Here is a 70,911-nt window from a genome sequence, read left to right as displayed (position 1 = left end):
CTTCAGGTTTCCGAGGAGGACCTTGGCAGCGGTGGCGCAGGACGAGGCCACCGCCGCGGCCGTTCAAGAGGAGGAGGAGGAGGAGGAGGCAGCAGCGGAAGAAACAGGGGAGGCAGAAGCACAGCCGCTGGAGGAGGCGGCTTCTCTTTCCCCTGCCGATACTGCCGCTGTGGCTCAGACCACAAAACTCTATTTTGGAAATATGCCTTACAACTGCGACAGCGCGCAGCTGGCCGGCATCATCCAGGAGTACGCCAGCCCCGAGCTGGTCGAGGTTGGCCTCCCTTTTCCTTCTTCTTCGGTTCTTAGTTTTCATCAATGATTTCTTCCCATTCTCCAAAGAAAAAAAAAACATTCGCTTCTTGAATCCGATTCTAGACTGCGTTTTAGCCAGTGATCGAGATCATTTGGCCAACAGAATTTCTCTCAGGCGCAAATGCAGCTCTTGTTCAACCAGAACATAACGCCATCATAGTGTCTTTCTATGGAGAGTGAAATGAAGATTGTCCTTAACAAATGGTTTTTAGGATAATCTTTGATCCTTGTTGTATTGAAAGTCAGACTTGGAAAAAAAGAAAAATAGTGTCTTGATGGTCTTTCGATCAACTGGAAGCTGACCCAATCTAACTGGATCAACTCAATGGCTTCTTTAGATCTTTGTTGTGTTCAAAATGAGGGCTGAACATTACTGTCACACTCTATCTCTTGGTATCTATAATTTGAAAATAGTGTCTTTCAATTCGATCAATTCAATCAGCTAACCGCGAACCGAAAGAGAATCCAATCTAGTTGGACAAGTAGAAAAACCTCATGTATATGGCTCAAGGTCACTTATCTTCCTGAATGTATGATTCAAAAGTGGTGTTATTCTGTTGGATCAATAGGTTCGACAGTCGGTTCGGTTTCAGAAACACAATCAAAACCACAAATTTGAAACCTTTTAGCAAACTATTCTGCTCCTTTGCTTAACCAGGGGGATTTACCATTGGGACCATGCTTTCAGGTGCTTTACGATAGGGACACTGGAAGAAGCAGAGGGTTTGCTTTTGTCACCATGAGCTCTGTGGAAGATTGTGAACAAGTCATAAACAATCTTGATGGAACTGTAAGGCCCTAACATTTGTAGCAAAATCACACTGATCGATCTTAAACAGTTCAAAATCAAGATAACTGTGTCTTATGCTGCCTATTACAGCAATTCGGTGGCAGGACAATGAAGGTGAACTTCGCCGACAAGCCAAAGCCTAAAGAGCCATTGTACCCCGAAACCGAGCACAAGCTCTTCGTTGGCAACCTCTCTTGGTCAGTCACCTCGGAGGTCCTGACTGAAGTGTTTCAGGAGCATGGAAATGTGGTTGGGGCACGGGTTCTTTACGACGGAGATACAAGTCGGTCTCGGGGCTATGGCTTCGTCTGCTATTCAACTAAGGAAGAGATGGAACACGCCTTGGAAGTTCTCAACGGAATGGTAATCCTCATTAAATACTTCATGATTCTGAGTAGCAAGCTTTTAACATCAAAGGAAATACCAATGCATTTGGCAATCCTTAAGCTAAGATTCAACTTGATGATGATGTTTCGTTTCAAATTGTGCAGGAATTAGACGGTCGGGCATTACGAGTCAGCTTAGCTCTAGGAAAGAAATCCTAAGAAAAAAAAAAACAGACAAACAAACAAGAATTGGCCATATATATTCTGAAGCAAGGTTCCACTGTCATGAAGAGAAGGTTGGGCATGATGTTGAGCACCCTAATAAGAGGAAACACATCTTGAAGATTTATTTTTCATTGAATTTTATCAAGCATCATGTAATTAAAGTCTTGAACTCTTGTATCAGGTACTTAATTGAACTCATGTAGTTAGAGTTTCAATAAGATGCATTTTTTAATAAAGTAAAATCAAACCAAGAAAAATAATCTATGTTTGCTTGTATTTTTCATCCTTGATGCCTTGTTATTCAAAGTTTATTGTGATACTAAATACTCATATTAAGTACAAAAGCAAAAATAAAATAGGTAAACTTTCTAAATAATTTTGGCACATTTTGGATTTGTGAATTGTGGTTTTACAACTTATGGAGCAAGTTCTTAAGTAGTTTTATTGATATCTCTCGCGCGCGCCCTTCTCATGCTTCCTAATCCCCATGACATCCTTAGCTATCCTTGTCTTCCCATAAGAATCCCTAGAAAGATGGAACCGTTGTTTCCTTTGCCTATACTGAAGTTGATTTTGCTAAATCCATTGGCGGCAATAGCGGTGGCTATGACAAGGCTGAATCAACAATGAGGATCAGTTCCCCCTCCTCCGCGACCTTGCCTTAACAATCCATTTTTGTTTAGAGACATGTAATAGTATTGTAATAATGTCAAATTGAGTTTAATTATTAGCTAGAGCCTAGTGTTCTTTCTAAACCTCGAAGTCAAGTAACAAAGCTCTGAAATCTCTATTTCTTGACCACTCGAACATTATGAAGACTTCCAGAAACTAACAAAATCCACTTGATTGCTAGTAGTTGGAAAAGAAAATAAATATCAGCATGGATACAGTTTAACCTCACAAAAATTTCAGCATTTAATAGGTGAAAAAACAAAATAGATAATTGCATGCCTTGATAATGCTTCAAGTAATCTTTAAGACGATATCAGGTTGCAAAGCCAAAATTTGTGTTCTTCCACCACCAACAGCATCTTCAAAGCTTCTCTAATCGCTTTGATTCCTAATCCAAGTTGGCGACTATAAATCGTAGCAAGTAGTTTGCCACATGTCATGTCTAAGAACTAGCAAACAGTGTCTAATAGTCGAAGCATCTCATGTTTTGACTCCAGACTGTCTCCCTGAAAAAAATTAGCAATTACAAGTAGAATACAAAATGGAAGTGAAAAAGAAGAATATCAATTTAGCAATTATAAGTAGAATATAAAAGGGAAGTGAAAAAGAAGAACATCGCAAAAGCTTGGCATATCTATATAGATGTTGACAGAATAATAAAGATGTCTTTAGAAAGACAAGCTTATGATGTGTGAAGGTTAAACAAGATGTTTATGATACAAAAGGCAATTTTTATCAGGAGAATTCCAATGCAAAGAAAAACTTCATTGTTAAATGCAATTGAGCAGCAACCGTTTAGTTTAGTGTCAGTCTATGGTTTTTCTGACCAAAGGAATAGATTGAAGAGTAGTGATAAGTTGCCGTTTTGATGTCGAAGTTAACAATGTAATATGAATCCTGGAAGTTGAACAGGAAAAATGCAATACAAATGACTAGAAAGAAGAAATAATTTTTTTTGCTCGATTAGATGGCACTGGTCATTTGGTGCCGCTTATATACGAAACAAATCTAAGAAGTTAAACCATACATAACCAAGTATTCATTTGGTGCTTTTATGATGATCACCTTGAAAGTTAAAACATACATATCCAAGTATTCATTTTGTTTTTAACTAGAAGTTCAAATCTAAGAATATTCAAAAATCAGCATGAGACTTGAAACATGCATGAGAGTAAAAGGTGAATTCTAGGAATGTAGAATATCTAGTAAATAAAAAATGTAAATAAGAATGTCAAAGCTATTTGGATGATTTTTAGAAAGAAACACTAAATTTACATCTCAGAAACATCAGTCCCAACTGTCTGAAGGATCATACTAAAGTTCCTCTAGATTTCATTCTCTATATAAGCATATGGATTGTAATTCTAAACAAGGATGCTGTTAGAGACATTTTAACACACTATTCATAAACATGTAAAAGAGAGAGTAATCATGAAATTCAAGTAAAGTAGATTAAGGAAAATAAATTCACTAATGAATTGTTTTGCTACCTATCCTTCTCTGCAATCTTATTCCACTACTAGGAGGCTTCTTCTTTACATAGGAGCTATTCCAATCCCCTCCATCTTGTGCATAGTAATCCATTGGGTAACCTGTATGTGCATCACTTTTACAGTTGCAATCCGATAACTTAGGCTCGCAATTACGAGAACAGGAGCAACTCTCTTCTTTACAAGTGTTTGGCTCGGCGTTTACAGACACCCTCACCTGTTCCTTTTCCCACCAACCGGGAACATATCCTAGTGCAATGTCCAACTCAAATGTTGTCAGCAAAGGCTTGGTGAAGCCCTCCCCCCAATCAATTGAAAGTCTTGGGCAAGCAATTTGTACCCAAGCATCTATGGAGTCCCCAAACAGCGCAATCCTAGCAGGTGATATCTCCGACATGAGCACCGTGGTCGACTCAAGACCCTTCTCCTCCATATGATCCAACACTCTGTCCAATACCCTTGTATTACCCTGCCTCCCGAGTGTTCCGAGTATGATTCCCCACCTTTTGGCTTCCCTGGCTGCCAATATGGCATCTTTCCTTGCCCTCTTCATCCCCTCATGGTCATATTTCTCGAGAACCAGCACGCCAAGGAAGGGATCATAGCGGAATGCAGGGATTTCAGGATTGGCTATCATGAATGCCTCGAGGTGGAACCGGCCGTCCGCCACAAACACGACTGCATCAATACCCTTGGACCGGGGGATCGTCGGGGCGGTACATCCAAGAACTTCGCCAGGGGAGAGCGGCTTCGCCTGGGGGACAGTGATATCGTAGCCATCGGCCGAAAGGAGTGACCTTGCAGAATGCACGGCCGCGACAAATTGGATGGTTCCGGCGAGGGCGAGCTTGGACGAAGAAGGGAAGGCGGAGCGGACGGCCTGGACGAGGCGATCGGTGTCGACGCGAATGTCCACGAAGACATAGAGGACAGGGAGGCGCGAGGTGGGGACGGGGACGAGGCAGGAGTGTCCGTAGTGGACGAGGAGGTCGGCGGAGAGTGCGGAGGCCGCGAAGTCGTCGAGGCAGCAGGCGCCGTAGGTGGGGTCGGCGAGGATGAGGACTTCGTCGAGGCGGGTGTCGGCGGCCGATTGGAGGATGTCGGCGATGGGAAGGGCGTACATGAGGAGGCCGTCGGGGAGCTGGAGCGCGGGGCGGCGCGTGCCGGAAGAAGCGATGCGGTGGACGGTCTTATGGACCTCGAAGTCATAGTTGGACGGGAGGAGGGCGGCGGCAGCGTTGATGGAGGGATCGGAAAGGATAGATTCGGGGATGTGCGATTTCACAAAGCGCTTCGGAGCCGTAGCGGAGATCCGCTTCGGCGCGGAGGAGGAATCGTCGGAGCCACCAGCAGTAAGGTTAGGGTTTTGGTTAGGAAGGGAGGAAAGAACGAGAGGAGCTGCGTTGGTGGTGGAAGACGGCACCTTGTCGGTTTCCATAGCGGCGGAGCGGCGGTGGATGGCGGTCAGGGTTCGATGGCATATAAATCCTGTATTCCCGTCAGCGAACGGGTTGGAGAAAGGTAATTTTTAATATTCCCCTCATAATTTAATAATTATGATTTGCTCCTCAAAGTTTCATTAATGCTAAAATATCTTTAAAAATTCTATTTTACAATCAGAACATCTATATTGAAATTAAAAATTATTTTCTCTCCTAAATTATCCTAAAATCACTTTCCAAACGCTATGGATTTGATTAAGTTATCATACATAAATTTGATTATGTGATTAATGTAATGTGGAATAAAATATATTTTAATATTATTTATTTCAATTTAGATAATGTAATAAAAATTTGGATGAATGGAGATTTGATAAAATTTTAGAGAAATTTTTGTTCAAAGGGTATAAATCGGAGGATAATTTTAGGATAATTTTGTTATTAACCCTATAATTATGTGAAACCTCAAACTTATGAGGTAATTATATTTTAAATTATATGCCTCATTTACTGACGAACATATTCTATTATCTGAAAATCATTCATTACTTAAATAAACATGTTTAAATAGCATAAGCTCAGATAGATAAATAAGATTATCAATAATAATATTCAATCAAACATGTCCTAGATCTGGGACCGTCAAGAACTTAAATCTAAGGTTTTACAAACAAACATCATTTTACATTAGCAAAACATAATCCAGCATAGAAATAATGAAATTGATGAAAAATCCTAACGTTATTGCTATAAAAAAACGTTATTGATATAAAAAAAAATGAAACAATTGTAGCTTTGATATCACTTGTTATATGAATTTTAGAACATGTATGAACTCGAATAAAGGAAAATAAAACAACAAAGATCTAGTTATGTCAACTTCAATAATAGAAAATAAAACAATAAAGATCTAATTACACAGTTAATCTTTGATCAACTTGGATTTTCAAATGTCTGACTTCATTTACCAGGACTTTTCACCACCTATCTTCACTCACTAGGATTTTTTCACTTGGCTTCACTCACTAAGATTTTCCCACTTGGTTTCACTCACCAGGGTTTCCTCACTACCTAGCTTCACTCACTTGGATTTTCCAACTACCTGACTTCACTCACCAGGACTTTTTAGCACATCCAATTCACTCACCAAGACTTATCAACTATCTAACTTCACTCACCAGGACTTTCCATCTGTCTGGCTTCACTCACCAGGACTTTTCACACGAAGTGTCTGGTCAACATTGACTCATTTGGTTTTTCTTCTTTTGTCAACCATCCTGTTGGTCTTGCCCTTACTCAACCTTGAGCTACTTGACTACTCTCTCACTTTAAATTGGTCAGTCTTTAACCATAGGAGACTTACATCAACATTCTCCCTAATAGATAATTGCACATGTAATCTCCATATAGTGTCAAACATCAAAACTCAAGTTTGAGCTAAATTGGTCAACTTTGACCTGGGGACAATTGTACCAACAATATCTCCTGATCCTGTCCGAAAGCTGAATCAACGGACGCTGGGCACGTGGCGCTCTCCGGGTCGATGACGTAGATCTCCGACTGGTCGCAGGAACCTCCGGCGAACCTGCAAAGAAGTCGGGCCGGGAAGGGTTTCCCGACGACGACCCTCCGACGCTCAAGTCAGGTAAGCGAGTAGTGAAGAAGTGGCTCCAAATATTGTAGAACGCGTACCTCCGGCGAAGTATAAGGCTTCTTATATAGAGCGGTGAAAGAGCTCACGCACACCTACCGAGGCAAACACGTGTCCCTAGCTCATACCTCGGTATGTGTTTGTGAGAAAGCTTACCTGACACCATATTGCTACAGTCCAGGCACGTCTTCGATGGAACAGCAGAACACCTCGTCGCCAGGCTTGGAGTATGGCCTAGTCATAGGACTTGACTGCTGTCATAAGATGTTCCTTGTCCTTCTCTCCCTACCCCATGCCAGGGCATCGTCCGGCCGGCTGGACGGGGCGTCCGTCCGGTCGGCACTCATCTTACGCCCGGCCGGACGACACTCACATCACGTCCGGTCTGCCGTCTGCATCGGTATGCTGGGGAGATCTTTGGTAAGGTGTTATGTAGGGACTACTAGCAGTATATTACCTTATGTCTTCGGCCGAGCATGACTTCCGCTCGGCCCTTCGTTACTGTTCAGTCGAGCGCCGGAACCCCTACCCCTGTCAGGGCGCCTTTTGCTATCGGCTATTCATCGGCCGGCCGGCCGGGAGGTCGGCCCATTCTTCTTCGGTCGACCACCTGGCCCTTTGACTTTCACGTGGCGTTGACCTCTCAAAATGAGAGTCTCCTGCCCTAACCGCCGGATCACTTGCCTCCCCCTCAAGTCTAGTCGAAGGAGGCGAAGTCCGACTGACTGGACTGCCGATCTGACTGAGTAACGACCGCTACACTAGTCCGCTCGGCCATGCATAGGAATGCTCATCCGGTCGGCGGTGTCTTGCCCGTGCCTTGTATTCCCTTGGAATCCCTGCCGAATCCTCTCTTTTACTGCCAATCACGTGCGCTACGTGCAGTAAGGGTGCTTATTAAATGTGCCCTGTATCCTGCTGACACGTGGCGATCCCACTTTTGTCAGCATATGGCGGTGGCGCTACCTCCGATGGGGCAGCCGCCGTTTGAAATGAACGGCTGGATGATGGCCTCGTTCTTCACGACCTGAATCGGACGATGGAAGCTGCTCGCGGCCGTCATTGTAAAGCTCGCGATTTCTCCTCTTCGTCGCATTTCAACTTCATCGATCCTCGACGCCTCACCGCTCCTTTCTTCTCCGGCAACCTCGCTTCTCCGACGACCCGAAGCCCCTTGCGACCATCCTTTTGCTTGTAAGCCTTTCTTTTCATCGCTTCCTCCCTCCTTTTCTTCCTGTTAGTCGTCTCTATCATTCTGCCCTCTTCTTTCCTTGCTTTATTTCCTTTTCCTTTCATTCCACGTTCGTTCCCTGCCCTACACCATGACTAGTACCTCACATTCAACCGGCGGCACTCCTGGTCTCTGGTACACGACCATGGAGAGCCGGTTTGACGAGGAGGACGCGCTGCGCCTCGCTCGGACTTATGACATCCCTTCCGACCACCACATAGTATTAGCCACACCGGCCGACCGGCCCCATGAACCGCCGCCCGGCACCGTTTTTTTCTTCCGAGACCAATTTTTGGTCGGGCTACGCTTTCCACCCCATAAGTTTTTCTTGCAAGTTTGCAACTACTTTCGCATCCCGCTCGGCCAACTAGTTCTGAATTCCGTCAGGCTGCTGAGCGGGGTGATAGTTCTGTTTAAACTGAACAACATTCCCCTAAACTCCAAAATTTTTCACTACTTTTACTACCCTAAGCAAGCCGAATGGGGTACTTTTGTTTTCCAATCTAGGATAGGTTTCGTCCTTTTTGATAACATGCCAAGCTCCAACAAACATTGGAAAGAGCACTTTTTCTACGTGTGTTTCCCCGAGCCACCGACCTTTCGCATCAAATGGCAAACGGCGATGCCAGCGCAACCGGAGCTTGGCAAGTTCAGGGGCGATCCGGCCTACCTTCATGCAGCCGACCGGCTGGTCGGCCAGCGATATCACATCGACAAGCTGCTCCTTCCGGGAGTACTGCATCTATTCGGCTTGTCTTCTATCCCAGCCGATCTGCCTTGCAGCATGAGTAAGTTCTCTTATCTTCCCGTTTCTTTTGTTCTAACTGATTTATTCTTTGCTTCTGCAGCTGAAGTCATGTGGCGCGCCAAGGCTACCGAGCGGCTGAAACTGAGAGCCGCTGAGATAGAGGCGGCCAAGAATAAGGAGGTCGCCTAACGGAACTTGGCCTCAGCTGATCCGGCCGGCGGAGAAGATGAGGGGACTCAGGGTGCTTCCGAAGCCTTAGACGCTCCTGCCTCTCTCGGCGAGGCCGCGGGCGATCTAGAGCCTTCTACTCAAGTCGAGGTAGAGGGTCGTTCGGCCGACGACGTTCCCCTGGCAACTCGAAAGCGCAGACGGCCAGAGCCAGCATCTCAACCAACTCCATCTGATGAATCGCAGTCCGAGCGGGGCGAAGAAGCTCCAGTGCTATCCGGGACGGTCTCTATAGAGAGTACCCCCACGCCGCGCGGCTCTCCAAGGGCTACCTCTGAAATGCCGCCCTCCAGTCCTCCCCGAACCATGCGACGTCTCAGGCGATTGGGCGACCTTCCTTCTTCCTCCACCGGTGAGCCGTCCGGTAAGGCCGCTGCGTCGCAGGGTGATCCGAGCGGCCCGAGATTGATAAAGACTGTCCTGCGTCTTCCGTCGGAGGAATACATGGCGGCTGCTGATCGGCCAGTGGTCCCCGAGCAGCAGATTACCCTTACGGGTCCTCTTGCCAAAGCCTGGGAGGATGCTCGGCTCTGAATTGCCATGATGACTCCTAGTCAGCACGGCGACAGCAATTTACAACAGGCGACCGGGGTATGTTCTTTTGCTTTGTTGGTTATTTTGGATCCGTTCGCAGTTTCTAACTTGTTCATATCCGTTCGCAGAACTGAGTGGAGCATATTGCCATCAGCAATCGACTGGCCGAGCTGGAGGACGAGCTGAAAAAGCTCAAAGCCGCGGGAGAAAGCAGACAATCGACGACCGCTCTGGAGAAGGCCAAAAGGTTGCTGGAAGCCGAACGGGGTAAGTCTTCCGGCTTGACGAGCGAAGTGGCCCGCCTCGAAGCCTTGGTCAAGCAGCGGGACAAGGAAATAAAGACTGCGACCACCTGGAAGCTTAAAGCCATCGATGACATGGATATGATAAAGGTAGAGAACCGGGGGTTAGAGCAGCGGGGTGAAGGACTTGGACGCCTTGCTGAAGACTGAACGGGAGGGCCGCTCGGCCGATCAGTTAAAGCGGAAGGAGCTTTGACAGATCTCCAAGCGGCCCTTGACGCTTCCGGAGCAACTCTTAAAGAATATCAAGATGGGGAGCCCGGTCGGTTGACGGAAGTGCGCAGAGCATTCGTCCGCTCGGATGAATTTGGTGAAAAGTTCAGCGACAAGCTGTCCTTAACTTTTGAAGAGGCGATCAAAGTGGCGGTGGACTATATGAAGACCAAGGGCCACATACCTGCCGAGCTGTCCGTCCCTCTCGAAGATCTAGCGACCATGATGGGCTCCATCCCCGACTCTCTTTTTAATTTTGATGACTGTGAATGAGGGTCTGTGAGGTTTCTTTCAAGTATCTACGATCTTCTGTATGCTTGACGCTCGGGGCAAATATTATAAATTTTGCCTGTCCGCCGCTTGGCGTGAATGAATTTTCTTTTGTTATTTGTTTGCTCGACCAGCGTCCAATCTCTAACTTTCGTTTCGGTCATAATTTTCCCACATCAAAGTACATTTTGTAAAGGAGCCGCCCGACCATACGATGGCTTCATTCTCGCTATTACAGTTGGCCCGATCACAGTTCGGCCCTTTTAACCGAGGACCATGCAGATAGCCATTCGTCCGACGGCCTTACAGGCTCCGGTTGGCCGTCTTTTAACATCGAATTTTATCGTCGGAACTCGACTACCATCCGGTCGGAAGGTTTATAGACGACGATCCGTCTCTCGATTTTTAATGTCGGAGCTCGACGGTCTTCCGCTCGGCAGGTTTATAGACGCTGGCTCGTCTCTCGATTTTTAACGTCGGAGATCGACGGTCTTCCGCTCGGCAGGTTTATAGACGCCGGCTCGTCTCTCGATTTTTAACGTCGGAGCTCGACGGTCTTCCGCTCGGCAGGTTTATAGACGCCGGCTCGTCTCTCGATATTTAACGTCGGAGCTCGACGGTCTTCCGCTCGGCAGGTTTATAGACGCCGGCTCGTCTCTCGATTTTTAACGTCGGAGCTCGACGGTCTTCGCTTCAGCGGTTTATAACGCCTTCTTGTCTCGATTTTAGCAGGAGCTCGGCGGTCTTCGCTTCGAGAGGATTTATAGGCCGGCTCGTCTCGATTTTAACGTCGGAGCTCGGCGGTCTTCCGCTCGGCGGTTTATAGACCACGGCTCGTCTCGATTTTAACGTCGGACTCGGCGGTCTTCGCTCAGCGAGTTTATAGGCGGCTCGTCTCTCGATATTTAACGTCGGAGCTCGGCGGTCTTCCGCTCGGATTGACGCCGGCTCGTCTCTCGATATTTAACGTCGGAGCTCGACGGTCTTCCGCTCGGAGGATTTATAGACGCCGGCTCGTCTCTCGATTTTTAACGTCGGAGCTCGACGGTCTTCCGCTCGGCAGGTTTATAGACGCCGGCTCGTCTCTCGATTTTTAACGTCGGAGCTCGACGGTCTTAAAGGCTAACTTTAACACAGCCGCTCGGCGAACACATTAGCCATCCTTTGAATCATTTTTGCTTCCTGCATTATAAGGACATGGGCGACCAAAATATACACAAAAATGAGTTACATCAGTGCACCTTTCACCCAGCTCGATAAGGCTGGAGATGATTCGCTCTCCACGGCCGATCCAGCTGCCGCCCATCTTCGTCTTCCAAATAATAAGCGTTCGAGCGGAGCTTTTCGATGATTTTAAAGGGGCCCACCCAAAGAGCTTCTAGCTTGCGGACGTCGCCGACCGACTTCACTTTCTTCCAGACAAGGTCGCCGACCTGAAAAGACCTAGGGATGACATGCCGGTTGTAGTTTTGCTTCATCCGTTGCCGGTACGCCATCAGCCGGACGGATGCCTTGGCTCGCTCCTCGTCAACCAAATCTAGCTCCATGTTCCTACGCTCGGCATTGCCATCATCATAATTCTGGATCCGGGCGAAATCGACGCCGACTTCAACAGGAATCACCGCTTCGCCGCCGTACACCAGATGGAAAGGCGTGACACCCGTTCCTTCCTTTGGGGTAGTCCGGATGGCCCACAGAACGCCCGGCACTTCATCCACCCAACTTCCTCCCAAATGGTCGAGCCGAGCGCGCAAAATACGAAAAATTTCCCGATTGGCTACTTCGGCTTGACCGTTACTTTGGGGATACGCCACGGACGTGAAGTGTTGCTCGATGCCATAGCTTTTGCACCAATCTTCGAGCAACTTTCCCACGAATTGCCGCCTGTTGTCGGAGACGAGTAGGCGGGGGATACCGAACCGGCAGATGATATGTTGCCAGATAAATTTCTTGACCATCTGCTCGGTGATCTTGGCTATCGGCTCGGCCTCCACCCACCTGGAGAAATAATCGACCGCCACCAATAAAAATTTTCGCTGTCCGGTCGCCATAGGAAACGGACCCACAATATCCATTCCCCATTGGTCTAACAGACAAGACACAGTAGCTGCCTTCATTTCTTCCGCCGGTCGATGAGAGAAATTGTGATACTTTTGGCAAGAAAGGCACATCGCGACAGCCCGAGCGGCGTCTGCTTGTAAAGTTGGCCAAAAGTATCCGGCCAACAGGATCTTCTTAGCCAGCGATCGTCCGCCCGGATGCCCTCCGCAGGATCCTTGATGCACTTCTTGGAGGATGTACGCCGCGTCTTCCGAGCTCACGCATTTCAACAGCGGGCGAGAGAAAGCCTTCTTGTACAGTTGGTCTCCAATGAACGTGAACCGACCGGCTCTCCTCCTCAGTAGCTGGGCCTCATCCCGATCAGACGGTGTAGCATCCGAGCGGAGAAACTTCATGATGGGTGTCCGCCAATCGCTTGGGAACAAGAGGCCCTCCATCCGGTCGACGTGCGCCACCAAAGATACTTGTTCGACTGGTTGCTGGATGGCGATCGGCGTTATTGAGTTTGCGAGTTTTGCTAACTCATCAGCCGCTTGGTTCTCCGCTCGGGGTATCTTCTGGATAATAACCTCTCTGAAGTCGGCCTTGAGTCTCTCGAAGGCTTGAGCGTAAAGCTTGAGCCGAGCGTTGTTGATTTCAAAAGAGCCTGAGAGTTGTTAAGCGACCAATTGGGAGTCTGAATGTAGCGTCACCCGTCCGGCCCCTACATGTCGGGCGGCCTATAAGCCGGCTATAAGGGCTTCATACTCTGCTTCATTATTCGTAGCTCTATAATCAAGCCGGACGGATATATGCATCTTTTCTTCTTGGGGAGAAAGCAATAATACACCAATACCGCTCCCGAGCCGAGTGGCCGATCCGTCCACAAATATCTTCCACATGGCTTTGAGTTATGACCTTTGTACTTCGGTAACAAAATTCGCCAAGGACTGCGCCTTTATTGCCGACCGGGGCCGGTATTGGATGTGGAATTCGCTTAACTCCATCGTCCATTTAATGAGCCGTCCGGACGCTTCGGGATTCAACAGCACTCTTCCCAATGGGCTATTCGTCCGGACGATGATAGTATGAGCCAAGAAATAAGGACGGAGGCGCCGAGCGGCGAGGACCAAAGCGAAAGCCAGTTTCTCGAGCCCAGTGTAGCGAGATTCAGCATCTTTTAAAATATGGCTCAGAAAATACACAGGCTCTTCTCCGCTCGGCCTTACTAATGCCGAGCCGATGGCTTGTTCAGTTGAAGATAAGTAGATACAAAGTGGCTCACCCGCAGCTGGTTTGGCTAGTACCGGAAGAGAATTCAAATATGTCTTCAGATCTTCGCACGCCCGATCGCATTCTTCGTCCCAATGAAACTTGGTGGCCTTGCGCAAGATTTTGAAAAATGGGAGACTCCGATCGGCGGTCTTCGAGATGAATCTAGACAATGCTGTTATCCGACCTGTCAAGCGCTGCACTTCCCTCAGATTTCTTGGAGGCGGCATATCTTGTAAAGCTTTCACCTTGCTGGGATTTACTTCGATACCCCGCTCGGTCACTATATAATCCAGGAAACGCCCTCCTTTTGCCCCGAACAGACATTTCAGGGGATTTAGTTTAACTCCATACCTTCTTAGCGCTCGGAAAGTCTCCTCCATGTCTTCCGAGAGATCGGCTGCTCGGACAGACTTGATGAGAATGTCGTCCACATATACTTCCAGATTTTGCCCGATCTGCTCCTTGAACACTTTGTTCATCAAGCGTTGGTAAGTGGCTCCTGCGTTCTTTAGTCCAAACGGCATGACATTATAGCAGTAGGTGCCGTCGGCCGTAACGAAGATTACTTTTTCTTGATCTTCTCGGGCGAGCGACACTTGAAAATAGCCTTGGTAAGCGTCGAGCATACATATCAGCTCGCAGCCGGCCATCGAGTCCACCAGTTGATCGATCCGGGGCAGGGGATAAAAATCCTTTGGGCACGCCTTGTTAAGGTCCCGGAAATCGATGCACACTCTCCACTTATTGCCGGGCTTGGAGACAAGCACCACGTTCGCCAACCATCTCGAGAATTGGACCTCGCGTATGTGGCCGGCCTCCATGAGTTTCTCCACCTCCGCTCGGATGATGGCATTCTGTTCGGCGCTGAAATCCCTCTTTCTCTGCTTCACCGGCCGAGAATCCGGTCGGACATGGAGCTCATGCTGCGCTATACTTGGTGAAATTCTGGGCAGCTCATGCGTCGCCCAGACGAAGACATCATGGTTTCTCTGGAGGCATTGGATCACTTCCTCCTTCTGGTCCACCTCCAGATCGGACGCGATGAATGTTGTGGCCTCCGATCGGGTCGGGTGAATTTACACTTCCTCTTTTTCTTCATAAATCAAAGAGGGTGGCTTTTCAGTGATAGCGTTCACCTCGATCCGGGGCGTCTTCCGAGCGGCGTTGGATTCTGCTCGGACCATCTCGACGTAACATCGCCGAGCTGCCAGTTGATCCCCTCGTACTTCTCCCACTTTGTCCTCTACGGGGAACTTGATCTTCTGGTGGAAGGTGGACACGGCCGCTCGGAATTCACTGAGAGCTGGTCGCCCCAATATGACGTTGTATGCCGAGGGAGAATCCACCACGACGAAGTTTGCAGTACGTGTTCTTCTGAGCGGCTCCTCTCCAAGTGATATAGCCAGCCGGATCTGTCCGACCGGCTGAACTTCATTGCCAGTAAACCCGTAAAGGGGGGTTGTCATGGGCAGCAGCTCGGCTCAATCAATTTGCAGTTGATCGAATGCCTTTTTGAATATGATATTGACCAAGCTTCCTGTGTCAATAAAAACGCGGTGAATAGTGTAATTGGCTATTACCGCTTTGATGAGAAGAGCATCGTCGTGGGGGACTTCAACTCCTTCCAAGTTCCGAGGTCCGAAACTGATTTCGGGTCCACTTGCCCGTTCCTGGCTGCAGCCGACCGCATGGATCTGGAGCTGTCGGACGCTCGCCTCCGGTCGGCACGCCAGCAATAATGTTGATCTCGCCTCGGGAAGTATTACTTCTATTTTCTTCTTCCCGAGCGGACGGTCGGGACCGTTCTCTAGACATTCGGCGATTCTCCCGCCTCGGAGAGCGATGCCGATCGGGAGTCTGTTGTTTTCGCCTGTCAGCTTGCGTCCGATCGGCTTCATGAGTTCTCTGCCACCTATCGGATGAGGGCGATCGTCGACCACCACTCCAGGGAACGGGATGAGCAATCAAGGGAATACTTTGACAATCCCTTGTGTTGTGCGTATCCGTCCGGTGGAAGGAGCAGAACATTGAGGCCCATTTCTTCTTTGGCTTGGGCCGAGCGGCATCTACCTCTTGCACGTGGGACCTAGCATGGGGGGAGCGGATTGCTTCGGCCCTTGGTCCTCTGGGTGGCTGAGCAGCGTGCTACTTCCGCTCGGCAGGAGGAGCCCGCTCGGTTGGAGTTTTTTTTTTCCGGGCCGCTTGGGCTTCCTCCACGTTGATGTATTCGTTGGCCCGGTGTAGCATGTGGTCGTAGTCTCGAGGCGGCTTCCAAATGAGTGATCGGAAGAAATCCCCATCCACTAGGCCTTGTGTGAAGGCGTTCATCATGGTCTCCGAGGTGGCCGTTGGAATATCCATGGCCACTCTGTTGAACCGCTGGATGTAGGCTCGGAGCGATTCGCGGGCTTCCTGTTTGATGGCAAACAGGCTGACACTAGTCTTCTGATAGCGCCGACTGCTTGCGAAGTGATGTAGGAAAGCCATTCAGAAATCTTTGAAGCTTGAGATAGATCCGTCCGGCAATCTTCGAAACCACCGTTGAGCTGATCCCGAGAGGGTGGTAAGGAAAACCCGACACTTCACCCCATCTGTGTATTGGTGCAGGGTTGCCGTGTTATCAAACTTGCCCAAATGATCATCCGGGTCGGTGGTTCCATTATATTCGCCGATCGTCGGAGGCACATAGTGCTTGGGCAAAGGGTCTCGTAGAATAGCCTCTGAAAATTGGCAATTTATCCGCTCGGGCGATGCGTCCATTCGGGAGGCTTTCCCTTTTTTGTCGTCTCGTCTTGGCATTTCATCTAAAGAAGATCCTCGATCTCGATTAGTTGCTACGGCTTCACGGGTGCGGAATAGGGCCCGATGGAATGCAACGGTGGCCCGTGGTGCTTCCTCTCGGCCACTAGATGCTGATGTTGCTTGCTGCTCAGGCCGCTCGGCTGGTGCTTTCTCTTTTTGCTCCACAAGCTTGGCGGCCCTCAACTCGATCAGAGCGTCGAGTTCCTCCGTGGAAAGCGTCACCGTGTGCTGTCGTCCAGCTTCGTCCATTGCTTCCGTTCGGATGTAGGAGCGTTCCCACAGACGACGCCAAATTGATCCTGTCCGAAAGATGAATCAACGGACGCTGGGCACGTGGCGCTCTCCGGGTCGATGACGTAGATCTCCGACTGGTCGCAGGAACCTCCGGCGAACCTGCACAGAAGTCGGGCCGGGAAGGGTTTCCCGGCGACGACCCTCCGACGCTCAAGTCAGGTAAGCGAGTAGTGAGGAAGTGGCTCCAAATATTGTAGAACGCGTACCTCCGGTGAAGTATATGTTGGGATCTTAGATGGCTAGAGGGGGGGGGGGGGGGGAATAGCCTCTTTGAAAAATACTAAACACAAATTTCTTCAAGAACTTTGTTAGCACAGCGGAATTAGAAGACTAAAATAAAGAGAGAACACAGCACACTAACTCAGAGATTTACGAGGTTCGGGGATAACTTGCCCCTACTCCTCGGCGTGTCCGTAAGGTGGACGATCCCTTGATCTTCCGGTAGATCACACCCCGGAAGCTATCCGGCTAAAGGATTCTCCTTCTCGGTGGAGTAACCTCTCCACAAAGTCTTTAACAGCAGTAAGAAATTAAGCATAAGACTTACAGTAGTGGCTCAAGTGAAATGATCAAAGGAAGCTCACAGCCACAATCAGCGAAGAATAAGCACAAGCAGGAACACAAGAATACAGCCTCTCTTCAAGCACAAAGCACAGCACAGCTTGTTTCACACAATCAACCGAGAGCTCTATTCCTTGCTTCCTCGTCTCTCTTCTTATGCCTCTGCTCTTTCGCTGCAGAAACTCTGCGTCGAATCTCTGCTGTAAACACAAGCATCGCCAATCACTCTTCCTCCTCAGCTAGTTCTCTGAACTCACACCAATACCATCCTTGGTCTTGCTGGTGTCTTCTGAGCTCCAACCAACCCACAGGAGTCAAGCTGATCGCGAACAGAGATTGCAGTCTGTTAGCATCAGTATCCGTTGATGCTCAATCTTCCCTCATCGCAGTGATACACAGAAGAAAGTAAGCTCTGTCTTATTCCTTTGATGAGGCTTAATTTGAAATTAAGCACCGGAATGGAACCTGCAACCTGCACCACATAAAGCTCACAGCAGAAGTTGATTAGTTCAAACGAATCAGAAACCAGCAGAACCTGACAGTGTGTGCAGACAGTGAGGTGGATCGGTCAGCGGACCGATCCACACCTTTGAATTGATGTCTGATCGGTCGTGAAGACCGATCAGGGTATGGCCTGATCGGTCTGCAGACCGATCAGGGCTTAATGAGTGCGGTTCCTCGCACTCCTAAGATCGTCACCTGATCGGTCCCAAGACCGATCAGGATATGGCCTGATCGGTCCTACAGACCGATCAGAGTGCATATGGATCGGTCCACAGACCGATCCCCTGCCTTTTTCCTTCTCGCGACATCATCTCCTGATCGGTCTACAGACCGATCAGATTACACTCAGTGAGTTTCCTGATCGGTCACCAGACCGATCAGCAAACCTAGTTTCATCAGACCGGTCTGTGCACCGATCAGGCAATCAAAATCTCACTGGATCGGTCTGTTGACCGATCCAACGCCTATGTGATACTAGGATTGGTCCTGAGAATGAGCTACCGAGCCCTCTCTGACTTCGTCCGGTCCAGAGAACGAGCTACCGAGCCCTCTCCGACTTCGTCCGGTCCAGAGAACGAGCTACCGAGCCCTCTCCGATCTAATCCGGAGAACGAGCTACCGAGCCCTCTCCGACTTCGTCCGGTCCAGAGAACAAGCTACCGAGCCCTCTCTGACCATTCCGTGCCAAGTCACCATACTTGGACTTTTCCCGTGCCAAGCTCCCTGCTTGGACTTTTCACCAGATGTCTGGTCAACCTTGACCCATCTGGATTTCCCTTGCCTGGCTTCACTCACCAGGACTTTCCCTCCCAACTGATCAACCTCGATCAGTAGTCATTCTGAGTTTAATTAATATCTGATACAAACTTAAATCAGTGTCAACATCAAAACAACAGCCAGGTCAGACTGTATCAACAGTATAAGGCTTCTTATATAGAGCGGTGAAAGAGCTCACGCACACCTACCGAGGCAAAACACGTGTCCCTAGCCCATACCTCGGTATGTGTTTGTCAGAAAGCTTACCTGACACCATATTGCTACAGTCCAGACACGTCTTCGATGGAACAGCAGAACACCTCGTCGCCAGGCTTGGAGTATGGCCTAGTCATAGGACTTGACAGCTGTCATAAGATGTTCCTTGTCCTTCTCTCCCTACCCCATGCCAGGGCGTCCGGCCGGCCGGCTGGACGGGGCGTCCGTCCGGCCGGCACTCATCTTACGCCCGGCCGGACGACACTCACATCACGTCCGGTCTGTCGTCTGCATCGGTATGCTGGGGAGATCTTCGGTAAGGTGTTATGTAGGGGCTGCTAGCAGTATGTTACCTTATGTCTTCAGCCGAGCATGACTTCCGCTCGGCCCTTCGTTACTGTTCAGTCGAGCGCCGGAACCCCTACCCCTGTCAGGGCGCTTTTTGCTATCGGCTATTCATCGGTCGGCCGGCCGGGAGGTCGGCCCATTCTTCTCCGGTCGACCACCTGGCCCTTTAACTTCCACGTGGCGTTGACCTCTCAAAATGAGAGTCTCCTGCCCTAACCGCCGGATCATCTCCCTTTTTAATGTTTGACAATACGTTTAAGTTAGGCTCATCTAATAGCCCCAATTTCTTTTTCATGCCAAAACATAAATGAGGGTTTTCTATCTTCTCCCCCTTAACATGAGAGTTTTCACATTCTCCCCTTTGAATATGGAGAATTTCCTAATTTAAACTCTATATTCCCCCCCTTTGTCACACATCAAAAGTCTTCTCCTAAGAATTTCCCACTTGTTGTTCACAACCTCATTTATTATTCACAACATCACATTGAAGGTCGCATACCCTTCATTATCCTCGATGCTCACCGTACCCTAGAGCATTTATCCATCATACTGATAATTCCCAATCTTCTATTTGTCACCAAAAGAAAAAATAAAATCATATCTTTAAGGAAGAAACTCTCCCTCAAAGTATGCACCAACTTTTATCATTACACCAACAATAATTTGAAGTTTCTAAACTTTTAAGAAACCAAAAATTGAAGTTTTGATGTTGAAAGTTCAATATTGAAACTAAGTCTCCTTTTAAACTCCAAATTAGTCTCCTTTAACCATTCCTTTCTTGCTTTCATAAAAATTACCCTTAAATACTTATAAATGCATTTCTTAGGGTTAGATATGGTTAACACGACTAAACAAGGCTTAATGGACCGAAATCAAACCATTTGAACTAAAATTAGACTCCCTAATCGATTGGTTTCAGCTACCAATCAATTCAAGCGTCTCTTAATCAATTGAAGTTGGGTTTCAATCGACTACGACCTCTCAATCGATTTGTTGATCGATTCCGCGAGTCTCTGTGCTTACGGAAATAGCCTTAATCGATCACCTGATTGATTAAGGTCAGGGTCAATTAATCACTTAATCGATTCTACGAGCCTCTGTGTTCGCGGAAAATGGCCTTTAATCGATTCACCAATCCATTCACGCCTGTGAATCGATTGCTTGATCGAGTGGTATTTCTGAAATTTCTGATTTCAATTTTAGACCAAATTTCATTAATCAATAAATAATTCTATGATTATCGAAAAATCATGAAATTTTAAGTAGCCATTATTTATGCCATATACTAATAAGGAAAAATAATTTTCTATGAAAATAACGTTCATTTTCAAATATTGACATGTAATTAGAAACCATTGAAAACTTCAATGTTTCTCTCAAATTTGTGTCTAATTATTCAATTGTGATTGCTATCAACAAATAGTCTTTATGGAGGTTTTCAAAAATATTTTTGAAATCATTTTTCAAGACCAATTTTCAAACATGATCTTTGTGCTAAATGTACATGACTTGTATACTTACTTTCTCCATGATTGGATAACATATAATCTATGTGTTTTGATGAAACTAAAACTCAAATAAATGCACTACATCAACATTTGCTCATCCTCTTAACATCTCACTTGTATCTATATGCATCAAAACACATATAAGTCAACTTATGATCTTTGTGAGATGTAGACATTAGTTTTTCCTAATCTAAGGGATCATGCATTTCTAACTAAGCATTTTAAATTTTGATCATCTACCTAGGATGTCATTTTATAATTAATGTCATTGTTTTTAATTATAAGGAATTAAGATAATACATGAAAATGATCATGACATACCTCACATGCATGCTTTTCAAAAATGCACTCTAAATATATCATAAATAAAATAATGCATGTATGATATGTATCAAAAATATCTTGACATTTTTCATAATAAAATATGAATATCAAATGTGATGTCATGATAGCATGACATGTGATATGGCAAATAAAGCATGACAATTTAACATAAATAAGAATATCTAGATTTTTATCTAAGTTTTGTTCTTAATCTATTTTTGCTAAGTTAAGCTTACTTTGACCTAAAAAACTCCTCTTTTCGTTAAATGTGCTAAAATTTCAACTTAGTACATTTTGCCTTCTATCCTAATTGTGTCAATTTTAATTAAGCTTAATTTCTCAAATATTTTAATTGGCACATATACTCTTCAAGAGTAAAATCAAAATTTCATTTTCAAAGTATCGCAACACCTTCAAAATGCCCTAAGATGCCAACTTTTTCATGGTTAGGTTAACTATCCTTCCAATTATGGTTGACATCCTCTAAACTCATCTAGGGTATAGAGAACACACTCTTGGTATAGAGAACACACTCTTAAGAATCCAAAACCTATTGGTGTCCCTTGGGTGTTCTAGGTACTCATTAGGAATAACTTCCCTAGAAATCTTCCTAATGACTTTCCTAAGCTTCTTTGAAGACTTAGTCCTACTAATCTTCTCAAAGTCAACTCTAGGGATAATGTCCCTTGTAACTTTGACTTGACTCCTAGATTTAGGGTTAGTTCCATAACTATATGGAACTCTATACTATGAAGACATATATATCCTTCTTTACTTTAGGTTTATATCAGAAACCCATCCTATTATTAGATTATTCTTATTTATTTTGACCTAGGTTTTTATTCTTACTCTTTTACATCATTTGTCATTTTCTTAAGAAAAGTGCACACCTTGATCCAATCGATTGTTTAAGCTGTTCATGAAACTCTGCATTCAGTTTGATGGGAAGGATCTATCAAGATTAAATGACAATTTATAAAACACTTCACTTCTTGGATCCTTGTACATGGTCCTAAACTTGTCCCAAAAATGGTAACCCCTTTCTTTCCTCATGTCTTTATTGTTCTTGTTCAGAGTGTAGTCGAGGAAATATCACATGGACAATATCGTTGAACTGGAGAGACATTTTGGTTTATTAACAATTGAATACAGGAAACGAGCTCAGTTCCATCTTGATCAATACAGAAAGCATTACCCATCTAGCATTAGTGTGGGCAAAGGTCATGGCCGGCGACTGACGTATACTCCTTGAAGTATTGAGGGACCGAGAAGCCAAGAAACACCGAGAGCCCCAGGATGAATAGCACCCTAAAATTGTTGACGCTGCAGAACTGAAGGTAGCCAAGACCTGCAGCTCCTGTTAGATCATAAAAACAAATTTGGTGTAAGGAAAAAAAAAAGAATTTTTTTTTGCAAATTAGAGTGATAAAACATACCGACATATGCAAAGAAAAGGCAGTACAAAACCGCAACAATTGGCGTCGGAATGGATGTTGACATACCGACATATGCAAAGAAAAGGCAGTCAGACGGACCGTCGGATGAGGTGGCGAGAATGTTGACTGAGTTGCGACGTCCCGGAGGGGGGTGTGCTGAGATGACTTCTATGTTGACCAAGTATTCAGAACTCCTCTGGTCAACGCTACTTGCAGCCTAAGACCGGGTTGACCCAGTCCCCGGTACCCCGATGCTCGAGGCAGATCCAACGGATATATGAGTACGAGACTAAGCCATAAAATAATGAAAATGCATATGGAATATGAACGAGGAATGTACCCTGGCCCAGGGGGGCGCCCTAGGATGGGACGCGGCTCGAGTTGTCGCGACCCGGAAGAGTAGCTGACTCTGATCAGGTTGCAGAGCTGGATCTGACGACGCGGAGCTGGACACGGCACGGAACCGGGAGACGAGCTACAGGTCGAGATAAAACACCAGCGCGCAGGCCGGGAGGTACTAGCGGCACGCAGGCCGGGATGTGAAATCAGCACATAGACCGAGAAACGAGATCGACACGCAGACCGGGACATGAGATCGACACGCAGACCGAGACACGAGCTCGGCACGTAGGCCGAGAAAAAAAGTCGGGACGCAGGCCGGGGAACTATATCGGCACGCAGGCCAGAAAATTATATCGGCACGCAGGCCGGGACACGACACATAGGCAGGATAAGCGCGTAGGCCGGAATACAGTACACAAGCCAGATCGACACAAAAGCCAAAAGACAATAAAATGGCCCGAAGGCCGAGAACAATCACAGCTCACAAGCTGGAGACAACCTAAATCAAAGGGTCACAGTGGAATGTTGGATCGTCGTCAGACGTGTATGATCAGATGGATCGAAGAGGTATGTGCTAACAAAGACGGTCCGGAGGACATCGTCATCCCCCAGAGATGGTGACGCCTGGCTGTGGACTTCGTTGACTGCCTGGGGCGGCCTCAACCAGCTGTGAACAGCGTCAACTGCTGAAGGCAATGCTGGCCGACAGTGACATGAGGAGGTAGAAGGCGTACAAACTGCCGGCGAGTGTGAGAGATAGAGAGGGAGGCGGCGCTGGACAGGGGCGGCGACGGCTGCTGTCATCGCCGGCGGTACACTTGAAGGGGAGATGAGACGGCGACAAAGGAGAAGGATGAAAAGTGGTTGCGGCATCACTGGAGAAAACAGCGGCAACATTTGAGGTGAGGGTCGCGTGGATGAGGAAAAGGGATGACCGGAGGCATTTGCCGGCGAGAGGAAAGGGAGAGAGGAGGAGACTAGCCCGTGCGTCCTTCCCCGGCCACGATGTAGAAAACCTGAAGCCGTAGCAGCGACACGCATCCATGCGACGGCGACAACACATGAGGTGGAGAGAGGAGGAGGAGGCGGTGACCGAAGGGAGAAGAGCGGAGGTGGTGACCGGCGAGGAGAGTGAGAAGACGAGGAGGAAACCGCTTCCCTTTTTCTGTTGGCGGTGGCGACGTAGGAGGTGAAAAGAAAGGAGGAGGGATGACCAGAGAATGAGAGGAAGTGGAGGCCGGAGGTCGGCGGCCGGCGTCGACGAAAAGCATGGGAAGAACATGACTTTGGCGGCGGAACCCGCACCCCACGAAGCCCCTCCTCGAACCAAGCCAGGTCTCCCTCTCTTAAGCCCTAAACAGTGGTTTTCCCACCTTGCCCCTCTTTTTTCCTCCTATTCTCTTCCCTGCCCCTAAACCCTCTCCGTATCACAAGTCTCCCCTTCAAGTCTAGTCGAAGGAGGCGCAAGTCTGACTGACTAGACCAACTCCAAAATAAAATCGCTACCGAACACGCAATCAGATCGTTGGACTAATCTTATTATGTCGAACGAATAACTATGGCGATGTCGAGCAAAGGACTCAAATAGAATCGAGCGAGCGATGATAAATAACGTGAAGCCTGTCGAGCCAGCGATCGATCAAATGTCAAGGGAGGCCGAGTGATATCGGGAAGATGCTTGAGCGATATGGAACAGAATGATCAGGCAAGCAAAGCTGTGAGCGCGACCGAGAAGAAATACTGACCAAGCGACAGTAAAATCACGACCAGACAAACGAACAATGTCGATCTAACAATCAAAAAATACTGAGCGGGTAGAAAGACAATGAGCAGTATCAAATGTTAGGATCGATGGCCGCGGCTAGAGAGGGGGGGGTGTGAATAGCCGACTCCAAATCTTCGCGTTTCTTCCTACGATTAGGGTTAGCGCAGCGGAAATAAAATCGTAGAAACGAAAAGGAAGAAGACAAACCTCAACACGCGTCGATGTAACGAGGTTCGGAGATATACTCCTACTCCTCGGCGTGTCCGTAAGGTGGACGAAGCCTATCAATCAATCGGTGGATGAGTCCCCGGAGAACTGACTAATATATACTCCTTGTGGGTGGAGAAACCTCGCCACAATCTTTGCAACAGCAATAAGGAGTACAAGAATACACAAGAAGAAGCAACAATATGAATGTAAAAACAAACAATCTTGCCTTCTCGTCGGCTGTTGATGAAGCAGCAACTTCACGGGCCAAATACAGCAGCAACTGTTGGAGACCCCAGCCGAGGAAGCTCACGCGAAGCTTCAGCTAAGAAGAGCTCAGCAAAGCTCAGCAACAGCAAGCTCTTACAGACGCAAGAGGTAGCAGCTGAGGAGAGGAAGAAGAAGAAGAATCGCTGTAGAAGCCCTCGATCTCCTTTTATAACCTGCACTGCAAAGAAGACAGCGAAGAAGACGGAGATAGCCGTTGTCACTCATAACGGCTATATCTGGACCGATCAGGCTCCACCCTGATCGGTCTTGGGGACCGATCAGGACCTATGCTGATCGGTCCCCAGACCGATCAGCACTCTTCACAGAGAACTCTCTGATCGTCTCCTGATCGGTCTGTGGACCGATCAGGGTGCATGTGGATCGGTCCACAGACCGATCCCCTCCTTTTCTCTTTGCCTTCTGTTCGCTTTCTGATCGGTCTGCAGACCGATCAGATAACATACAGTAGCATACTGTTTGGTTACTGATCGGTCACCAGCCCAATCAGATAACCCAGTGTATCACTGGATCGATCCACTGATCGATCCAGCTCTTGGTTTTTGCCCAAACCAAGTCTCACGCCTTCCAAACCAATATCCGGTCAACCTTGACCTATTGGTATCTCATGCTTAGCATCTGGTCACTCCCTTGACCTGCTAAGACTCCCTACCAAGTGTCCGGTCAATCCCTTTGACCCACTTAGACTTTCCAACACCAGATGTCCGATCACCCTTGATCCATCTGGATTTTTCCCTTGCCCGGCTTCACTCACCAGGACTTTCACCTAGCTTCACTCACTAGGGTTTTCACCTGGCTTCACTCACCAGGATTTCCCACCGCTTCACTCACCGTGACTTTTCCAACCGCCTGGCTCCACTCACCGTGACTTCCATCGCCTGGTTTCACTCACCTGACTTTTCCAACCGCCTGCTTCACTCACCAGACTTTTCGCACCCTTTCCACCAGACTTTTCCAACCGCTCGGCTTCACTCACCGTGACTTTCACCGCCTGGCTTCACTCACCAGGACTTTCACTTTCACCTAGCTTCACTCACTAGGATTTTCACTCTGCCTAACATCCCAGTTAGGACTTCCCAGTCAAGTATCCGGTCAACCTTGACCTACTTGACTCTTCTTCATTCAACCTGATCAGACCCTGATCAGTATCTCTCCGCATGGACAACTGCACCTGCATTGTCCATGTCTACACGTCTTTCTGTATTGTCAAACATCGAAACCATGACCAAGGTTTACTCTTGGTCAACTAGGTCAACCTTGACCTATTGGAAATTGCACCAACAATCTCCCCCTTTTTGATGTTTGACAATACCTTTAAGTTAGGCTAATCCAATAGCCTCAACTTTCCTCATGCCACTAGGTAATGAAACATAAGTTACAACCTTACATTCTCCTTCTAAGAAGGCAACCTCCTTCTTAGATAATGAAGGCCTAACTTAAACCCTTCATTCTACCCTATTGGCACACATCAAAAACTCTCCCCTGAAGAGTTAGTTATCGTTGTTCACAACTTCACTCGTTGATCAACAACACACTAATGAACTTCCCATACTCTTCATTCTTCTCAAGGTCAAGAGTTTCTTCCTAATGAAAGTCTCATACCTTTCATTGAAACCCTTAATTTTCCCCTTGATACTAAATTCAACAATCAACTTAGTGATAATCCCATATCACTCATCCTCAAAAATTTCGACGAGTAAAAACTCCCCCTAAAAGTCAACTCCTCCTTGACTAATAGGTAAAACTCCCCCTAAAGGTCAACTCCCCCTTGACCATTGCACCAACAATGTCTTGGAGAGTTTCAAACCTTTAGAACTCTAAAACACCACTTCCATAGCTGCAATTTCAGACAAACAGTCGAAATTCAGCAACTTGGCACGCCCTGATCGGTCACCAGACCGATCAGGCTCCCTCTGGATCGGTCACAGTGACCGATCCAGGACCGATCAGAAACCCTTCTGATCGGTCCACAAACCTGATAAAGGTCTGATAAGTTTTGATTTCTCTCCACGAAATTCAGAAACCTCTAGAAAATTACAGAAAATTTCAAAAATTGTGAAATTTTGAGGATACATTCCTCATAACATATACTATCATGGAAAAATAGTTTTCTATGAAAATAACTTCCATTTTTCAATCTTGATACAAAGTTCAAAAGTCTTTGAAATAGCTCAAAGTTAACTTATCTTTGTATCAACTTGTTCAATGATGAATGCTATCACTAGAAAAGCTTCATCAAGGTTTTTCAAATCAATTTTGAAATGATTTTAAACCATTTAATTTAGGACCATAATCTTTGGGCTAAATGTACATGACTTATACATAAGCTTTCCCTATGATCCCCAATTTCGAATTAGGCTCATCTAGGTACAAGAACTATGCACCTTGATCCTAACTCATAATCCTAATATCTCACACACATCTAAGGTGTATCAAACACATCCAAGTCAATTTTGATGTGAGATATGGGTTTAGGTTAGCTTAATCTAAGTTCTCATGCATTTTTCTAAACATCAATTTGATCTCTATATCAAATTATATTTTTAACCTTAAATCAATTTCATTGATTATAAATGCAAGAAATGATGACATGGCATAAAATGATATCATACATAATAACATGTGCCAATGTCATGATGTCATGGCATAAAGTATGAAACTTAAATAAAGCATGACATATAAATAACCTAAGCATTATCATGACATTTTAAATGATCATAAAATAAATATGATGTCATGACATGACATATGGCAAACAATATATGACAAATAGCACATAAAGGTATAGGAAATACCTAATTCTAGCCTTAATTGCCATTTTTGATAGTTTTGATCATTTTGCCATAAATTCCATATTCCTAAGTGTATTAGACCTAAAATCATATACTAAGGATTTTTAGATCACTATGTGCTAATTAGATTGACCCTAGAAAACTCTTCAATTGTGATTGGCACATCCTAAACACCTTAGGAATACTTTTCCATTTCATTTCCAAGGCTTGATTATACCTTGAAAATTCCTAAAGTACCATCTTTTACCATGATTAGGTTAACTACCTATTCAAGTAAGGTTGGCACACCCTAACTAATCTTGCGTGATGAAATCACGCTCCTAGGAACCCAATACCTATTGGAGCTCATTGGGTTCACTAAATATTCACTAGGGATGACTTCCCTAGCAACCCTCCTAATGACCCTCCTAGGCTTTGAAACCTTGGTCATTTGGGACTCATCAAGATCAACTCTAGGGGTGACTCCCCTTGTGACCTTGGTGATGGTCTTCCTAGCCCTAGATTTTGTTCCATAATCGAATGGAACATTGTGATAAGTGGGCTTGACCATTTGGGACTTAGGTTTGTGACCCAAACCTTTCATGTCCTTGAACTTGGGTTTTTTACCCCTAGACCCTAGAGTCAAATCCTCAAGAGCCTTTTCTAGAGAGTCAAGTCTTGACCTCAAGACTTGGTTTTCTTTCTCTAATACCTCAAGACTTGATTTGTCATTTTTCTTTGAGGCATTCCTAGGCATGTGTCTAGTTGATTTGGGATTCCTACCTAGGTTTTCCTTAGCCTTAGATGGGTTAATTCTAGGGTTGGCTTTCTTAGTGTTATCCTTATCTAGGCTCACATGTTTGGCACCTAAGCATGTGTATCGATTTCTATAATTATCATGCTTATCATTATTGTCAATTGCAATCAAACTACTAGCATGCATCTTACTAGTATTGCAATAATGTGCCTTAGAGATTACCTTAGGGTTTGCCTTAGCTCCCCCTATCGATGTGCTCGGTCTCTTGTCCTTGTGAGATTGCCTCCCCCTCGGACATTGGCTCCGATAGTGTCCCCTTCGCTTGCATTGGAAGCACACCACGGGACTCCGGCTTCCTTGATCTTTGGCGCCGGTGGAGTCTTCCTAACCCTCTTTGGACATTTACTCTTGTAATGTCCAAATTCCCTACACTCAAAGCACATTATGTGTAATTTGCTAGAAACTAAATGGCTTGAGTTACCTAGAGTTGAGGATGGATGAACGCTCTCTCCTTCATCCCTTCCGGAGGTAGAAGCTTCTTCTTCTTGTTCCGAACTTGAAGAAGAACTCTCCTCCTCCTCTTCTTTAGATGTTGAGTGGCCCTCAACTTCTAAATCCATTCCTCCATGAAGTGAACTCCTTGGCTCACTTGACTCCTCTTCATGGCTTGAAGAGGAGTTCCCCTCATGGAACTTAGCCAAGTTGTTCCACAACTCCTTGGCATTGTTGTATCCACCTATCCTACACAAAACATCATTAGGTAAAGAGAATTCAAAAATTTTCAATACCTCATCGTTGACTAGGGATTGATGGACTTGTTCCTTGGTCCACTCCTTCTTCTCTAGGGTTTCTCCTTTCTTGTCCATCGGAGGCTTGAAACCTAATTGAACACAACTCCAATTTTCAAGGTTAGTTATAAGAAAGTACTTCATTCTTACCTTCCAAAACGCGAAGTCGTCGCGATCGTAGAAGGGTGGAATCGTGACATCTTCTCCAAATAAATCCATTCTCTAGCTCGTGCTCCCCCGGGTGTTGATCCAACGAAGAGCGACCTCGCTCTGATACCACTTGTTAGGATCGATGGTCGCGGCTAGAGAGGGGGGGTGTGAATAGCCGACTCCAAATCTTCGCGTTTCTTCCTACGATTAGGGTTAGCGCAGCGGAAATAAAACCGTAGAAACGAAAAGGAAGAAGACAAACCTCAACACGCGTCGATGTAACGAGGTTCGGAGATATACTCCTACTCCTTGGCGTGTCCGTAAGGTGGACGAAGCCTATCAATCCGTCGGTGGATGAGTCCCCGGAGAACCGACTAATATATACTCCTTGTGGGTGGAGAAACCTCGCCACAATCTTTGCAACAGCAATAAGGAGTACATGAATACACAAGAAGAAGCAACAATATGAATGTAAAAACAAACAATCTTGCCTTCTCGTCGGCTGTTGATGAAGCAGCAACTTCACGGGCCAAATACAACAGCAACTGTTGGAGACCCCAGCCGAGGAAGCTCACGCGAAGCTTCAGCTAAGAAGAGCTCAGCAAAGCTCAGCAACAGCAAGCTCTTACAGACACAAGAGGTAGCAGCTAAGGAGAGGAAGAAGAAGAAGAATCGCTGTAGAAGCCCTCGATCTCCTTTTATAACCTGCACTGCAAAGAAGACAGCGAAGAAGACGGAGATAGCCGTTGTCACTCATAACGGCTATATCTGGACCGATCAGGCTCCACCGATCGGTCTTGGGGACCGATCAGACCTATGCCGATCGGTCCCCGCATCGATCAAGACTCTTCACGAGAACTTCGATTTCCTCGATCGGCCGTGGACCGATCAGAGATGTGGATCGGCCCACGCATCGATCCTCCTTTCTTCGTTGCTCGATCGGCCCGCAGACCGATCGATAACATACAAGAGATATCGTTTGTTACCGATCGGTCACCGCACCGATCGATAACCCATGGATCACCGATCGATCCACCGATCGATCCAACTCTTGGTTTTGCCCAAACCAAGTCCCACGCCCAAACCAATATCCGGTCAACCTTGACCTATTGGTATCTCATGCTTAGCATCCGGTCACCCTTGACCGCTAAGACTCCCTACCAAGTGTCCGGTCAATCCTTTCGACCCACTTAGACTTTCCAACACCGGATGTCCGATCACCCTCGATCCATCTGGATTTTTCCCTTGCTTCACTCACCGTGACTTTCACCTAGCTTCACTCACTAGGGTTTTCACCGCTTCACTCACCAGATTTCCAACCGCCTGCTTCACTCACCAGACTTTTCCAACCGCCGGCTTCACTCACCGTGACTTTCACCCTGGTTTCACTCACCGGACTTTTCCAACCGCCGGCTTCACTCACCGTGACTTTCCGAATCGCTCGCTTTACTCACCAGGACTTTTCCAACTGCCTGGCTTCACTCACCAGGACTTTCCCACTGCCTGGCTTCACTCACCAGGACTTTCACTTTCACCTAGCTTCACTTACTAGGATTTTCACTCTGCCTAACATCCCAGTTAGGACTTCCCAGTCAAGTATCCGGTCAACCTTGACCTACTTGACTCTTCTTCATTCAACCTGATCAGACCTTGATCAGTATCTCTCCACATGGACAACTGCACCTGCATTGTCCATGTCTACATGTCTTTCTGTATTGTCAAACATCGAAACCATGACCAAGGTTTACGCTTGGTCAACTAGGTCAACCTTGACATACTGGAAATTGCACCAACATCAAACGCATGACCGATAAGATGTCGACCGAGTGACAATTAATCGCGACCTGGCAATAAAGAGCATGACCGAGCGAGTGCCGACCTAGCGATAATGAATCGTGACCTGGTAATAAAGAGCGTGGCCGAGCGAGTGTCGACCGAGCGATAATGAATCGCGACCTGGTAATAAAGAACGTGACCGAGCGAGTGTCGACCAGGCGATAATGAATCGCGACCTGGTAATAAAGAACGTGACCAAGCGAGTGTCGACCGAACGACAGTAAATCGCGACCTGGCAATAAAGAGCATGATGGTCGGGCAAAGTCATGAGCGTGATCGAGCGAAAATACATCGTGACCGGGCAATCGAAAAATGTCGATCCAAAAATAGAGAGAATGTCTACCGAGCAGAATAAGAACGAACGGGCGATGTCGAGTGCGCAATCGAGAAAAACATTAAGTGATAGGTCGACCGACGTAAAACGAGTAGCCGAGTGGTACCATCGAATGGTCGAGCAAACGACCAAGCAACAACGATGAGCGAAACGTGAAGGGCAGAGCGACAAGTGAGCGGTGGATGCCGACCCAGCCACAGCGGTGAACGAAATGTAGATGCCAAGAGCCGGACACAGCGACGAGCGAAGCGAATATGATAAGTGTCGGGCAGAGCGACGAGCGAAGCGGTGAGCGCCGATCGGGCACCAACAACGAGCAAAACACGGATGATAAGTACCGAGCAGAGCGGCGAGTGAAGCGGTGAGCGCCGACCGGGCCAAAGTGATGAGCAAAGAGCGAATAATAAGTGCCCAGCAGAGCGGCGAGTGAAGCGGTGAGCGCCAATCGAGCCACAGCGATAAGTGAAACGCGGATGATAAGTGCCGAGCAGAGCGGCAAGTGAAGCGGTGAGCGCCGATCGGGCAAGAGCGATGAGCAAAAAGCGAATAATAAGTGCTAAGCAGAGCAGTGAGTGAAGCGGTGAGCGCCGATCGGGCCACAGCGAATAGTGAAACGTGGATGATAATTGCCGAGCAGAGCGGTGAGTAAAGCGGTGAGCGCCGATCGGGCCACATTAATGAGCGAAGCGCGGATGATAAGTGCCAAGCAGAGCGGCGAGTGAAGCGATGAGTGCCAACCGAGGAACAGCGGTGAGCAAAAACGTGATATGAGAGTGTCGGGCAGAGCGGCAAGTGAATCAAGTGTAATGCGTGCCGGGCAGAGCGGCGAGTGAGTCAGTGTGATGAGTGTCAGGTAGAACTGTAAGTGAGCGGTGAGCACCGACCAAGAGGTCGTTGGGCGTGAGAGCATGCTCACTTATAACTCGCACTGGGGCCAGAGTCTGGGACCCGACCTGGAAAGGTCGTTGGGCGTGAGAGTCTTGCTCACTTATAACTCGCACTGGGGCGAGAGTCTGGGACGACCGACCTGGAAAGGTTATTGGGCGTGAGAGCCTTGCTCACTTATAACTCGCACTGGAACGAGAGTCTGGGACGACCGACCGGGAAGGTCGTTGGGCGTGAGAGCCTTACTCGCTTATAACTCACACTGGGGCGAGAGTCTGGGACAATCGATCGGGAAGGTCGTTGGGCGTGAGAGCCTTGCTCACTTATAACTCGCACTGGGGCGAGAGTCTGGGACAACCGACCGGGAAGGTCGTTGGGCATGAGAGTCGTGCTCACTTATAACTCGCACTGGGGCGAGAGTCTGGAGGCGTGAGAGCAGAGCTCACTTATAACTCGCACTGAGGCGAGAGTCTGGGACAGCCGATCGGGAAGGTCGTTGGGGGATTGAGCGTGAGAGCAGTGCTCACTTATAACTCGTACTGGGGCGAGAGTCTGGGATAGCTGACCTAGAAGGTCGTTGGGCGTGAGAGTCATGCTCACTTATAACTCGCACTGAGGCGAGAGTCTGGAATCCCGACCGAGAGGTGATCTGGGGGACTGACCAGTACTTGATCTGGAGACCTGGACAAGAATTGATCTAAAGGTCTGACCAGTAATTGATCTAGAGACCTGGCCAAGAATTGATCTGAAGGTGTGACCAAGACCCGACCTGGAGACCTGACCGGGAAACATTCTGAATGCCTGACAAAGACGCAGTCTGGAGGCCTGACCCGGAATTGATCTGGAGATCTGACCAGGACTTGATCTGGAGACCTGCTCGGGAAACAATCTCAAGGCCTGACAAAAAAGCCATCTGAAGGTCTGACCCGGAATTGGTCTGGAAGCCCGACCGGGAATTGGTCTGAAAGCTCGACCGAGAGATCGTTAGCGATACTCCGATCTGAGACCGGTAGTGATACTTTGGTCCGAGACCAGTGGCGATATTTCGACCCCGAACGGGGGAGGATAAGCCTTGAAACCCCTAGAAGTGAAGCTTGTAGCAACATGAGGGAATAAAGCCTTAGTCATACCTGATCGCGTATCATACCTGATCACGGAGCGGTGCCAGCTGGCTGAGGATCTATCTCGGTTCCTCAACTCCCAAATACCCGTGGAGTGAGGGGAGAAGATAAAGGGCACGAAGCCGATATAAGGGAGTAGAGCTCATAGCCATAGAAGGAAGCAGAGCACCGTGGGTGAAGAAAGCAACACCTGTAGATGTAAGAGGCTGCACAACAAGTGAAGGAAGCAGAGCCTGTAGCAATAAGAGGATGCAGAACCTCATGGTGAAGGGTGCAGAGTCTGTAGCACACCTGATCGGGGAGCTGGGCCTTTGGTCCATAATTGGATAGTAAGACCCCTAGCATGTAATCAAAGAGTGAGGCCCCTAGATCCTGATCGGGAAGTGGTACTGTGAGTCAATGATCGGGGAGTTGTGTCCCTAGTGTATGAGCGGAGAGCTGTGTCCCAAGTGTATGTGTGGGGAGCTGGGCCCCTAGTGTTCGATCAAGAATCGAAGGCCCTAATCTTTGATCAAGGAGCTAGGATCTTACTCTCTTATCAGGGAGCTATATCGGTTCCTATAATCGTAAAAAGGGAGCAGAGCTTGTATCGTACCTGATCGGGAAGCCGTGCCAACCGGCTAAGGGTTTGTCTCGATCCCTTAACTCCCGAATACCTATGGAGTCAGGGAAAAAACATAATGGAAAAACTAACCTGTCAGCCAGCTGAAGCTCCACTCGATCTCTCGACTCCCGAATACCGGTGGAGTGAGGATAGAAGATAATATATGCGTCGAGATCCTCCAGGATTGTGATAATAGCAGAGAACCTCCCGACGTCATCCATCTTCACGTTCTAGAACAGGTTGTTATGTTCCCACAGACGGCGCCAAATTGATCCCGTCCGGAAGCTGAGTCAGACGGACCTTCGGGTGAGGTGGCGAGAATGTTGACTGAGTTGCGACGTCCCGGAGGGGGGTGTGCTGAGATGACTTCTATGTTGACCAAGTCTTCAGAACTCCTCTGGTCAACGCTACTTGCAGCCTGAGACCGGTTTGACCCGGTCCCCGGTACCCCGATGCTCGAGGCAGATCCAACGAATATATGAGTACGAGACTAAGCCGTAAAATAATGAAAATGCATATGGAATATGAACGAGGAACGTACCCTGGCCCAGGCGGGCGCCCTCGGATGGGACGCGACTCGAGTTGTCGCGACCTGGAAGAGTAGCTGACTCTGATCAGGTTGTAGAGCTGGATCTGACGACGCGGAGCTGGACGCGGCACGGAACCGGGAGACGAGCTGCAGGTCGAGATAAAACACCAGCGCGCAGGCCGGGATGTGAAATCAGCACATAGACCGAGAAACGAGATCGACACACAGACCGGGACACGAGATCGACACGCAGGCTGAGACACGAGCTCGGCACGTAGGCCGAGAAATAAAGTCGGCACGCAGGCCGGGGAACTATATCGGCACGCAGTCCGGAAAATTATATCGGCACGCAGGCCAGGACACGACACATAGGCAGGATAAGCGCGTAGGTCGGAATACAGTACACAAGCCAGATCGGCACAAAAGCCAAAAGACAATAAAATGGCCCGAAGGCCGAGAACAATCACGGCTCACAAGCTGGAGACAACCTAAATCAAAGGGTCACAGTGGAATGTTGGATCGTCGTCAGACATGTATGATCAGATGGATCGAAGAGGTATGTGCTAACAAAGACGGTCCGGAGGACATCGCCATCCCCCGGAGACGGTGACGCATGGCTGTGGACTTCGTTGACTGCCTGGGGCGGCCTCAACCAGCTGTGAACGGCGTCAACTGCTGAAGGCAATGCTGGCCGACAGTGACATGAGGAGGTAGAAGGCGTACGAACTACCGGCGAGTGTGAGAGATAGAGAGGGAGGTGGCGCTGGACAGGGGCGGCGACGGCTGCTGTCATCGCCGGCGGTACACTTGAAGGGGAGATGAGACGGCGACAAAGGAGAAGGATGAAAAGTGGTTGCGGCATCACTGGAGAAAACAGCGGCAACATTTGAGGTGAGGGTCGCGTGGATGAGGAAAAGGGATGACCGGAGGCATTTGCCGGCGAGAGGAAAGGGAGAGAGGAGGAGACTAGCCCGTGCGTCCTTCCCCGACCACGATGTAGAAAACCTGAAGCCGTAGCAGCGACACGCATCCATGCGACGATGACAACACATGAGGTGGAGAGAGGAGGAGGAGGCGGTGACCGAAGGGAGAAGAGCGGAGGTGGTGACAGGCAGTGGCGCCGGCGAGGAGAGTGAGAAGACGAGGAAGAAACCGCTCCCCTTTTTCTGTTGGCGGTGGTGACGTAGGAGGTGAAAAGAAAGGAGGAGGGATGATGATGATCAGATAAGGAGAGGAAGTGGAGGCCGGAGGTCGGCGGCCGGCGTCGACAAGAAGTATGGGAAGAAGATGACTTTGGCGGCGGAACCTGCACCCCACGAAGCCCCTCCTCGAACCAAGCTAGCTCTCCCTCTCTTAAGCCCTAAACAGTGGTTTTCCCACCTTGCCCCTCTTTTTTCCTCCTATTCTCTTCCCTGCCTCTAAACCCTCTCCGTATCAGATGCGAAAACAGCTCCAAATTTACCTTCAAAAACCAAATTTTGTCTACAGGGCTTAAAAGTTATCAACGAGAAATCGCATATCAAAGCAAAGTCTAGTGACTCACTGAGAATAGAGAAGAAAATCATGAAGCCTACAGATATTTGAACAACTCTTCGACTGCCAACACGAGTTAATGCTAACAGACCAGCATTTTCACTGCATCAAGAAATAGGGTTAGGAAATCAGTTCATCAGTCTAAAATTTACACATAATCTTCATTAAGATCGTGTGAATCTATCACCTTAAAAGCTTCCAATAGGATGTTAAATGAACATTATAATACTTATTTAACACTCTTTCTCTATTATAAATGGACATTATAATACCCACCCACAAGAGAGAGGAGAGATGATGTTCACAAATTCTATCAATTTTTTTTATTTTTTAATATTATTTAAAAAATAGTAAAATTATTTTTTCGCAAGTAGGATTATTATTAAAAATAATAATAATAATAATTTAAATATTTTAAAATATATTTATTTAATATGATATAATTTTAAGATGAGTGAGTGGGGACGGTGGATCCCATAAATAATGAGTGTTAATATTAAAAGGGATGTTAGTGAAAGAGATATATTGTTATAATGAGTATGTGGCAGTGGACCCATGCTTTTTATGAGATGGTGAGTGTTATAATGATGATGCATTGTGGATGCTCTTACGGGGGCACAGTGGTCCCCGGGGCCATGGTGTCAAGATAGGACATCCAAGTTGTCACCCAAATATCCACGGTTTGAACTCCAACTATGACGTATTTGTAGGAATTTTTCCTCCAAATGGGGAACGTAACCAAAGGATGTTGGGTTTTTGGGTTGACCACCGTGTGCACTTCTCGATTTATCCTGATGATCAGTGAAAAACTTCTATGAGATTGGACCGATCATCCCAGAGATAATCAATGAAATTAACTAGAATTATCATTTTTTTTCTTTCGGGGACACAGTTGACCATTTGCCGTCACAAATATTCCATCCAACGATATTCCAACTCCCTGGAATTAAACAAACATGTCGTAACTAGTATCGCATCTTTCATTAATTTCATAAGGTGCAATTGGTAGGTTCAATGCAATACTATTAATGCTCTCAGGGCATAATGCGATAATAACAAGTAGGACGTTTATGGGGCTACGGTCCAGCGTAAAGCTGTCAACTTGTTACATATGTATCTATGATATGAAAGTATTTCTAGAGACGGTCCAACTTAAAGCTGTCAAATTGTTACTTAGGTATCTATAAGATGAAAGTATTTCTAGAGATTATTTTTTTCTAAACAGGACACAATCATGGGATACTGGACTTCCGAATCGTCTATCACAAATGGTATCATGAGATACTGGACTTCTGAACCGTCTACCACAAACGTTTCTTAATTTACTCTGACGATATATGGAAAACTTTTGTGGGACTAAGCAGGCCGCCCTAAGTTCGGTATTACTAGAGCTATCAAATGGGTTGACCCGTGGCGGGGCGGGTCAGCCCGTGACGATCCAACCGTTTGGCGGGGCGAGCCGATATGTCAATTTGATGGGTTAGGAAATCTCCAACCCAACCCAATCGAAGGCTGGTTACGGGTTTGGCAGGCCAACCCGCAAGCCCATAATTTTTTTTTTTAAAAAAAAAAAACTTTCATATCTTCAACAAGCTTATGTAGTTTGATATGCAACCTTTAAAAGGGGAATAAAAGGCTTCAGGCGTAGCACAGACAATAGGTGCATAACATCTCTAGCGTAATGGTCAGGGGTCGATTCTCAGGAACTGACGACCTGAGATTTACCCCACCATGTGCATGACGTCTGTGTACCTGCATGTACCTCTCTCTATATCTGTGGGGTCGACACTAAGAGAGTCGTTAATGTAACGAATCTACATTTAAAAGGAGAATGAAATATTACATCTTAACAGAAAACGTTGCTTGAAGAAGAGATTGATAGTTTATGAGAGATAATTAGGAAGATCAAAGCAGCGAAGGGTGAGATAGATGGATTGTGGACTATGCAAGAGTTGATAATTGTTGACTAACAGAAGCAAATTTCAATGCGAAAAAGATTCAGCTATCTACGACCTCAGTCTCTAATCAATAAAGTCAATAGTCAGCTAGAAAAACTTTCATATCTTAAACCATATCGTGTCCTTCTCCTCGTCCACGAACATATATTTCTCAACCTGTGGATCAACCCAAGCTCATTGCGGGCCGACTTGCGCGGGTCGCGAACCTAAGGGGGTCGGCCCACGACCGGGTTTGGGTTGATAAAATTCCAACCTAACCCACTTTATTGGTTTGGTGGGACGAGCCAACCTGATAGACCTAACCCAAATTAACGGTTCTAGGTGTTAACGATGCAACATAATAATAAAAAGTAGGCCATATTTTTATACAACTAGAGTTCAAATTTTTAGTAGGATATATCATGTGCCTATAATATTTGAATCACTCATGATAACGAACTATCTATCATAATCCATCTGCGCTTACATTTACTCTAATGGACAATAAAAAATTAAATGAACCAATCATGGATTAATCTATTGGAAAACATGATACCTAAATTATCAAAAAAAATATTGATTATTTTTATTATCAATGTTCTATTTTAAAAAAAATATATATAATACATTTTATTTATTTAAAAATATTCTTTTTCAATATTTTTTTTAAACAGCTACAACTAGAATAACTTTAACTAAAATTACTTTAAATATTTTTTTTATCAACTATTTCAAAATTAATCTACTTTATAATAATTTTGACTAATATGTTCCAATTATAGTAATTTAAATTCCAATAATATTTATCAAATTTTAATCTAGTTATACTAATTTTAATCAAATTAAAATATTTTTTATCAATATTTGAATAATTTTGATTAATATTTAAATAATTTTAATTATAATAATTTTGAATGCATTACAATAATTTTAGAATAAACCCTCCCAAATTTGATACGATGATAAGCAAAAGATGAGTTTCCCAAATAACAAGGATTAAATTCTCATTCAACGCAAGTAAATGCCCCGGTGATCAAATCACTCATGGCGATGACCATCCCCGTGATCCATGGTGAAAAACATTAATAAAATTAGACAACAACCTCCAACTCCAAGTAAATGAAAAATAAAAATACCTAAACACATTAACTCTCTCTAATAATATTAGAGCAATAGTATTTTAGAAATAGAAAATAAAATAAACATCTACAGCCATACCTAAAAACTAGTCTCTTGTGGTTTTACAGCTACAGCCATAGATCCTCTCTTTTTCTCAACATCAATCTGTCTCTTTGTTTTACAGCTACACCCATAGACCCTCTCTCCTTTCCAGCTTCACTCTTTCAATTTCTATCATGTGTTTAGGGATCTTCTAAAAGGGAATCACAATTTTTTTTAGTGACACTTTTTATCTCCTTTCTACAAAAAGAGAATGAGAAAAGAAGGAAAATGATGAAGGAAATTCTCAATAGAATTCAAATCTAACCTTAAATAAATTATTAGTTTCAATATTTTCATCCATATATTTTAAATGTTCTTAACAAATTAAAAGAAAACTTATCAACTTTTTAAACATTTTTTTAATCTTTGTCCTTTCCGTAGTAATTTGCGAGCTAAACAAATCATTATAAGTAGACTAACTTGATTTACTCATTCCACTTCACCATGGCAAGCCAACCTACTCCATTCAATCACCTTTAATATCTTTGGCAAACTCAATTTGAGTAATTCAATCAATCAACTCCTTTGCCTAATTCTGTCTTTGCCCCTACAATCAACACAAGGCATCCTTTAAATTTATGGCCATGAATCGACTCCTCAACCATAGTGAACTTTTAGAGCCTTAGCCAATAGATAAGAATCAATTGAGTGGCTGGCCTATTTTGTCAATGAGATTGAACTTGATCTCTCTCTAACACCATTGTTTGTCCTTTCTAATCATTCCAATAAATTACCATTAGCACTTACTTTGCCTTCGAAGTTGGGACAAATTGCCCAATGGCCACCTGTTGAATGGCTGTGTGTGATTCAATTGAATTCCATGAAAGGGAAAGGCCATGATTTCTGCAAGAGACACCACTGCCACAAATAATCATAATTAATGATAAAAAAAATTAAAGGAAATAATAATAATAATAATTGAGGTGGTGGATATTGATGATGTCTAGTAGCATCATTGATTGAGAGCCTTCTGCCCCTCCTTTCTGGTTAAAGCTGGACAAAGGAAACAAAGTCATTCAGAAATATGTTGCATTCCACTCAGTTTGTGTTCAGATGTAATTTAAAAGGGGGAAAAAGAAGAATGATCATTCTTCTTTTTTCTCTGAAGGTTTTTGAGTAGCATATTCGCATTCGACAGGGGCAATCCAAAGACCCAGGAGTATGAACAAGTGTACACACAGCAATAAACTTGAAGAATAGACATTTGAAGGGTATATGTTCCAGCAAAGCTCCACTCCAGCAAACAAAATGAGTCTGAAAAAAACATTTATATCAATCAAAAGCATTACGAGTCTATAACGAATGATCTTGCCGAGAACCAACCTTAGAGGTGTAGGGAAAGGCGATATCCACAAAAGGAAGGGCAAGGAGTAGAAGTACCTGAAACAGTAGAGAGATTTATTCTTAGAGTAAGAATTTAGTAGTATTTGTTTGCCTCAGCAAATACTCAGGTTGTGTATTTGTTGCAGAGATTATAGGTTGAAAATGACTCACCATGAGTAGAACTGGTAATGAAGGGACCGAGCACATACTATGCCAATGAAGTTCCCCGTAAACATAACAGAAGCAACATCTGCATGGATGTCAGCCCACTTGCATGTTCAGTCAAAGGAAACAGAAGGTAAAATACTAGGTAAAAATTTAAAGCATACATGATTTGTTAAGAGTTTTGGTTCTTGGTTCATAGGAATGAAATCGTCGAATAGATAATGATAAGGCATCACTGACTTTGGCCTTCAAGAGAATAAAAAGCCCTTCGCTCCTGCCAATGCATATCAACCTTTACTATTTCATAAATGTTGCAACTCTGAGCAACTATAGATAATGTAATTTGTAGATGTTATAAGCAAAACATTTTGTAAAATGATCCTTCCTGCACTTTAGATATTCTCAGAAAGTAACAGTTAATTTCAGATTAAAATGTTTCAGTCTTGTTAGAGAAAGGATGCATATTAGTACATCGGCAAACAAATACAAGATCTGAATGAAAGAAGGAACAAAGATTTAAGCACTCACTTGGACCACCTAAACTGTGCAAAAGTTGCAAGCAACATGAGATGAAGAACCAACAGAGCAATGGAAAACTCCTTTGATACGAATATCTGTTCTGGAACGAACTTGAAATTAACAGACCTGAAAAAATCATGATGTGAGAATTATGTGTATCTAACCCCATCAGTATCCTGAAACACGAGTACAAACATTAAAAGCATTTTTTTCCTATGTCTTGGAAGAAACTAGTGATTAAGATGTAGGAGCCCAAAACAATCTCCACAGATATTGACAAAAACCTGAGTGTATCAGCCCATACAATATGCAATCTCCAGGACAAGAAAACATTCATTACCAACCTAACATATTTGGGACCTAATATCGGTCAGTATGTACAAAAATGAAACTTTGTTTGCTATATCAAACAAAAAAGTTTTGAAAGAGATGAAAATTATAAAATATTATTTGGCAAAACAAACATTCACTTTCTACACTATTTTTTTAATAAAAATAAAAAATATTTGATATAAAATATTCATTTTCATAGTAAAACTAATGTAAACAATAGAAAAGCTTGCCTAACTCCATTATTATATAAATATATCTACAAAATACAACAAATTAATAGTACCAAAGAAATTAACCAATTATCAACACCCAAAATTATATTAATTAGATAAAATAATTATCCTGATCTTAAATAATCATTTGTTATCATTAAATAATTTAGTATTAAGAGATAATGACTTAGATTATAAATGAAATGGAAAGTACAATTTTATGTGAAAATATGTAAGGGTGAAATATATATAAAAAATAATTAAAAATCTATGATTATGAGGGTAGTGTAAAATTTTATATCAATTTTTGGGCTAATGGCGAAATTATACAATTGTAAACTACGTATAGGGTTATAAATGAACCAAGCGTTTGTGAACAAGCTTGGTGTTCGGCTTGGTAAAAGTTTGTTTATGTTCGTTCAATATACATAAGATTAATTAAACAAACAAGTTTGAACAACTCGTTAAGCTAAACAAACAAGCTTGAACACATATGTATTCAACTCGTTAACGTTCATGAACAACGTTCGTGAACAATGTTCATGAACCATATTTATTAATAAAACTCTTTTCAATATGTTAAATAAATAATAATTAAAATAAATAAATAAATTTAAATTATCAAGTTCAATAACCAATCAAATAATTAAAAGTTTAAACAATCAAACAAGCTTAAATTGAGAGCTTGATAATATCTAAACAAACCAAGCTCGAACCAAGCTCAAGCCAAGCTTGAATTGAGAGCTTGATAACATCTAAACGAACTAAGCTCAAGCCAAGTTTCAAACAAGCTCAAGCTTATAAAAAAATAAATCAAGCCAAACTTGAACACTCATTTCAAAAGCTTGGTTCATTTTAAACTCGGCTCGGCTCGGCTCGGTTACCTTTTCAAACAAACTTGAACACCCCAAAGCTCAGCTCGGCTCAGCTTGTTTACAACCCTAACTACGTAGTGTTTATGTCTTACCTGTATTCATCTATTAAGGTGGTGTCCTGGCTTCTACAAGTTGTAACTTAGCATAGGAATATGTTATAAAGAAAGTATAAATTTATTCTTTAGGACAATCAATTATATTGGAAATATCTAAGGTTGTCAAGATTGAATATGCACCAGAAATGAATGAAGACACGTCCAAGGTTAAAGGCTCTTGATACGTACTCAACTGGATATGTCAGCAAGAACGGTAAGCCCAATATGATCTGCAAATTCACCATTTAATTGTTAAGAAGAGAAATGTAAATCCGTAAGTGATTTGGTAAGCATTGAGTTGAAAGAGCATCAAACTCTTAAAAACCAGAGTTCAAGTGATTAAATTATTATTTTATAAAGAGATGAAGGCATAAAATAATAAATAAGTATAGATAAATCTAGAAACTAAGCATTGTTGAGGAGCTAGCACTATAAGGAACACCAAAGGCTGGTTTAAGTCAAACTAATTGCACCAATGTCACCAAATTATCACTATACAACTAAGGTCATATATGGGCTGACTCTTATTGACAAAGAGGATTCAAAAGAACTGAATAGCTATTAATAAATAACTAATTCATCACTCTGAAAATGATCTCAATGAAAACATTGTTTCTTTGTAGTAGATTGGTTATCTTTCTTCTCTATCAACAAACATGCATCTTTTGACATGAAATTGGACAGAAAACTCACATGACGCCAGAAAATTAACAGGCAAGGTGATGAGTTATCATAGTTAAGATGCGATTTGGACCTAACATATCCATTTAGTTCAGTTCTAGGCCTAGTTTGCCACAAGTGTATAATATAAATTTGCAATATCATCTGAAACAAGCACAACTTGAGTGAAATTGATTTATCAACTTCTACCTTAGACTTATACAACTGGAATACGAATCAAGCAAACAGAGTAATATATATCAGGGCTTAAAACAATAAAGGTTTTGTAATTTAATGGATAAATGACAAAAGAAATAGTGAGAAAATTTCAGTTTTTGCAAGGATTAACATCCACATAGAAAATGGAAGATGAGAAACAAATTCTTAGCTCCCTTTCCTTATAGATTTAGATATTGCATCAAAGTAACTTTATATGAAGAAGAGAGCATAAAATCTTAAACTGTAATGAGTAACTTAGTACCAGATACATGTCAAATGTGACAATTCAGTTCATTCAAACAGTAAACAGAATACTAATGCCCAAATTTCCTTAGTGTGTAAACTGTAAAGGACTTCTCAAGGAGAGAGACAAATTAGGAAATATAAAATTTCACTAAAAAGTGAAACTTAATATGGATGAATTAAAGCCAATTCAAGAATACCAGTACCGGAAAGAGCAACATGAAAAGATTAAGAAAAAATATTTTATGGAAGAGATTCCAATATTAAGTAGATTGTAATAATCCAAATTTTTAAAATGTGTAGAAGTAGAACAAGAAATTTACACTTTGAAGGATATGATAAAGAAAAACATGTAGATTCATAGACTGATACCTGCACTAGTGCAGCACCAAACAAGGTAGAAAAGACGCCCTTAATATCAAAAGCCTACAGCATGATACTCAAATTAACAACAGAAAACTATCAATAAGCATCAACAGATTACAGATGGACCAAAATATCTAATAAATGGATCTTCAGTAGCATATTTGTATACCTTCAACATGAGCAGAAACAGGGGAGGTGCATAAAGAAGAACATTCATCTTAATTGCCACAGCTCCACTACAGAGACAAAAGGCAAATGTGAAAGATCAAAGCACAACCATCATAGTCATAAACCTCATTTACTATTGCTTATGATATTTGACAGATAAAAAAAGTGTGTACCTGTAAATAATCAAAGCCATATGCCATTTTTGACATAGAACCAAAGCTAGAGAAGCATGAAGCAAAGTCATTGCAAAACAGTCATTAAACAGACGAAGAACAAAAATGGAATGCACCCTCTTTGACAAACAAAGGAGACTGAAAGCCCACCATGGAAGCTGTCAAAATATTCAAAGATCAAAGGTGGCAATAAAAATATCATAGAGATGGAAATGCAGGCAATTATGTAAAACAGTCAGATGCGAGGAACTTATTTTATGATGCATAAAATCCAGTTTAATAATTATCCTTTGCATTCATCTGATCTAATAAGCCCCCTCACACTTGCTCGCCTCATGGTTGGCTATTGTCATGATGGCTTTAATTTTGGAAGATATGTGAAGGGGAGCCTTGGCGCATCGGTAAAATTATAGCTTTATGACCTAAAGGCCACGGGTTCAAATCTTAGAAATAGCCTCTTGCAAAAAGTAGGGTAAGGCTGCGTACAATGGATCATTTCCCGGGACCTCGCATAAGGGGAGCTTCATGCACAGGGCTGACCTTTTTAATTCATCTGATCTACGTTTTTTCAAAGATCAATCAACAATGATTTCTATATAATACAACTGTGATTTATTTTATATGTTTGATACATATTTTCCACTAACCAGTACGGACAATGATACATAAATGCCAGCAAAGATGTCCCAATCTAGCTTGTGTCATAAATTTCAATGAAAAACAAGAAATGTAATGCTATTACTCTCATGGAGTATGCAAGACAATTTGTGCTACTATTTAAAACAACAATAGGAACAAAACTAGTAAAATGAAGACCAAGTTTCGCCTTAAGACTCTAAATAAGAAAAAAGGTTTAGTTAGAGACATCACCCAGCATAGAAGACATCCATACACTAAGACTAAGAAATGAAATAACATAAATATGCTGGTGCACAGAAAAAAGATTTAGTAGTTCAGCTACATAAGTCAGGTAAAAAAATACATAAGTTCTTTGTATGAGACAGCCAAATTGAAATTCAGTAAATAAACCACAAACATATCAAAATTGTTATTATGAAGCACATGGACAAAAACAACAGAGAGGTAATAAAGACATAAGTAACTTCTTGTAATAAACTCTCAAGAGTTTCCATACCACATCTGATTTTATATAGATGAAGAAAATAACCGCCAGATTTATTATATAAAGAACACCAAACAAGATCTGCAAGAGGTAAACAATGGTAAGAACATAAGTAATCACACTAACATTTCATCATGTGTGTAAGAAGACCACAAGTGAACTTTTTAATAGCCCTTCTAATGGTACGTAAATAAGTAAAAGCCTGATCAGTTTGACGCCTGACAGAACTGAGAAAACAGAGTTTTTTTTTCACTTATTTTCCTAGGAAGATATTTTCATTGTTTATAGCTCCTAAAATAATTAGATACGGCAATTCACATATCTCATAAGATTGCCGAAAGGCATGGATATCCCTAATTCCCTATCACCATCATCAATCAATTATATTTATCCCAACTATTTAGGAGTGGCTGCATGAACCTTATCTCATCCTTGCATTGAACTCTATGCAAGACAACATCACCGACAATATTTAAATCTAATTAATTCATTTCTTATTGCATTGAACTGTATGCAAGATAACATCACCGGCAAGTGAACTTGCATTGAATATTCCATTCTTGTTAAATAATTGATCCAAGATATTCAAAACCTAAAGGAATTTCTTATTCTTCCAGCCTAACTATTCCATCAATTTTTTTCTTAAGTATATTGAACATAATTTATAATATCGAGGACCAAAAGAGAAAATGAGCTTAATGATAACTATAACTGCATGATCAATAATGTAAATAACAAATCTACATCTTAGAAGCACATCAATTCAAAAGAAAAAAAAAATGCAATTTCTCAGGTAACAATAACAGCTCTACATTATACATTCAATGTCCCTTTCTCCTACACTGAAGATTCAAACAGGATGAAGTTTACTTCTTAAGAATTCTCAATAACGTTATTATAAACATTCGCTTAACACATAAAAACTTTAACAATTATCAACATAGCCCAAATGCATCTTAGAAAACTAATTCAAAGCCATTAAAATGGAAGATAGCCTGGAAAAACCTTTTGCAGATTCACTGGCATCTCACCTGCGCAGGAAAGACTTCTCCTCCAGTCAGAAATTTGATGCCAGAATAGACATAGAGAAACCCAGCTGGATAAACCAATGGGCCTGTGTCCCCCTTCAGTTTGGTGTAATCCCTCTCTCCTCCAAGGAACCCATCTACCTGTCATTACGAAGGATACTACTAACTACTAAGCTTGAAAAATTATATTTTTTATTCTATGTCGAGTAAGAACACAGCTTTAACCTAATAATTACAAAGAGTCAGTACCTGGGACATGTATGCATCCCAATCAATCTTCGTATCTGAGCAAGGATTGCATAGTAGAAAGAAATATAAAGCAACAACAATAGAAAAACTATGTAAAACGGGGGGAAAATGTGATTTTGCGGATCTCACAAGGGACGTAGGCGATGATCAGAGCGATCAGGACGGCATCGAGAACCAACAGCGCCGATGCAAATAGAGACTTTGAGATCCTGAAGCCCCCGACGGCTAGCGCCATGGGCCCGGCCACCCGCGTCGCACTTTCCCCTGTCCTCCGATCTCTTCGCTTTGGCGCCCGCCGTCTCTAGCAATATGCTTGCTAAACTGCAGTCGGATCGAACCAAAGTCAGTTGGGCCAATTTTACTGGTCGATCAATTTATTTAGATTCTTCACGTGCGCATCGGAAATTATCAATTTGTAGTTTGCTCCTCAAAATTTGCCAACCCTTCAATTTATTCCTTTTCCTCTTCTATTTTGCAAGATTGCTCCCACATTATTTTTGTAATTTTGACTAAATTTCTATATTGCAAAATAATTTTACTGATGAACATAAAATTGCATCCATTTTAATTTTTATAGATTTTTAAGATTACAAAAATTCTTAGCTGATTTTTGAAGACAAGGAACATTCCCAGAATATGTATCCAAATACTAAAGCTAGATGGATTTACTAGAACAAGAAAAATTGAAAACCATAATCTGTTCAAAATCAAGTAAATATTTTAAGAAGACAGATTCTAGCATATTCTTTCTAAAAGTTATGAAAACGCTCATAGTAAAATGCCCAACCCTGAATGAGACCCAGACAGATATAGTCTGGCTGCAACAACTTTCTAGCATAATTCTCTAGACGAAGTGGCATCCTCTAAAAGCATATTTATGGCATCTTGGACCCGCGGGTGATCCGAGTTAGTATATGGCGGATGTTGTCACAATGAGATCGCAAGATCGATCCTCGGAGCAGCTGAGGAATAAATCTCCTATCCCCGTATTATACCTTGTCCGTCACATACTCGCTCGGATGCTACGATTTACTTTCCTCGTGATGATCTTGAGTCGAGCACAACAAAAACACTGAGGACGAACGTTTCACCTTTTGTCATAATATTTATGACATCTTGCCTTGGGGAAAGCAACTGCCTCGAATACCACATTTAGTTACAAGTTAAATAGTTCCAAAAAAATATCATATGATTCACTCAAAAAAATAATTCGTTGACATCACAATCCATCCTTTGTATATAAATGCATGTTCTTCCATTCATTCGGATGGATCTAGTGATTAACACATAGAATATTATCATCATGAGGTCTAAGGTTCTAATCTTGATAAAGTCAAGATAAATATCTCCCTTATGTGCTAGTCATTATTCGAAAGGCTAATGGTCACCTGTGATTTACCTCCTTCGTGTTGGTCCTGACCTTAGGACGGATTGATAAGAATACTGAGAACGAACATATTCATCTTTTACCACAATAAATACAGATTCTTCCACTCATAAGAATAGAAGCATACAATGAAATAAGGACGCATGGAATTATACATCATCTTTATTTGTCATGAGCCTCACAATTTGATAACATTTAATATAGTAAGTATAAAAAAAATATTGAGCTTCTTTATCTAAAGAGAATTTGAGAATATTTTCTCTTTTAAACCTCTTTCCATAAATAAATATTTCATTTTTTTATCAAAATTATCCTAAATTCTTGGATTAAATATGTTCATATCATATCTAGGTATCGAATAGTGATATTTGTTTGTATATTCATCATCACAACAATTTTCAATATCTTTAATTTTATCAATTTCAGTTTCATCCAAATCATTAAGATTTGTATTCTCTTCATTCTCACTTTCTACAAATTTCTCATTCTCATCACTTTCATTTTTCATAAATTCTTCATTTTCTTCAATATTATTTTTAACAAAATCTTCATTTACATTTGATTCGTTACTTAAAATCTAAACTAAGCTTTCCATTATGTTATGTGATTCTTTACTAAAATATTTATTCAATGAACCTCTTAAGCTTTGAGTTTTCTCCTCTTCTTTTTTCTTTTTTTGTCTTTTTTGATATCCAGAAAGTTGTTTCATGATGATAGATAATTATGAACAATAAGCAATAAACAAAGAATAATAAAATCTGATATGGAGAATTTTTCTTCAATTCGAAATCCACTTATATAATACCTTACACGAATATCTTGCAAGTTTATAAACAAAAAATACAACAATTCAATTATTTAGGAGTTGAGACCTTATTCGTGCAATTAAAGACACAAGTATATTAATCTAACTAGCCAAATGACATGAAAACTTAGTTAATCTATTTATTTCATTTACTAGTCAAAAAAATCCATCTGAACATAATTAATAAACAACTAAAAGCCAAGATTTTTTTAGAGTAAACCAATAAGAAAGTTCTTGTATCTCACCAAAAAAAAAAATCATAAGATGAAAAAAAAAATCAATAGATACTTGCTAGACAAGTGCTACCAATCTCCTAAGTCACTCCTAGTAAGTGAGGGTGGACAAATCATTAAATTACACATTTCTCGAGAGAGAAATAGAATGAGATCTAAGAAAATTATAAAACATAAGGATACTAAATTGATTTAAACTCTTTTAATCTATTATAATAAAATCAATTTATACATGGATCAAATAATCTTCATTTCCTCCCAAATGATATTCCAGATTGCAATCAAAACCAAGGTACCCTACTGCCCTAGCATTAGGAAAAAAGGGAAGTACATAAAATGGAAAAGAATTAAGTTATCTGTACGACTCAAGAATATGCAAAATACATATGCAACTAAATTAACCAATCATAGAGTCCAGTTCATAACACTAAACACTATAACATAAAATGTAGTTAAACAAGTGTAACCTGAGGGTTCTTCATGTTAGCAGGAAATGTACTCGATTGATCTCGTCCGGAAGCTGAGTCGGACAGAGGCTGGTTGCGCTGTCACTGGTGTTGACGAAAAGTCGTTGAGACGCCTGGTTGATCCAGTACCCCCTGGAAAGGTTCCCATGGGTGGATGACGGGGGGTGATGACGAGAGCGACGAGGCGAGGGTTCTACACACACTCAGACAAACCGCCCTCACGTTAGAAACCAAGAACCAGGGAAAAAGTCCCCGAGGCAGGCCCTCCGACGCTCAAGTCGGGTATTTTTTCCCCAGAAACACAGTAAAAGGATGAAAAGTAAAAGACGAGTACGAAAAGACGAGTGAGCGTACCTGCGTAGAGACAAATCCTCCCTTTTTATATGGCAGTGGGTGCTTCTGGAGTCTGACGAGTGTCAGGGAATGTCGGGTGTCAGGATTTGTCTGCCGATGAATGACACGTAGCATCTTCCTATAGATCTGAGGAACGATCAGGGGGCAACAAGCCATAGACCGTTAGCATATTCCCTAACATGTGGTGATTATTCTCTGACGGGTTGTTACGATTCTCTGGCTTGATTGTCGTGTAGTGTCTATTCGCTCTGGTATGTTAACCTTAGACTGGGTCTTCGTACCTATAAATCTTGACCTGTAGGCCCATACCAGGATAGTAAATCTTGATATTTAGTATAAATGCAAAATATCTTGCAAAACAGAGTATTAGTGCAGTTTATGATCAAAACAGGATAGTAATTAGATTTCGTCTCCTCAAGACCAGAATCTAGTCACGATCTCGACTTAGATGTCCGAAATGGATCTAAGTCATATCGACGCCTAATGTTCCCTTCCCGGGAACGCGTCCTCACAGTCACTCCCCTCTAGTGACTTACCTTCACTTATCTGCCAGACGTCCGGTCAACCCTTCGACCCGTCTGGACTTCGTGCCAGCTATCCAATCAGTCCGTCGACCTAGCTGGACTTCGTGCCAAACGCTCGGTCAGCCCATCGACCCGTTTGGACTTCGTGCCAGCTATCCGGTCGGTCCGTCGAACTAGCTGGGCTTCGTGTCAGACATCAGGTCAGCCCGTCGACCTGTCTGGGCTTCTCCTGCACACTCGGTCAGAGTGTTAGATAACAATGAAACTAACATAACCTATTTTGTCATTCATCAAAACTTGAGTTAGACCGTTAGTGCTAACCGCACCAACATCATCTACCATGATGTTGGGGCATAGGTCCCGAGCGAGTTGAACTTTGAAATGTACTCCACTACAGACATACCTGGAGCCTGAGTAAAGTTTTCAAATTCACTCGACTTCTGTAACCTGAACTCAATCGGATAATACTGCTTCAAGAATATCTCTTTAAATTGTTGTCATGTCACTGGTCTGGCTTCAGTCATTGTTGGTGAAACGATTTCCCACCACTTGCGTGGCTTATCTTCTAGGAAGGGTGTCACGATGTCCACCAAAAACACCTTCGGGATTTCCAGTAGTCGAAGCCGAGTCTCGATATTCTTGAGCCGATTTTGACTAACTTCTGGGTCGGGGTTGCCATCAAACGTTGGGGCTCTGTTCTTCCGAAGAGCCTCATAGTGGTACTTAATGCCACGCGGTTGGGCTTCTGGTGGCGAATTGGCATTCTAATTAACACTTGGGGTCGGTAAGCCTTGCAGGGTGGTTTGCATCTTCTCGGTTGAGGCTAACTCCTGGGGGAGGGTTTGCATCTTCATTGTTGTTGTGGTTGGCGTAGTTGGGGTTACAGTTGTTCCGGACGGGTCTGTCGATTATTTTCTAAAATTGGATAAGAGAAATGGTTCATGATAGTTTAAAGATAACTGCTTAAGTAATAACGAAATCAGATTTTGACTTTCCTACAAGAATGTATAGGCAATCGGAAACCTTCCCGAAATGGCAAAAACACAATTTCGGAGGTCTAAACAATGGAATTCAGTAGAACATGACATGCGTCATGATGAAGGGATCGTTATTTTTACTAGTTAGGTAGTTTCGAAGGGGCACTAGCCATTTGTCGAAAATCCAACTTCGTTAGATTTATATCACTGTTAATTATCTTGTTTTCCATGGTATTACTGATCAATCCCCTATATATAATTCCTCTAAGGGATGATGTCATATATCTGTTATTATTACCCACCGCATCATGACCATAACTTGTCATATTTTAGCATGTTTTCGGAAATTCCCTTTTACCATATCTAACTTGAGTATAACAGTGCATCTTGGAATTTAGAAAAATAAAATGAGCAGTATAAAATGATCAATAATGAAAAAAAAACATAGATCGTACAAAGCTATAATAAAAAAATGAAAAGCCCACTTATCTAGTCAGAAACTTCTTCGATTTTGGACAGAAATTTGATGGGACTTGAATTTACACGTGTTGATCAAAACTTAGGCAGAAACTTGCACAACATGCAGTTGAGGTTTGGACAAATTTCATAAAGTGTTGATCAAAGAATTTGAATGTGCCTTTAGAAGATAATGCATTGGCTATTTATAGTCATGAAAGGGGTGGCCACGGCATATGAAGAGATAGCTAGATTGAGGGTCATCCATGAAGAGGCTAGGTGAAAGGTCATGGCTAGATGAAAGGTCATACTAGGTGGAGAGTCATCCATTAAGAGTCTAGGTGAAGGGTCATGACTAGATGAAAGATCATGGCTAGATGAATGGTCACTATACCATTACAACATAGCATAGTATCCACTAGTGTCCATCTCCATAATCAAAATTGGGTCTTTACAACCCCTTTTATACTGTCAATGTTGCGTTATGCACGCATCTCAAAGCTTTACACGTTTTCAAAAGCCTTCCTAAGAAAAGACGCATCAAAGAGCGTCTCTAACACCTTTCCTAAAACAGACAAGCATGTCTCTGTATTTCGATAGCTGGAAGCTTCAAAGACACATTTTGCCTGCAGCATGTCTTGTCCTTTACGGCAGAAGACTCCAAAAAAGGGTATAAAGTCGTTGAGTGATGGGGCCCGCATGTGGCCGATTGGCCATTGCTCGAGAGGACCTTTGGCTCAGCTTTGTGGGTCGTGATTAGAGACTCGGCCTATACCCAGCTTCACCATGTCTCCATAGTACCATGTGTCCGATTGGCCCGTAAGTCCGATCGACTAAAGTTCGACCGATCGGAAGGTCCGTTCGGCTAGACTCTTACTGTTCACTACCCTTAGCTTCCATGTAATAAGATATAAGATCAGGCTTTGAGGCTCGGTTAGCCACTCACGACCTGATCGAGCGTATGATCCGAGCGTTCCCTTGAGACCCAATCGAACATGGGGTCAGGTCGGGTGATGTCCTGTTCCCAGGGCTGACCTCGCGAGTTGATCGACTCTTGACTTTGACTGTCCTGTCAACCGATCTTGACCACTTTTGACCCATTTTTGGAGAGTCTATCTTTATCACCGTATCATATAGAATCGAGAGTTTTTTCAAGAAATATTATGCATTCAACTTAAATTAATTTAAAAAAATTTGATAAAAGATTAATTAATTTGTAAAAAAATATTAAATCTTTTTAATAAAAACATAATCAATTTAATAAAAATAAAAACAAAATCATAATTTTTATTATTTAATAAAAAATCAGTTTAATAGATTTAATTATATTTTATATGCCAAAAGACGATTTGCTTCTCCAGTGCCCCTATCAATTTGTCCCTAAATCAATACGAAAAGATACATTACGAGTGACTACTAACTATTAGTACAAGTGATAATGTATGAGATAGATTTAATTAAATTTTATGCATTATGCTGAATTGGTAACAAATATTAAATAACGTACCTATTAAAATTAAACAAATAAAAAATATTTTGGCAGACAAGAGTTTTTTTTTTATATCTTCACGCACTATGCTGAATTGTATCCCATTCGATCTCACTATATTTAACTGTCAAAATAAGATTTTAATGACATGGTAGGGTAAGCTCCGAGCGAGAATCAAAGTCAAGCGAGTGAGATGACGTGGGGGTCAAGTCAGAAGACCTTTTGGTCTCGAGTTAATTTTTGAAAGCTGATTTGCGTAATGCCATGAGGTCCGATTAGATATAGCCTAGCAGACATCAGCAAAGAACACGAAACAACCAATGTGTGTGTTTAAGCATTCTCCAATCTATCAATGAGCACGCGAGAGGTTCTTTATACAGCTTTGGTCGATCAGATGTTTCAGGAGGACACAACCCCCTTTAGAGCCAATCGGATGTTACGCATGCCAGATCCTTTCAATACCTGAGTTCCTCAGATCTATCGGATAATTAATTCGTCCTACATCACTCTAAGTCCGCTAAAAGTCCTACCTCCCCATAATAATCTCATGAACACTCAACCTTTGATTCTAGTCGAATTCATAGAGACGCTAGATCTAAACGGACTTCAACAAGTTCGATTTTGCTGAAAGAATGTTACTGGGGCCTATTATGGCTTAAAACTCTTTGAAGGCCCATTTAGGTGTAAATTCCTCATTTACGGGTACATAAGATTTTCTCTTCAACGACACATGCCCATTATTAAAGAATATCAACTAAATACCATGTTGTTTGACCCCCTCAGCTCACTATTTCATTTAATACCATACAGTAATCTATCATAAAATCTTTGAACTGCATCTTTGCATCTAATACTTAGACATCCCCACCAAACCTACAAAGGGATGACCATGTACCAATTGGCCATGGGGATATGATAAAATACAATAGGGGTTACACTATTATAATGAGATGCCTAAGGCCAAAGGCAAAGGGGCTATATAAGGAGTCTCTTCTCCATGCACATGTAAGCTCTCTAATATTTTCACTATTCACCATTACTGTTTTTACCGTTACTTAGACTTAGCCTCTAACTAATTTAAACGTCAGTGTGACTGTGTCAGGATCCCTCTTTGGTCTGTCTACTAACGTTTTCTCCTTTCTTTCCCTTCTCCATGTGTAGATTAGCTGGAAGCTTTGGAGTTTTCTAGTTCGAGGTCTTCTTATGGTCAGTATGTAGGTTACCTCATTAGCAGTGCATCTTCATAGATTTTTGACAGGAACATTTAAATTTCATAAAAATATTTAAAATTATTTATAACGGTGCTCTTTCATTTATTGTTTACCTGAAAAACCTTTTTTTCATTTAAAAATTCAATCTATTTGTAAACACAAATATAAAAGATGGGTATTGAAAGTAAATTTCTGACCCGTGGATAGGGAAGGCACCAGCGGAAGCTGCCGGAGAGCACCCCCATCGCCGGCACTGCCCGTGTCACTGAGCCTGCTTCCACATCCCAGCACAATAGCTTATTAAGGTCAATTAAATAAGTTTTAACAATTCATTAAATTTAATAATTTTTAGATTTTTGATGTTTATGAAAAACAGTTTGTTTGCAAACATAACTATCTTAATTAATAAATCTCTTATTAATTTATAAATAAATAAAAATATTTCAAAAATAACGTGAAATTACTTCACTAAATACGGTAATATAATAAATAGATTAAAACATAACACAGAATAATTAAGTATATACTATTTATAACTATAAATAGAAAAGAAAAAGACATACTAATAGAAAATCCTTTATATTTTTTTATAAAAAATATAAATATAAATTATTAAAATAAAAAAATATACATGAATAACTTCATAATATTGATTTTCTTCCTAATATATTCTCACAAATCCTTCTTAATTATTTTTTTTCCAACTATTAACTATTCATTATTTTTACAAAAGCTGAATTTATTGATAAATTACAAATATTATTTTGGATTTTATATATGTTTATAGTTTATAAATGTAAATTTAAAAAAAATAAAAACAAAAAGGTCTCCTAAAATTCCAAAAACTCACACTAAACCAACCTAATGAGTTCTGAAAAGTTAATTAAATTCAAATTTAGAGAGTTTTCTTAAGATTGGAATCACTCTGGTTCTAAAGATATTATAGAAACGTTGACAAAAGTGAATAAAAAATAAAATACTTTTAATTTTATCTAATTGGGAAAAAACAAGGAACAAAATAAGAGTACTGCTAAATCACTCATATTATTTTTTTGTTTTATCTTTGTTTATTTATAAATAGTTATGTCTACCCATTGTATATCGTTGTCCTATTTGAAGATGCAAATAATTTATTGGGCACACACAAAAAAAATCATTGAATTAAATCATGAATTATTGATCTACAAATTAATGGGCCATGGATGTGGTCACGATAATTGCCAGTTAGATCTACATATCTATTATTGAGATTTTATGGAAAACAAATTCAAATATTATTGACAAGTCTAGGTATATCACTTTATAAATAGATGCGATGTTATCGTAAAAACACAAAATTTCATTCAAATATTTAATCGATAAATTTAAGAATTAAAGATCATATAGATATATATCAATGTCACCTAATAGCAATAATAAAATTCAACATATCTATAATAGTATTTGAGTATTCTCTCAATTCATCATAAATAATCTGTGCTACGTCATGTGTATAGTTTTATCATTGTATCCTGAAAAACAAACGTTCAACTTGATCCCGTAAAATCGCTAGAGGGAGATAAATTTGTTTTAAGGAAACTATGTTGAATACAGACCTTGACGTCTTTATTTCAGAGCACTCAGAAATTCATCGGACTTAGGATTACGTCTTGAGTACTTTGGATTGCTTTCCCGACTAGGAATACCGACCCATTCGAATTTAGGCAACACTCGACACTCAGAGGACTCTGCAGCTCTGTAGCTTGGTCTACTCAGTAATTCGGCCTTATACGACAGCTCAACTATATAAGGCAGCTTAGTCATACAGGGCAACCCAACTCGTTCATACAAGGCAGCCTAGTCTTCCAAACAACTAAATTATTCAAGCAAGTCATCTTTATTTGACAACCTAAGATTATCCACTTAGATTATTTCAATATAAAAATTTAAAATTATTTTCATATAATTTTCAATTCAACAAATCCCCTTCTATTTTCAACCACGATTGTCCAACATAATTAAATAAGTATTTTTTTTAATTATCAAATGAACGCTCTATCGAACATGAACTATCTAAAATATCTTTAAGTTGTTTGCCCAATCTAAAGTTTTTATTTTTGAATTGAATTTTATGGTTTAGGGTTTGAACATGGTAACAAAAAAATATAGAATTCGTAATCCCAACGCCTCCAGCCAGCCAATTTAGGGTTTGAATATGATTTAGCAAATAGTTATTATAAGTTATAATAATTAATTTCTAACTGCTATAACAATATATTGAGCCGTTTAAGATGGACGATATCATCTGTTGTCCAATATATTATTCTTGATTATTTGAGGATGAAGAAATGGATGATACTATATTGTTAAATTATAAAATGAATCTAAGGACTCATAAAAGTTATTGATGTAAAATTAATATATATATTTTTTGAATACGCTCCACTGTCATAATTAATTACTATAATAATATTATTATCTTAGGTTAATTTTAATTAGTCGAGATGAATATCTAAATAAAATAAGTATTTAAATATTAAAATAAATAAAATATTCTTTATAAGATCCATTAAAGATAAAATTAATACTATATGTCTATATATCCGTGATTTAAATATTCAAATATAAAATTTAATTGAGAAATAAAGAAGTTAGTTTTATCAAATAATTTAAGAAATTTCTATTCGATAGGGCGTCTTTTAATTTTTGTCCAATAAAATTGGCAAGAGCTGAGCTGATCCGTTGCTTGCAATCGCATCACAAACAGGGCAAAACAGGGGAAGGCGTGTGATCGGAGGAGAGTAATAAATACTATTCATTTCGGTGTCAGAAACCGATGAGAATGGTGCAGCAAAGCGTTTGACTCTCGTTTCATGGGCGTCTTGTCCTCCCTCAAAGATCGGGCCAAGCTCATTTTTTTTTGAACGAATTACCATAGGAATTATATCATCCATCAATATTTCACTTTCAAGATAGATTGTTAATGATTTCTGCGCGCTATATGACAACAAGAAGTTCGAGTGCGGCATCTCATGCACCCTGTCACCTTCTCCATCTCCTCTTCCATTCCTTCTCAGAGAACTAGACGGAGAATGATAGTTTGAATAGTCCCATGGGAAGTGCACTCAGCGGCGGGAGGAGGGATGGCCGGCGGCTGGCGGAGGAGCGGGAGCAACTGCGGGCGAAGGTAGCGGCGCTGGAGGAGGAGCTGAGGGAGGCGCGCAGCGCCGCGGCGTCGAGGGCCGAGGCGTGGGAGGCGGAGCGGCGGGAGAGAGGGGAGGAGACAGGGTGGCTGAAGGAGGCCGCGCCGTCCAGGGGAGGCGGCGACGAGGCGGCGGCTGAGGAGGAGGCGCGGCGGGAGGAGGTGGTCGGGAAGTGGAAGCTGCTCTACCTCGCGATCAAGACCGAGCTCGACGAGCTCATCCAAAGGACTCGACAAGGTGATGACGAATTATATATTTTCTCTCTTGAAAAAGAATCAACAAAATCACGAGACGTTTATTAAGAAACTACTTATGACAGAGAGATCTTTCATCGGAGCGGAACAAGGTCCGATCGAGCAACTCCAGAGGGAGGTGAAGGCAAAGGAAGACGCGATGGGGACGCTAACGTCGCGCGTCGAGGCAATGGAGCGGGAGGCTTCGAGACGAGACCGGGAGATCGACATCTTGAAGCAAAGCTTAAGGATTCTAAGCAACGGCAAGAAGAGCCGCGTCGGGAAGAATCAAATTCATCAGGGACTCGTGTGTCGTAGATGAGGAAGCAGCAGCGTTAACTCGATGTTCTTGTGGCATTTAACAGAAGAATTAATTAAATCACAAAATTACCGAATTTTTTATATCAAAAATATTTTCCTTATTTACACGGTATGATTGCCACCGCAGAGGATGATTTGGTAAATAATTCAATGTTGAAGGGGTTATTTATTAAAACTTCTCAAAATCCGAATGATTATTTTGAACTAAAATGACGGTCTATTTAATCCTAACTTCCAGAAGTTTCACCACGTCATCTGTCTTCTCCCTTCTCCCAAACGCGACCGTCGGCGGAGCGAAGAGGCGATGGCAGCCGAGACCCACTTTGCCCTAGCGAGAACAGCTGCCTCCGCCGCGGTCTTCCGCGTCCCGTCATCCCTTCACAATGCGTCCCTCTTCCATTGCCGCTCCCTCGTCTCCCCTCCTCGGACCGCCCTCGGCGCCTCCGCAGTCGCGATCTACCAGGCGGGAGGGCCATCGGGGCGACGCAGATCCTTTACCGTCCGATCCATGTCCTCTTCCTCCTCGTCGTCCTCGTCCTTCGGATCGCGGCTGGAGGAATCGATCAAGAAGACCATAACCGAACACCCTGTCGTCGTCTACTCCAAGACCTGGTGCTCGTGAGTTCTCTTACCGTTCTCTATTACGTTTCAATCACTTTGTCGATGCACCTGGACTTTATTAATTTCTGATGTGTTTGGGGATTTGAGGTATTCGATGGAGGTGAAGGCGTTATTCAAGCGGATTGGTGTGGAGCCATTTGTTATTGAACTCGATCAACTTGGTAAAGTTGCATTCTTGTATTTATGGTTATTTGATCGTAATTATCACAGGTATTTACTTAGTTTAGTGTTATGCTATTGCCATATCAAATTTGCTTATTGTTTTTTTCTGCGATATGAAACTATACACATAGAACTATACTTAAAGGGGAGGGAGAAATAAGGTTAGAACTTGTGTGAAGGCCTCCTTCACACATGATCTAGTGAAGGGGGCTTCTTCACCTGACGGTTAGTATTATTGTTGTGATAGGTTTCTATCAATTTTTATTCCCAGCCGATCGGTGCTACTCTTTAGAATAAAAGGTGCAACGGTTTAATTATGGTAGGTGCTACCCTTAGTTATCATAGGCGTCCCTTTAGTTTATTTTAATTGCTACCATTTTTTGTTCCCGGTAGATAGGTTGCTACAGTTTAACTATCTTAGGCACTGCCATTTCATTATGCTAGGAGCTACTCGTTTTAGTTATAGGCTATGCCATGTGCTACCACTTAGGTATGATAGATGCCATCATTTTGTTATGGTAGGTGCTAACATTTTCTCTTTCTAGAAGGTATGTGCTATCATTTAGTGTTTTTAGCATCACATATGTTGGATGAAAAAAATCCCCTTCACTATATTGACCTTTAGTGGGTATGGATGAAAGAGTGAACCCTCGATAGAAGGATGCAAAAAGAATGTTGACTAAGAAGCAATATTGACCTTTAGTGGGCATGGATGAAAGAGTGAACCCTCGATAGAAGGATGCAAAAAGAATCATAGATGAGATAGAGAGATAAAGTATTATAAAGTTCCTACCTAGGAACGGGAATTCATAGCTTGGAACATACAATTATAAATTGTGACAAAACATTATTTGGGTTCGTAGACTTTTTTGTATGTTTTGTTTTTGACACTACAATGTGGTAAAGTATTTGTCAATCTGTTAAAATACTTCATCTTTGTAACCTTTGCTCCCATTGCATTTCAGGTCCTCAAGGGCCACAAATACAGAAAGCATTGGAGAGAGCGACAGGGCAATTTACTGTTCCTAACGTATTCATCGGTATGCAATAAATACCAAGGTTTAAAGATACAAGCTTCACCCAGTGGATCTTTTCTATTTTAAGTTTACTTTATGCTTTTATGCAATTTCTCATAATTCTCAATCATGTGAATGGAAAACATGGTCATGGTATCTACCTCCTTCACTCAATACTCACAAAAAAGCACTGTTATGTTAATACATATAAAGATCACACAAAATGCCGAACTGCTGGTGCTATTAATTCCAGAACATTTGATGCTGATTGTTAGAATTGTGCTTGTTTCTGAGGATCAAGTTCAAAAAGAAACAATCTTAATCATTTACAGAGGCCAGCATCATATGATTGATTTATTCATCCAAGTCCACCTTAACTTCATAGTTCTGTTTTCCACTAAAGTTATTGGGCTTTGAAGTATGAGGTTTTGTGCCGTATTGATTCCCAGATCAAGATTGGTGGAACTGAGGTCCATTCACATTCAAGGTGTTTGAATCATTTTCTTAGAAGGAAAATAAACAAAGAAGTGCAGTTTGATTGCATACAGTTTGGAATCTATAGAAGTCTCCATTATATAACAATTTGTCCATCAAATCAAAATTGTGTTTGTGATTTCCTTCTTACTTCTAAACCTTTTTTTTCCTTGTCACTTTCTTTTGCATCTCTCATGTTATTTGCACCTCATAAGTCATTATGGCATGGCCTACTTAGATGAAAACTGACTCATTGATTTGTTAAGCTCAAACATCTACTTAAAATGCTTAAGCTAAAGCTAATAACAGCTCACTCATCCAAACTTATAAAGCTTCTTTTTTTAATTCACAAGTTCCCATGCAAGACTAAATTAAAATATCACAATCTTCTCAATCAAGGCTTGACATCCCTTGAAGACCTAAAGTTTTACTCATGGCTTAGAATATTTCTAATTAGTAACATTAATACCCAATGGTGGTTACTGGTTAGACTATTGACAGTAGTTTTTTTCCAACACCTCAAGGCTAAAATGCCCAAACCTAAGTTAATGCTAGCCTTTATGAAGTTTATAAAACAGTTTGTTAGTCCGTACAAGTGGGATTAAACTGGGGGTGGCACATTTCATCTTTGCAAAGGTGGTCTAATCTCTTCTTAGTTGAACCTGCGGCATTAATAGTTGATCATAGGAAATGGTCCGTTTATCTAATCACATAACTTTGGGAAAGTAGGCTGACAATTTTTCCTTGATTGACTAATTTTTTTCCTTGATGCAGGAGGCAAACATATTGGTGGCTGTACAGGTACTTTTCTGTTACCTTTATACTTTAGCTTCATTTGTGGATAATGATTCTCCTACTTTCCAGTTTGTTCTTTCAAGTGTGTGGGCATGTCAAGTTTTTTTTAAATCCCGCACTCTACTTTGTTTTTGTCCAGACCACACGTGTCTTTTATATATCAAAAGTACCCATGCCACCAGAGAATCAATTTTTTTTTCTTTCTAGTTTTTTTTATGGAAAAATGTTGACAAAGTTGAAGACCTTTTCAACTTGAGATTATAATCATGGAAATTCTCATAAAGATTTTTTTTAATGAAAATGACTTATTTTGTGTTGGTGACCTTCCACATGTCAAAAATATTAGATGAAATTATATTTCTAGTATTTTCTCTGAAACTCGCATCTCTATTACATTTTCCACTATAATCAATTCGGTTATTCTAACAAATAGAAACTACTGTCCTTTAACATTTTCATTATACCTCAACCTATTTTTATCCTTTATTGCTCTCGACCAACATAATATGCTTAAACTACCAAGACGATCTACGTACTGTTTTCTTAAAACCCATGTTAGTGAAGTCATAAAAGTTTTAAAAAAAAAAGTCATAAAAGCAATAACCATTGCTATGCTGCATTGGACCTTTTATTTCTGTTACAGATACCGTGAAACTTCATCAGAAAGGGGAGCTAACTACTCTGCTGTCCGAACTAAACGCTAGCACAGAAAATTAGCTGTGCAATTTTTGCATCTTTATATATGTGAGGTACGTTGCACCAATTGGTTGATGTTTTTTTTTTGTCAAATCGGAGACTGCTCCACGATGTTGGGATTTTTTGTTTGGTGGTTTGTTTTTTAATTTAATGTTTTTAACTGTTTATTAAACTTTACTGGGTTTTGTACTTCTAATTTACTGTAAGTCAAGGATTAAATTATTAAGTTACCTTTCTAGATTAATTTCAGTTCCAGTTGGGTTGTATCTAATAGTATTAGCAAATATAATTATAGTATCACGCTAATAATATCTATGATGGAAATATGCACATATATCAATTAATATCTTATATATCATTAGCGTGAATTAAATTTGGATTAATTTTTAAAAATTATGATTAGTCTAATACTAAAATGCTGATTCTTGATGTAGACTAAACTCATGGATATCTAAGATGCTAATATTATTATCATTTTTTAGGTGAAATCATTAATGATTTTAACTTTATATATACTTCCATTCTATTTTAACTGTTTTTCTTACGGTTCTCCAAAATTCTTGGCAAAAGTAAAGCAATTAAAATTTAAGTTTCTGTTTTGAAAGAAAAAAAATCAATGATGTATTTATTGAAACTAATTTTAAATGAATAGAAATATAAATTCACTACAACAAAGAATTCTTTGGAGATAATAAAATTGCAAAATTTATTTTTCGGGGGCAAAATCTTGTTTAGAGATATTGCATATTTGCTTTTTGATTACTTGTCACGAGAGTCCTGTTTGCTTCAATAGATAGTCAAACAACAATTATCTTTTTTGCAGTCAATAAAGTTTTGTGCCTTTTAAATCGAAAATTTCAAACTCATTGTGCCTTTTATGCAATCAATTTGATTAAAAACTATTTAGCAATTTTTCTTATTATATTACCTGAATAAATATAGTTGTTATAGCTCCTGAGACATAGTCTTATCTTAAAAGATGATTTCATTGTTTGTTTCCTTAGTAGAAATATTACAAATATAATGTAAATATTAGAATAAAATGCTATGATTTGATCCACTTGGTATTTAGATTTATCTGTTTATAAAATTATCATTGATAAAAATTGAATCATATTAAAGTGCTTGTGGAGGATTGAAAATTATTATTATTATTTAAAAAAATCTAAAGTACATACTTTTCAAACATTAAGTTATTTTCTTTATTTTGAAAATCATAAAAATTCTCTTTATTTTTTCTAAAAAATTATTTTGCTCCTACTTCGTTAAATGCTATATAACTTGCCAATCACGTGGAATGCACACGACAGAATTTGCTAGCATAAAAAAAAATTGACCACCTCAAACATATATTGACATTTTTAAATCCAAGATGTTGAATTTGATAAAAGATTTATCATAATTTGATTTGTAAATAACATAATGGAGATTTAGGTGGCTCCAGCTGATTGAAATCAAAACGATTTGAGTCATAGTTAACACAATCTGATTTAAAATTAATTTATAGTCTAAAAATTTAGAGTTGATCAACACTGCTTAAGTATCTTTTGCAGCCATTCCATGCTAATTTTATATAAGTTTTAAATTTAATTTATAATTTATAATTTAAAACTTAAAACTTTTTAACCAATATAATTTTTTTTTCTTGCGAAAAAGGTGAATACGTTCGTCCCCAACATCCCCGTCAATTCGTCCTAGGATGGCAGGACAAATACGGAGGAGATAAATAACGGATGACTACTAATCTTTGGAATAATGACTAACACATAAGAGAAATATTGATCTCGGTTTCAATAAAAAATATCATTTACAGATCAAGTCGAGATGAATTAGGTAACTTAATTTAATGAAAATAAATTTACAGTTTGAAAATTTTAAAGCATTAATTATTTCGAGTTTGTTAAATATCGTTAGACATCGATTTTTTTCATGAAAATAAATCAATTCGATGCAACATTTAAACCATGTGCATTACGAATGAATAGAATTTTATGGGAGGAAATTATAATTTTAAAAGCGACAGAAATATTTTGGGTTTTTAATATTTGAGGGGTTAAATGATAATTTTAAAAGCAAGAGAAATATTTTAGAGAAAAGGGAAAAAATAGAGGGGCAAAAAATAAGATTTCGATTTGATATATTGTTAGCGATGACCCATACGAGTGAGCGGAGTGGGGATAGGTGGCGTTCAAACCTCGTTCCTCGTTCTGGCGTCCCGAGGGCTTGTTGGGGCGGTAAAGGAGCTGAGCTCAACTCAACTTGAGCTAACTTAGGCTCGAGGTCGGTTCGAGGTTAGTTAGACTTGATTTATATTGGCTCAATTTGAGCTTGAGCTCGCTCGACTGTAGAGTTGAGCTCGAGCTTGATTTTTTTAATTATTTATTATTTTTTAATAAAATATATTAATATATTATAAAATATATATTATTATTAATTGTTTGGCTCGATGAGCCACCGAACCAGTAATAATTGAGTTCAAGCTCAACTCAATTTCTAATCAAGTCGGTTCGAGCTCGATTAACTTTGAACTCGAGTCAAGTTTTGATTGAATCGCTCGCGAGTGGCTCACAAGCGGTTTAGCTCATTTGCAACCTTACTCGTCCTTGCACTTCCCTTTGCGGCTCCACTCGTAACGATCATCTCTCTCTTTCTCTATTGTGATTAGGGTCTACTTAGAGATATCGCTTCCTCTACGAATAGCGACTTCTACTCTCTGAGGTGACGACAACAACCTGGAGTTTTTCTTCGAGGACAGCGTGTTAGAGTAGATGCCCTACAAGCCAACTGTTGGCTAAGCTTGCATTGCCTCTTGTTAATAAATATCCTTTATTTTAATATAATTATATAATTCAATTTAGTATGTCATTTACCTTATCTTTATATTATGCTAGATACATAGATAAAGTCCTTGAATATACTATAGTTAGATGTGATGGTATATATAATGACTATCATGAAATATATCAATATTTATTGGATATTCTAAACATGTTCTTAGTTAATAAAGTTGCCTAACAAACAAGGATAAAAGGTCGCTCAAGTTAGAGACTAGTATATATGATGTAGTGTACCATGTTTCATTGGTAAGGATATAGAGATGTTCAAGCACACATACGAATGCTTATACAATTAGTTCATCGAATAACCCTCACACGGACTATCCAAGTGGTTATCATTTATTAGGTAAATAAGTCCTTAGTTGCGGTTGTACAATAGTAGTCCTTATAACCCGGGACAACACTGAGGCTCTATATGTTGGGGATGCACTTTGACTTATTTACTGACTCTATTAGAGTCATCAGGTGATGAGATTGGGTGTAGTAATACAATATATAGGAGCCAGTGCATTGTAGTCGGAGATTCACCACACACCTATGGATGTGGATATCCTATGTAATGTATTGTCCTATAATAGATGAAGTCTTTGATCAGAGTTATAAGATGTGCTTTAGGAAAGGAATTTCCTAGTTGCACATGTGATGTCACTATAAAATACATTATATGATTATCAAATCAATATACAACCCTTAATGTACCAATGATTATAGATATGACTGGGACATATGAGATGAAAGAATCGAACTGTATGTTAACCATAATTGACTGGTTCTTGCAGATACTATTCAGTAATGCTTAGGGAGTCTTGGGACAATGCTGCTAGACGCTCTTACCATGATTCGTTGGGTGCTAATCAGAATTAGTTCTAACATCCTATAATCAAGCAGTTGATCATAGGATGAGACTATTAAGGGTATACCTAAATAAATGATGAATATCTTTCTGAATCACAAAGAGTTGTGAACCCATGGCTAGCTATATCCCCAAACCATTGATGGTCACACAATTATTGGTTTTCCTATTTCCCATTGAGAAAGTCAAATTCAAGTAGTTGAATTTAGCTAATAAATTTTGATGTAATCAAATAGTGAATTGACAACTAAAATTTGATATAATTAAATATTATTAATAATATGATTATGATGGACTCAAATTATTGGATTTTAAAAAAGTTTTAATATCAATGGACCAAAATGTTAGAAAGAAAAGGGCTAGATTCAATGTATCAAGAGAAGAGAATGAAAAAATATTTTTTCTTTTCCACCTCATCCATCACTAACTCTTGGACTTCCCTTTGAGTTTATGGTAGCCACCTCTTTTTATTTCTTTTGGAGAAATTGTGAAGACAATCTCTTGATCTTCCCATTAGAGAGTTATAAATAGTTCTCCTAAGAGAAAATTATGTAGACAATTTATTCCTCTTCTCCCTTGGAGTTATTGGTAGCCTACTTCTTTTCTTTGAAGAATTCGACAACCCCTCCCCTAGGAAGAAGATAGGAATCTTCTTCCTTATCTTCCATTGAAAGAGTCTCATCTTCTTATGTCGTTACGACCGTCTTGACAAAAAATGACACTTGATCTCTAGTGCGACCAAGCGTTGGAAATGAGACTCCGATTGTGGACTGGATTAGATGGAGGAAGCACAAGTTCAAGATAAACAAAGAAGAACTATTTCGCTAAACCCGAAATAGTTGGAGTCATCCCCAAACAAAGGTCGTTTCGAAGGTATGTTTTAGCTTATGCTTTGATTCATTTATATATTGATGCATGTGTTAATGATTTTATTTAGATTATACTTAAATAATCTAGTATGTTTAACTTAGATAGTTTTGTATGTCTAAATAAAAGGATTAAATTAATATTAGATGTATCATTCACGTGATCGTTTATCTTTGTTATACTTAAAGGATTTTACTTGAATGGTTAAATTATAATGTATATTTAGATTAAAGATAATGCTCATATTTATTTTTAAAAAATTCATATGGATACTTCTTTGATTTAATTGTTAAATTATAAAATAAATTTTAAACTTCCGCTTCTCATAGGGGTGTGAAAACTCGATACCCAAATTTTAAATTCGATTTCAACACAGCATTGATGGCAAGATCTACTAGGATAAGGAGTCAGCAGAAAAGAAGGGCGAGGATGAAGAAGGCGAGATTGCAGATGCAAAGAAGAAATCATTTGCATTTTGCTCTCAACATTGGCCCAAAAGTTGTATATTACTTATGTGTTCTTGAAGTGAGATGCATGAGCTACATTGATGGTGCAAGTCTGTAAGGATCTAGAGCGCTAAACATACAAAAAGTACATCGGAAAAACTAACTTTTTCCTTTTAGAAGATCCATGCGAAGGAGAAAACCATATACTAAGTTTGTTAAAAGGAAGTTATACCTTTGTTGTGTAAGCATAAACTCCCGGCAACAAGGATCTCAGCATGATCATGTGTCCATGCCTCTTTTGGAAACCACACAAACAAGCCTTCTGTTTGTCTCACGAACTCACGAAGTGGAGAAGAAAACTAACCAAGATTGTGCTGGCTACCCCAAGGAAGATTTCGACCATAGGAAAGAAGAGAGAAGACGTTGTTTTCTCAAAAATGAGATAACAAAGGCCTTTGGTACTTCATCCAATGAATACACTTAATGAGCCTTAACACTCCATTAAAACAAGAGCCTTTTGGTCTTCATTCAAGAATTCAAATCAACATTTCGAATTTTTCATGAGTGAATGGCCAATTTTGAAATTTGACCATTCCTCTTCTTTCATGTAATTCGAATTCAATGAGTCACCATCTCATTAATTTGAATTGACTCAATGAGTCTAGTTTAAATTGGACTCAATCCAATAATTGGATCCAATTGAGTTTAACTCAATGATTCTAATTTGGATTAGACTTAATCTAATGATCCATCATATGAACCCACCTCCAAATCAATTTGTTCTTTGTGTGTGATCCAATAAGTTCTCATAATGTTGACAATGTCTCTATAACTATTTTAGATACATAAACAATGAATAACATCTAGCAAAGCATCATTGCTATTCAAGTGGTGAGAATGTCGAGATTTGACTTAATCTTTCCGTGTCTATTATCTTATATGACTCAATCCTTCTATCCTTGATATCTAAATTGATCAATGAGGCATAGACCGTGTCATCCTTTTATCAATCTTTGTGTTTCTTAATTTCTAAGTAGACACACTCAATCAAATAAGCTCATTATTGCATATTGACTCATTTGAGAATGACCATGTATTCTTATGTCTGTTGGTGCAACCTTAGGTCAAAGTTGACCTGGTTGACCAGACTCGAGTTGACTTGACTCGAGTTATGTTTTGATGTTTGACGATGTTTGACGTGAACAGAAAAATTGTATCTTGATGTTTGACAAGGATACAAGCTTGGGAGATTGTGGGTGCAACTCGTGGTCAAGGTTGACCTGGTTGACCCGAGGTGAGTTGACCTGACTCGGAAAAGTCCAAGAAGGGAGCTTGGCACGGGAGAAAGTCCAAGTATGGAGACTTGGCACAGAGAAGTCCAAGTATGGAAGCTTGGCACATGGAAAGACGGAGAGGGCTCGGTAGCTCGTTCTCCGAACTGTGGTCAGAGAGGGTTCGGTAGCTCGTTCTCTGGACCGGATGTGGAAAGTCCTGGTGAGTGAAGCCAGGTGAAAATCCTAGCGAGTGAAGCTAGGTGAAAGTGAAAGTCCTGGTGAGTGAAGCCAGGCAGTTGGAAAAGTCCTGGTGAGTGAAGCCAGGCAGTTGAGAAGTCCTGGTGAGTGAAGTCAGGTGAAAACCCTAGTGAGTGAAGCTAGGTGCAAGTCCTGGTGAGTGAAGCCAGGCAGATTGGAAATCCTGGTGAGTGAAGGCAGGTGAAAACCCTAGTGAGTGAAGCTAGGTGAAAGTCCTGGTGAGTGAAGCCGGGCAAGGGAAAATCCAGATGGATCAAGGGTGATCGGACATCTGGTGATGGGAAGTCCAAATAGGTCATAGGAGTGACCGGATACTTGGTACGGAGAGAAAAGTCTAAGTGGGTCAAAGGGATTGACCGGACACTTAGCGGGGAGTCCTAGCAGGTCAAGGGAGTGACTGGATGCTAGGCGCAATGTACCAACAGGTCAAGATTGACCGGATGTTGGTTTGGACTTGGTTTGGGCGAAAACCATGAGCTGGATCGATCTGGTGATCGATCCAGTGATACCGCGAATATTCTGATCGATCTGGTGACCGATCAGTAACCAAACAATATCAGTGTGATAACTGATTGGTCCGGTGACCGATCGTGAGTCGATCGAAGACGAGCAGAGCGGGCGAGACCGATCAGGGACCGATCAAAGCCCTGATCGGTCCCGCACCGATCAGGAAGTTCCCTGATCGGTCTGTGGACCGATCAGTAGGTTCCCTGATTGGTCCACAGACCGATCAGGGCACTAGCCGTTGCGACGCAACGGCTAGATTTCTTCTGTGCTTCTTTCTCCGCAGGTATAAAAGGAGGCTGAGAGCTTCTACAGTAGGACTTCTTCTTCTTCCTTGGATTGGAGCTTCTGCTTCTGTGCTCTGAGGTTCTGAGCTTTGTTGAGCTCGCTTCCGAAGCTTCGCGTGAGCTTCCAGTCGTCGATAAGCTGCTGCAGTTGGGTTGTGAAGTTGCTGCTTCATCGCCTCCGGTCGACAGAGAAGGCAAGTGAGTGTTGCATTCATATTGTTGTTTGTATTTGCTTCTTGCTTTCCTTGTATTCCTTTCTTGTTGTTACAAGTATTGTGGCGAGGTTTCTCCACCCACAAGGAGCATTTATTAGCCGGTTCTCCGGGGACTCATCCACCGACGGATTGATAGGCTTCGTCCACCTTACGGACACGCCGAGGAGTAGGAGTTTATCTCCGAACCTCGTTACATCGGTTTGTTTGAGGTTTGTCTTCTTTCCCTTTCGTTTCTGTGTTTATTTTCCGCTGCGCTAACACGTTTTGTAGAAAGAAATGACGATTTGGGGTCGGCTATTCACACCCCCCTCTCTAGCCTCCGTACGAAGGATCCCAACAAGTGGTATCAGAGCAAGGTTGCTCTTTGTCGGATTAACACCCGGGGGAGCACAAGCTAGAGAATGGATCGACTCGGAGAAGACATCACGTTTCCACCATTCTACGAGTGCTGCGACTTCGCGTATTGGAAGGTAAGAATGAGGTATTTTCTTATGACTAACCTTGAAAATTGGAGTTGTGTTCAATTAGGTTTCAAGTCTCCGATGGATAAGAAAGGAGAAACTCTAGAGAAGAAGGAGTGGACCAAGGAGCAAATCCACCAATCAACCATCAATGATGAGGTAACGAAAATCATTGAATTCTCTTTA

General features: G+C 41.8%; 5 protein-coding genes across 6 annotated transcripts in view; 3 read left to right on the top strand and 2 right to left on the bottom strand.

Annotated features, from left to right (window-relative positions):
• Window positions 1–1,932, top strand: part of LOC121967405 (31 kDa ribonucleoprotein, chloroplastic-like) — a 2,193-nt gene extending 261 nt beyond the window's left edge. The window contains exons 1-4 of the mRNA XM_042517602.1: window positions 1–274; window positions 1,004–1,105; window positions 1,196–1,468; window positions 1,597–1,932. The exon at window positions 1–274 is cut by the window's left edge and continues 261 nt beyond it. Coding sequence (XP_042373536.1) covers window positions 1–274; window positions 1,004–1,105; window positions 1,196–1,468; window positions 1,597–1,650 — 703 coding nt within the window. The 3' untranslated portion in view covers window positions 1,651–1,932. The remainder of the gene's footprint in view (window positions 275–1,003; window positions 1,106–1,195; window positions 1,469–1,596) is intronic.
• Window positions 1,933–2,482: 550 nt separating this feature from the next.
• Window positions 2,483–5,296, bottom strand: LOC121967404 (2-(3-amino-3-carboxypropyl)histidine synthase subunit 1-like). Its single transcript, XM_042517601.1, has 2 exons — window positions 3,819–5,296; window positions 2,483–2,834 (listed from the first exon to the last, which is right to left on the bottom strand). Exons 1-2 carry the CDS (start codon window positions 5,254–5,256, stop codon window positions 2,809–2,811), a joined length of 1,464 nt encoding a protein of 487 aa, XP_042373535.1. The 5' UTR covers window positions 5,257–5,296; the 3' UTR covers window positions 2,483–2,808.
• A 34,711-nt stretch (window positions 5,297–40,007) lies between these two features.
• On the bottom strand, window positions 40,008–47,668 carry LOC121967403 (dol-P-Man:Man(5)GlcNAc(2)-PP-Dol alpha-1,3-mannosyltransferase-like). 2 transcript variants are annotated; one of them, XM_042517599.1, is made up of 14 exons: window positions 47,450–47,668; window positions 47,321–47,355; window positions 47,075–47,212; window positions 46,056–46,124; window positions 44,921–45,078; window positions 44,749–44,815; window positions 44,586–44,639; window positions 43,233–43,321; window positions 41,586–41,702; window positions 41,222–41,331; window positions 41,064–41,142; window positions 40,893–40,949; window positions 40,317–40,823; window positions 40,008–40,116 (listed from the first exon to the last, which is right to left on the bottom strand). In XM_042517599.1, exons 1-13 carry the CDS (start codon window positions 47,553–47,555, stop codon window positions 40,655–40,657), a joined length of 1,248 nt encoding a protein of 415 aa, XP_042373533.1. In that variant the 5' UTR covers window positions 47,556–47,668; the 3' UTR covers window positions 40,008–40,116; window positions 40,317–40,654. The 2 variants fall into 2 exon arrangements, with proteins under 2 accessions (XP_042373533.1, XP_042373534.1); XM_042517600.1 differs by having other exon boundaries at window positions 43,281–43,321.
• A 10,646-nt stretch (window positions 47,669–58,314) lies between these two features.
• On the top strand, window positions 58,315–59,097 carry LOC122055162 (translation initiation factor IF-2-like). Its single transcript, XM_042616546.1, has 2 exons — window positions 58,315–58,642; window positions 58,725–59,097. The coding sequence occupies exons 1-2, from the start codon at window positions 58,315–58,317 to the stop codon at window positions 58,958–58,960; spliced, it is 564 nt and encodes a 187-aa protein (XP_042472480.1). The 3' UTR covers window positions 58,961–59,097.
• A 91-nt stretch (window positions 59,098–59,188) lies between these two features.
• Window positions 59,189–62,978, top strand: LOC121967402 (monothiol glutaredoxin-S10-like). Its single transcript, XM_042517598.1, has 5 exons — window positions 59,189–59,577; window positions 59,668–59,741; window positions 60,708–60,782; window positions 62,007–62,033; window positions 62,671–62,978. Exons 1-5 carry the CDS (start codon window positions 59,264–59,266, stop codon window positions 62,742–62,744), a joined length of 564 nt encoding a protein of 187 aa, XP_042373532.1. The 5' UTR covers window positions 59,189–59,263; the 3' UTR covers window positions 62,745–62,978.
• The last annotated feature ends 7,933 nt before the right edge of the window (window positions 62,979–70,911 follow it).

The sequence above is a fragment of the Zingiber officinale genome, chromosome 3B (genome assembly GCF_018446385.1).
Source record: "Zingiber officinale cultivar Zhangliang chromosome 3B, Zo_v1.1, whole genome shotgun sequence".
NCBI classification, from domain to species: domain Eukaryota; kingdom Viridiplantae; phylum Streptophyta; class Magnoliopsida; order Zingiberales; family Zingiberaceae; genus Zingiber; species Zingiber officinale.
Note: the sequence above shows the minus strand (reverse complement) of the source record. Positions and strands in the feature narration are given on the sequence as shown.

What these genes read in the sequence shown, in the direction of transcription:
- LOC121967404 (XM_042517601.1), bottom strand. Translation starts at nt 5,256, where the DNA reads ATGGAAACCGACAAGGTGCCGTCTTCCACCACCAACGCAGCTCCTCTC. An exon ending in AAGATTGCAGAGAAGGATAG is followed by an intron (nt 2,835 to 3,818) that starts GTAGCAAAACAA and finishes AATTTTTTTCAG; the next exon opens with GGAGACAGTCTGGAGTCAAA.
- LOC121967403 (XM_042517599.1), bottom strand. Translation starts at nt 47,555, where the DNA reads ATGGCGCTAGCCGTCGGGGGCTTCAGGATCTCAAAGTCTCTATTTGCA. An exon ending in CAAAACTCTTAACAAATCAT is followed by an intron (nt 41,143 to 41,221) that starts GTATGCTTTAAA and finishes ACATCCATGCAG; the next exon opens with ATGTTGCTTCTGTTATGTTT. An exon ending in CATTACCAGTTCTACTCATG is followed by an intron (nt 40,950 to 41,063) that starts GTGAGTCATTTT and finishes CTACTGTTTCAG; the next exon opens with GTACTTCTACTCCTTGCCCT.
- LOC122055162 (XM_042616546.1), top strand. Translation starts at nt 58,315, where the DNA reads ATGGGAAGTGCACTCAGCGGCGGGAGGAGGGATGGCCGGCGGCTGGCG. An exon ending in CATCCAAAGGACTCGACAAG is followed by an intron (nt 58,643 to 58,724) that starts GTGATGACGAAT and finishes TACTTATGACAG; the next exon opens with AGAGATCTTTCATCGGAGCG.
- LOC121967402 (XM_042517598.1), top strand. Translation starts at nt 59,264, where the DNA reads ATGGCAGCCGAGACCCACTTTGCCCTAGCGAGAACAGCTGCCTCCGCC. An exon ending in TACTCCAAGACCTGGTGCTC is followed by an intron (nt 59,578 to 59,667) that starts GTGAGTTCTCTT and finishes TGGGGATTTGAG; the next exon opens with GTATTCGATGGAGGTGAAGG. An exon ending in TGTTCCTAACGTATTCATCG is followed by an intron (nt 60,783 to 62,006) that starts GTATGCAATAAA and finishes TCCTTGATGCAG; the next exon opens with GAGGCAAACATATTGGTGGC.